Source organism: Neoarius graeffei, chromosome 12, assembly GCF_027579695.1.
Source record: "Neoarius graeffei isolate fNeoGra1 chromosome 12, fNeoGra1.pri, whole genome shotgun sequence".
NCBI classification, from domain to species: domain Eukaryota; kingdom Metazoa; phylum Chordata; class Actinopteri; order Siluriformes; family Ariidae; genus Neoarius; species Neoarius graeffei.
The window spans coordinates 76,679,991-76,752,079 of NC_083580.1; the positions used below are offsets into that span (position 1 = coordinate 76,679,991).

The 72,089-nt window shown below is 42.3% G+C and overlaps 2 protein-coding genes across 3 annotated transcripts; both read left to right on the plus strand.

Annotated features, from left to right (window-relative positions):
- Window positions 1–1,491: 1,491 nt before the first annotated feature.
- LOC132895064 (clustered mitochondria protein homolog) lies at window positions 1,492–36,861 on the plus strand. The gene is made up of 26 exons (XM_060935243.1): window positions 1,492–2,863; window positions 5,466–5,635; window positions 8,259–8,430; window positions 8,856–8,999; window positions 10,416–10,543; window positions 10,996–11,150; window positions 11,272–11,397; window positions 11,517–11,664; window positions 13,125–13,217; window positions 13,417–13,811; window positions 13,966–14,265; window positions 14,370–14,587; window positions 18,559–18,659; window positions 18,755–18,907; window positions 18,990–19,052; window positions 19,217–19,473; window positions 22,052–22,136; window positions 22,301–22,454; window positions 22,614–22,753; window positions 25,833–25,913; window positions 28,050–28,175; window positions 28,425–28,546; window positions 28,651–28,744; window positions 36,185–36,319; window positions 36,413–36,486; window positions 36,664–36,861. The coding sequence occupies exons 1-26, from the start codon at window positions 1,492–1,494 to the stop codon at window positions 36,713–36,715; spliced, it is 5,058 nt and encodes a 1,685-aa protein (XP_060791226.1). The 3' UTR covers window positions 36,716–36,861.
- Window positions 36,862–47,151: 10,290 nt separating this feature from the next.
- On the plus strand, window positions 47,152–71,329 carry pafah1b1b (platelet-activating factor acetylhydrolase 1b, regulatory subunit 1b). Of its 2 annotated transcripts, none has more exons than XM_060936436.1 (11): window positions 47,152–47,285; window positions 51,889–52,109; window positions 55,014–55,098; window positions 55,197–55,271; window positions 55,467–55,673; window positions 58,024–58,192; window positions 60,899–61,001; window positions 63,361–63,589; window positions 63,704–63,805; window positions 66,649–66,805; window positions 69,155–71,329. In XM_060936436.1, exons 2-11 carry the CDS (start codon window positions 52,078–52,080, stop codon window positions 69,226–69,228), a joined length of 1,233 nt encoding a protein of 410 aa, XP_060792419.1. In that variant the 5' UTR covers window positions 47,152–47,285; window positions 51,889–52,077; the 3' UTR covers window positions 69,229–71,329. The 2 variants fall into 2 exon arrangements, with proteins under 2 accessions (XP_060792419.1, XP_060792420.1); XM_060936437.1 differs by lacking the exon at window positions 47,152–47,285 and adding an exon at window positions 47,929–47,948.
- The last annotated feature ends 760 nt before the right edge of the window (window positions 71,330–72,089 follow it).

A 72,089-nucleotide genomic window follows, 5' to 3' on the forward strand; every position in this document is an offset into this window, starting at 1 on the left:
CTCGCCGGCCCCGGGGCTCGAACCCAGGACCTTCTTGCTGTGAGGCGACAGCGCTAACCACTACACCACCGTGCCGCCCCAATATGATAGCTAAATAAAATATTTTATGTAGAATATTCAACTTTAATATTGACCTGCATAAATAAGAACCGCATCGATGTTTGTCTGAAAATGGGATTAGTGTACTGTACATTTCCCCATCATTATTGTTTGCCACCAAATAATTAACAGTAAATACCAAATGACTGAATTGAAAACAAAAGGATGGTCTCTGACTTTTGCACAGTAGTGTACGATTGCAGAAATTTCCATTTAAAGCATTTTTGTTTTCTACTGTTGCAATATCAGGAGAGAGAGAGAGAGAGAGAGAGAGAGAGAGAGAGAGAGAGAGAGAGAGAGCCTTGATCTATACAGACACACAGATCTCTTTTATAATATTTTTAACCTTGCTGAGGTCCACCACAGCATTCTCCTGCTACTGCAGCACCCTGCCATGGCAACTGCTCTGGAGCAGCAGTCAATTCATTAGGGATAGAAAGGAGGTGTGTCTTGCACGGTCCCGCACAGTCTCCTTCTGCCTGATAAGCAGGATCTACAAGCAGAACACTTATTCAAGCTATTTCTATGGATGACCCAAGTGAACAAGCAGCTCCACGTGATGTATATTCTGAATCGGATCCAGGAAGCTGTCATGCCGTCTGCTCCTTTATTGGACAGCTGTTGTTTATGTAAGGAGCTGAAAAGATGAGTTAAGGTTTCTGCTTCTTGGGAAGAGAAGTGGGGCTCCAGAAAGACTCCTCCTCCCTGGGAAAATGTGTGTGAAGGAGGGGCGCTGCAAAAGAGAGGGACACACACATACACACACATATACACGATGAAGGGCAGAAAAGGATACAAGAAGAGGTTGTGTAAGCTGTCCTGGGTAAAAGGAGAAATGGATGGTGTTTTGCTTTCTCATGCTGTGATGGAAATTTGTGTAGAGTTAAGAAAGGAGAAAATCCAAAGGTAAGAACTGGTGCAATTTCTCATAGCGTTGTCCATAGGGACGTGCGGTTCTGCAGGTCACTGGGCTGAAAGATGATCGATGATGAACTTTCAAAACATGCCATGATGTTAGCCTGTTACAAAGATTTTCTCTTCAAAAGTGCACACAATACTAACTTCTTAAATCTAGAAGGACATTTTTTTCCTGTAACATCCATCCTATAGAAACCCTATATAATAATATTTAGGTTGTGTTTATATTATATTGTGTTTATTCACAGCATTGTGGTACCAAACTTGTGAATCATCCCTCAACCTGGTTCTTATTTCTGCATCTCCGACCTACAAATCAAGGACTACACTGTTATCAAGTCTGCAGTGACCATACTTGCAGGTGTTTAAAACTTCCAAAGTGTTTGCTTTCAAGAAATTGTGTCCAGAAATGTGTTGTCATGTAAGACAGATTTGCTGGAATGTGACGGCTTGTTGAACACTTCTCGATCAAGCATGGGAAACCTACTTCAATGCTGTCTCAGACGTTTGTTCCAGTGTAAGGACATTCCTGACCAAACTGAAGAGGAATCTCCTCTCTTGTCAAGAGAAAACAGTGATGTCGAAAGCCTCTCTCCATCAAGGTCTGACATGCTGGCATCTCCTGTCCTGGATCAGGATCACCTCCTTTACCCTGATATAGTCCTCAGCAGTAGTCATCGAGCTAACTTGGATAGAGCTGACTTATCACAGCAGTTAGAGATTGTTTTACCAGAGAGAGGACAAAACAAGAAACAAACTAGTGTCAAGGATGAACGCCATGAAGGTTTTGAAGATGTGGGAACGCCAAGCACAAGAATAAGTCAACAGGAATTTTGTTATTTGGACAGAAATCAACTATGCACCACTGAGAAAGAATGGCCATTGCTGTCTTCCTTACAATCATGGCCATCAGAACAATCAAATGCTGCAAAGTTTGCTTCTCAGACCCTGATCTACACACACGGACAGGGAACCAGGTATTGGCAGGCTTCACCGTGTCAAGGAATGCAGGTATTAGCACAAGGAAATGGAAGCCACCAAGGAAATTTTTCAGAGCCCAAATCTGCTGGTGCCATCAGCACACCTTCAGCAAAAGTATCTACACAGACTGAAACTGACAACGTTCGAGCTGATGAGGATGGGATTCAAGATGAGGACAAAGAAGAAGCTCAACTAGGAAAAGGAACAGAACAAATGGAGCTAAGCATGGTGCACAGAGACCAGAATGTAGCACAACTGGGACAGAGAGCAAAATATGTTTTCCGCAGTGTAGCAGAGTGTGAGCAAAGTGGTGTATGTCCAGATGAAATTGCAGCACAGCTGGATGAAGTTGGGGTAAAAATTAACCTTGATCTAAGCAACCAAATGGAACATTATCCAGATCAGTCAGGACAAATAGAAGCACAATATCGACAAAACGTAGCACAGACGGATAAAATTAGGCATGAAACCGTTATTCTAATTAGTGAAAATGGAGAACACAAAGAACCAACCTTAGTGACTAGACTACAGGCAAACCCTGATATTGAAAGAAACCAAGAAGAGATCACACAGACCCAACAACTTATGCTAGAACTGGACTCTGTTCAGACAGAAGGGGACAGTACAGAGATGAACTGGGTAGCTGCACATAAAGAGCAAAACATATCTGGGAATGAACCTGAGTTTGCAAACAAGCAAGGTGTAATAGAGTTAAGATCTTTTAATGAGGAACAAGATGGGGAGAAGTCCGAAGAGATGGATCAGGACAAAAAACATCCAAATTTGGACCGAGGACCAGAGCAGAATGAACAGTTTACGCTGTTCGTTGTTGATAAACTGTTCCTGGCCACCCCAAGTATCTCAGGTTTGTGTTTAATGATGTCATTTATTAAAAATAAAAAGGCGCCCATGGAAGTACATCAAATGTATGTAATAATGGAGTCTACAATTGATTTGTGTCAGTATAATGTGATAAAAAGGCTGGATTATTTACACATAAGATGTTTCATCATCCAAGTAAATTTTATTACAGCTTCCAGGACAGTGTCATGAATACATTATTATGTCTTAGAATCAAATATTTGCATCATATCATACAATATTTAAATAATATTGGCTGGTATTGAGTGGTATATCAGATATATTCCATTCAGCTAGCATGATACTGAACGAGTCCAAGATGAGTAGCTGAAAAAATACCATATAAAAAAGCCAGCCAATATTATTATTATTATTATTATTATTATTACGCATTCCTTTCGGGTGTTCAACGCGTATTTCTCTTTCAAAATTCTCTCAAAATCTTCCATATTTAACAAAGCAAACTTGGCGGCCATGTTTGTTTACAAATTGTCACAGTCGCTTGCTAGCGTGGAAGTTTTACGTCTCCAATGTGTGACGTCATGTTGTTTTGATAACCATGCAATATTGTAAACCATATTCAACACTCATTCTCCATTGGGTAGAGTGATGTAATACATATAGGTGACCAGACGTCCCGGTTTTACCGGGACAGTCCCGATTTGGGGTTGTGTGTCCCGAGTCCCGACAAAAGTCTGTCGGGACACGGATATGTCCCAGTTTTTGCCACTCGCGACGTTTGCGACTGAGCAGTGTGGGAATTGGAGAAATGTCTGCATTTACTATTTTGATGAATTGACAGGAATCGCAAACTTTCCTGGTTACTGCACCCTGGCCCTGTGGCATGGGTGTTTATTTAGCCACATTATTCCAGACAACAGAACGTGTTGCCATGCAACAATAAAATAAACATTAACTGGCGCAAATGTTCTTTGTCTAGCAGCTAGCAGCAGTAACGCCGCAGCAATTATGCTGAAAAGAAAATGTACCTTTTCCAAAGATTTACAGGGCACCTACCCCTTCCTCTGAGAGGTGCAGAACAATGCGCACGAAGCCTACTGCACACACTGTAAGTGCTTTGTTCTTGTACTGAGTTGGGTAGCCTATGTTGCAAATGCTGTGCGCTCCTGTGGGGGCTTTCCTCGGGCTGTCGCCCCTCTCCTCCTTTATTGCTGTTTTGTTTGAGTGTATATTTACGGAAGCCACGAGAAGCCCTTCATATAATCTTTTTTATTCAACTTGTTATCCCGAGATAACGACATAATTAATTCAGGATCTCGAGAAAACAACACAACTAATTCGAGATCTCGAGAAAACAAAACTGTTATTCCGAGATCTCGAGAAAACAAAACCGTTATTCCGAAATCTCAAGAAAACAAAACAATTATTTCATGATCTCAGCTGGATCACTGTATCTCCGTCGGTAGAGACGAAGCCGGGCCAGTCTTCTGCGGAGGTGCCGCGGACTAATTTTGAAATTATCCCTTATTAAAAGACTTAATGCAATCTCTCCCTGTGTCAACCCCTGATCAAAATATTGCCTTATTAGGTGATCGATTATTCCAGACATTCTAATGACCAAAGTTGCGTCTATACAGAATGAGAAATAACCCCAAAGTCAGCACATCACAAGTCTCTTGGCGCACCTGAATGAACCATTTCTCAGCTGTTTTCTCGAGATGTCGGAATAACGGTTTTGTTTTCTCGAGATCTCGAATTAGTTGTGTTGTTTTCTCGAGATCCTGAATTAATTACGTCGTTATCTCGGGATAACAAGGTGAATTAAAAAAAAAAAGGATTATTTGAAGGGCCTCTCTTGGCTTCCGTAGTATATATTCTCAAATCACTTGTCTCTTTTTTGTTTCTGTTTAACATACCATTCTGACAGTTTGGCCATATTGCTGTGTTGAACAGCTTGTTGCACCTTCCATTAAAGTGTTCACTTTTGTACACATCTTCTTGCTTTATTCATTCAGTTGTGGGGAATGGTTAGTAAGGTTGATTCTGACCTAGGCTATGTTGAGGTCACATAATTATCTACTTTTTAAGTTCATGCTATAGTGCATACAATTTTAGAGATATAGCCTACATGTGCATATGCATTCTTCTTGGTGTTCTCACAAACAGGTGAAATAAATCAGTTTAAATTTGGCCTATGGACATAGCCTGGCCTATTCTCAGCCATTACAACATCTGTTGTCTGACCATAATTTAACTGATCTGTATACCACTATGCTACTAGATAACAAAATGCCTGTTTGTTTTATTTCATGTGAGATGTTGATAAATGTGAGCTTCAACAAAATGATAAGAGCACCTCTCTGAGTGTCACGTTTATGTAAAAAAAAAGGTGTGCGTGCACGAGCATGGTCGCGCGCAAAAGTGTCCCGGTTTCAGACTAGGGAAATCTGGTCACCCTAATATAGAATAATGACATGCTAACAATATTGCATGCTATCAAACCAAATAAATGAAACCCTTCTAGCGAAGGGAATAGAACACATGTTACCATCAAAAAAGTGTCCTGTATGTATAATAATTAAGTTTATATCATATGTTTAGATGACCAACCGTTCACTGTATGCCATTTCTCCTGTTTATATAAGGACCAAGTCTGAATAATATCCTCAGTGACCAAACAAAGATTTCAGAGTTAAACAGATACAGTGACAAAGAACTCCAAGAGGATCCTGATTCTGTAGATACGGACCCCTCTGAGGACATGGGGTTGACAATCAGGATCCAGGCCCCTGGGACTGAGCCCACTGACTTCCAGGTGACTTGCTTTTCTTGAATAGAAAATTGGAAGGTTACATATGTACCCATGGTTCTATGACTGTGACCCCACATGGGTAACCTATAAAAGATGGGCTGGTGGTCTTTCACTCAGTTGTAGAACCACAGGTACATATCTAAACCTCCATTCTACTTTCTTTCATTCTGGACTACCAGATCAGTTTATTATGGAATTAGTGGAGTGATAAGAAATTGTCATAACATATCCTGATGACACTTAAATAGGAGAATAGGAGGAATACCACACTGTATGTCACTAGGATTTATAATCACTGATCATTTCCAGTTGAGAGTACGCTCTGCGCATTTTGGCTGCCGCTTCTCCCCGGAGCTTTTTATTTTTCCTTTTTCTCCCCTTGTCTTTCTTTTCGTGATTGTATGGTTTGATGTTTGTTATTTGTTTGAATGTTTTATCCGCCGATTGTGCCATCACTCCAGACCCAGTTTTGGGCGTCGGTTCTCTCCAGGCCTTTGGCCACCATGGGTGATGCCTCTGCCCCTCGCTATGGACTGCAATGAGCTCGTTGCTCTTTTTAACATCGGGGTTATCCAGCACTCTGTGCAGCGATGCTTCTGTGCTTGGCGTGGTTTTCCAAGCGATGTTGCTCGGTGCCATCTGTGCTGGCTGTACAGGCAGTTTGGGACATACCAGCACTCTTTGCGGCGGTGCTTTTGTGTTTGCTTTGTGGCTCCATGGTGCAGTGTTCCGAACGATGTTGCCCGGCAGCGTCACGGGGGCTTTGCAGGTGGTGTGGGACATACCTTCGCACCTTTTGGTGGGATTGTGGGTAGCTACGCAACTGGAATTATATCCTGACCCTCTTTTTGTGGACTTTATTATTATTATTATTATTATTATTATTATTATTATATTCCAATCCCATCTAAAGAATACCTTGAGAATCACTCAAGGTATTGATACTGTTATGCTGTTGAGACAGAAACTCACTCTTGCACTGATGCTGTTCTTTATTGAGGATAGGAACCACTCAACATTCTCATACTGTACTCTATTGGGGGTGAGAATTTCGCCAGTTCGATTCCCGGGACCGGCAAGAAAAATGTAAGGGGAATTGAGTGAATGAACAGCACTTACCCCTCCCTCTGTATCATGGCTGAAGTGCCCTTGAGCAAGGCACCTAACCCCCAACTGCTCCCCGGGCACTGTAGCCTAGCTGACCACTGTTCTGGCTATGTGTGTGTGCTCATTACTCACTTGTGTGTACACTGCTTCAGATGGGTTAAATGCAGAGGATAAATTTTGCTGTCCTTGAGTGTACATGTGACCAAATAAAGGCTTCTTCATCTCTTCTTCTTCTTCTTCTTCTTCTTCTTCTTCTTCTTCTTCTTCTATATTGTCTTCTATTTGAGATAAGATTTGCATTGAGTCTTAACGGTGTATTCTATTGAAGGTGAGAATCACTGAACCACACTATAGAGCACATGGGGTGCAATGACGCAACATCTGTAAACTCTGGACAAAGAGGTAGCCATTCTTGTGGACTTGCCAATCCAGGCTTGCTGTTAGACAGTCCACATGATGTCCTGATGTTATCAGGTTGTAGATATGCAGCTCTCAAAGACAGGAGGTGTACATCTGCTTACTTCCAGACTTTGTTTGCCTACCTCAGAATTTGTGTTTTTGTGCTTCCTTTTTGGTTGATGTAAAATACCACCAAGTTGTTATTGGTTCGCATTAGTACTCATTGAAAAAAATGGTCAGGGTCTTTGGTCTGTCCTATTTTTATGGCCTAATTTTCTCATAGGGACATCACTTCTTCAGTCAGAAGAGCCAATTACACTGGATCTCATACCTCTCTGTAGTAGGTTCACATGCTTGGCAGTGGCTGATGATGAAACAATATTATTCTGTGGGTAGTGTAAGTAGTTAGCGCGGTCGCCTCACAGCAAGAAGGTTCTGGGTTTGAGGTTGGCGGGGACCTTTCTGTGTGGAGTTTGCATGTTCTCCTCATGTCTGCGTGAGTTCCGTCCGGGTGCTCTGGTTTCCCCCACAGTCCAAAGACATGCGGTTAGGTTAATATGGGACGGACTTGGGCTGAGATGTCCTTGAGCGAGGCACCTAACTCCCAACTGCTCCCCGGGTGCTGTTAGTATGGCTGCCCACTGCTCTGGATATGTGTGTGTGCTCATTGCTGACATGTGTGTGTTCACTGCTTCAGATGGGTTAAATGCAGAGAGGAATTTCACAAGTGTGTGATGAATAAAGTTGTGCTTGCTTTCTTTCTAATAGCCAATGGCCTTTTGCTTCATGCCCCAATGCTACAGTTGCAATAGGTAGAACCTTCCCAACCCCTGTATTTGGTGGAGCTTTAATTTTGTTAATGCACCCTTATCACCAGTCTGCAATGTATTCAGTGGTGCTGCTGTGCTGTGTTCCTGCTTTACACTCCCATCTTCAGACTGTTCCAAAGGAACATACCCTGGTGGTCTAGAAGGAAAGGAAGTACGACTCAAGTGTAACTGGATCCTTCGTGTTTGTTGACGCATCTCTGGTTCCTTTCACAGTGGTAGGCTTTTGAAGCAAGCACTTCCTGTTGACCTTTTGGTAAAGGTTTTATTCTTCTATGTGCCATGACTTTTAGGCATCACCGTTAGCAATGGTGCAGGAAATCAAGCAAGTGTTAATGGACCGTGAGGAGACCTGTCACCGTACCTGTTTCTCCCTGCAGTTAGATGGAAATACACTGGATAACTTCACTAATCTGAAGTCCATCACTGGCCTTCAAGAGGGCTCACTTTTGAAGATAGTCGAAGGTAAGACTCAACTGAACCAGTGAAAATGTCATAAATAAGCTGTAATATCAATCAGGACAATAGCGTCACACTTTCGATTCTTTTAAATTGTGCTACGTTTGTACTATAAGGAACATTTTCAAAACTTTTGGAGAATATATTTAAATTGTATTCATAATTCGTGTATGTGCAAAGTTGCAAAACATAAATAATGCCTACTGTCCTTTTCTGAGTAGTGATCAGGCCTGAGTTTCCCAAAAACATTGCAACACAAAGATCATCGTTAAATGGTAGACCGAGCAGCACAATGAACACTCTCTCTTCTAGTTAAGATGCTCTTAGCCTTAAGAGACTTTTGGGAAACCCACCCCAGTCTACTAAGGTCCAGCAATACTAAGTGATATAACTTACTGGAATGTGATTTATGACTTTTGTGAAACTTTCAGAGCCATACACAGTTCGAGAAGTTCGTTTACACCTTCGTCACATCAGAGACCTGCTAAAGAGCTTGGACCCCACGGATGCCTATAATGGCATAGAGGGAAGCTCTCTGTCCTTCCTTAGGTTCTTCACTGAAGGATGTGCTGAGGGTGAGACGCAGTACATAATTAACAGTTATTCACCGAAATCGAGTCATACATGAGCTGATAGCTGTAAGCCATGTACAACAAGATTGAGTGGAATTACTATTTTATTCTATCCACATTCACTGGATTTTGAGAAACAGAGCATTTTTATTTTTTTTGCAAATTCAATAAAGAAAAATTTTGTACAAAACGTCTAACAAAATCATTTCCGCTTAGAATGTAAACAAACCAGCAAATTGACAGTGAAAAATGCGATAATAATAATAATAATTCTTGAAAAATAGAAAAGAGATGTTCTTACCATCAAATACTTTTATTCCATATTTTGTTGCTTTTTGGGGAGTCTTCTTGGGTTTTGTTTTCAAGTAGAGTTTTTATTTCATCCTCGGTTGGTTCAGTAACATGTGCTGCCATTTTGTTTTTCTCTACTCATGGTATATGAGCTGATAGTCTAGTAGTAGAGTAGCCAATCAGAGCGGGCGATTGCTCATATCCGGTGAATGTGGATAGAATAATAACTATTATTATCAATAAACTAGATTCTTATTAACTTTAAAGTGAGACTGCGTTTTGATTTCATAAAATCTGTGAAATTTAGTTCCATCTGAAATGTGGTCATTATGATATATGTTTATTTCTGTAATATCTCACAAAATATCAGGCCATTCTGTGGTAGGGAAGTTATTTAATTTGAGAGGATTAAAGCAAATAATGTGCATGAAATTGCTCGCTTCACACAGTCAAGCAGACAGAGGAAGTCCGTGTATGCATGCACAGGTTTACCTTTGAGCGTGCACTGACAGTTCCATCATTCTGTCCCTAAACGAACAGCTGATCACACCGAGGTGCTCGCTGACCGCCAATATTTATTAGTTTGGTCCTGTGTTTCCTTTCCTTTGTATATAACATAACGTCTTTTCTTCTCGCTTTCCATTACTGTAGTCGATCTTTCACATTTCATTCGAACATTCATATCCTCTATTTTTCTCTCCTGTTTCAAATTTGTATCCCACAATGCCTTGCGTAAACGGGGAAAGCCCACCACATGATGCATGATGTAGTACCTTGAATTGGGTCATGGTGAAGCAGGAAAAAATAGCAGAGAATTTAGGGCCACGTGGCCCTAAATTCATTAATTGTTCTATTTTTTTTAAACTAATAAAATTGGAAGTCTGTGATTCAAATTCAGTAGCTTTCAGTCCACGAAACAAAAATAATTGGGTGTCAGGGAAAATTATTTTTATGTCCTAAACTTGAAAAATCTGAAAGGCAGTCTACCTTTAATCATTCTTGGTGAAAGATACAGTGAGAACAAATGCAAAAGATCTGGACTACATCCCAGTTGTTTTACTGAATTAAACTAGCTGCTTTGTTCTCTTTGTTGCTGCTCTCTGAAATCATTATGTCATAATTTTTCAGAGAACAACAAATTCAAGAAAAGAGGTGAAGAATTGAAGCAGCTCAACTGTAGTCCTCCTGAGTACATTCTTCCAGGGACTAAAGAATGTTTACTGGGACCCCTGCAGCCTCAAAGTGAGAATTTGAAGGTAAGCTATCGAGGCAACTGCTCTCTAAGGATTATAGGAAAATATACAGTAGTACTACAGCCTTACATGGGGCAGCATGGTGGCAGAGCAGGTAGTGTTGCTTACTTACAGCTCCAGGATCCCTGGTTCGAGCTTGAGCTTGGGTGAATGCTTGATTCTGTGTAGGTTTCCTCAGAGAACCACCTGTAGATGGATTGGCTATGCTAAATTGCCCCAGACATCCCATTTAGGGTGTATTACTGGCTCCAGAACCCCTACAACCCTGGCTGAGATAAAGTTGCTACTTCAGATGATGATAATGAACTTTACAGAGATTATTTATTTTACAGTCAGTAAGACGTAGCCTTGCAGAAACTTGTGTACAATATAGACCACAGTAAAGTTGTGAAGAGATTCAGTCTACTGTCCATGCTAAAATTGGCAAAAGTGTGCTCAGTGTACTTTTGTTATAGCCAGTCGAATGCCTGAAGGTGCTGATGACCAGCAGCTGGAACCCTCCTCCAGGAAACAGAAAAATCCATGGTGATCTCATGTACTTGAATGTACTTACCATGGAGGACAGACAGTTCAGCATTACAGCATCAACTCGAGGCTTTTACCTGAATCAGTGAGTAAATAAACAACATTAAGATGCTCTTCAGGTTTGGTACTGAAGGTAATTTTGGAAAACAGTTAATGTCGTGTCATGTTGCTTTGTCATCTGGATCATGGTTTTCTGTCTTTTCTAGGTCTACCACTTACAGCTTTAACCCAAAGCCAGAAAATCCCAGTATGCTTAGTCATTCTTTAGTGGAGCTCCTGAGTCAAATCAGTCCAGTTTTTAAAAAGAACTTCAGTCTTTTACTCAAGAGAAGGTACATAGTGATTAGTCTACAGTAGATGCACATGTTGAGACAGAGAAAATTAAGTCTGTCTTGTTACTAATTCCCTTTAATTTCCTTTATTGTCTTGTGTATGGTACTTTGCTTCCCAGAACATCAACACATCCCTTTGAAAGGATAGGAACTCCGTTGCAGGTGTTTAGCTGGACTGCTCCAGCTCTCAACCATGCCATGGACTGTGTTCGAGCTGAAAATGCCACCTCTTCCCAACTGGGCTATGAAGGACACATGCCTGGACAGGTATAGTTCTGTCTTTTTTAGTTCTGCCCTTTCAGCTTCAGCCCAAAGCCAGAAGGTCATTCTTTAGTGACACCAATCTAAAGTTTAAAAGATCTTATGTCCAACTTTTTTCCAACAAAATGAGATAAACAGTCCCTCATACCCCATACAAGGAATTGTGTATCTTCAAGTGTATCTCCAAAACCAGCATTACATCATGAACTGGAGGCTTTCGCCATTATTTTCCAAAACATGATGGAAAAACCAGGCTTGTAGTACTCAAGTCCAGGACTTGGACTCGAGTCTGACTTGTGCCCTAATTTTAAGGACTCGTGACTTGACTTGGACTTGAGCATTGATGACTCGGTCTTGGACTTATGCATTAACTGCATTCGGACTCGTAAATTGGAGACGAGGACTCTGATTTTTTCTTTATTTATTTGTAACGTCATAATAATTTCGCATAAGATATTTATATCTACCAGCGGCACGGTGGTGTAGTGGTTAGTGCTGTTGCCTCACAGCAAGAAGGTCCGGGTTCGAGCCCTGTGGCTGATGAGGGCCTTTCTGTGCGGAGTTTGCATGTTCTCCCCGTGTCCACGTGGGTTTCCTCCGGGTGCTCTGGTTTCCCCCACAGTCCAAAGACATGCAGGTTAGGTTAACTGGTGACTCTAAATTGACCGTAGGTGTGAATGTGAATGGTTGTCTGTGTCTATGTGTCAGCCCTGTGATGACCTGGCGACTTGTCCAAGGTGTACCCTGCCTTTTGCCTGTAGTCAGCTGGGATAGGCTCCAGCTTGCCTGCGACCCTGTAGAACAGGATAAAGCGGCTAGAGATAATGAGATGAGATGAGAATGCACATTCACCTGTTCATATGTCATGTTCAGGAACAAACTAATGTGAATGGCGCTAAAATGCCTGGAGAGAACGCCCCTAGGATTGTCCGCTTTGCTTCTACAGACTTCTTGTGCAGTGGGAAAAAATGCACTGTATTCCATATGTAGAAGAACTATCGAGGAGACGACAGGGACAACCTCAAACCTCAATCGTCATTTGGCAAAACTCCACCCAGAGAAGGAAGTGACATGCTATGTTCATTGCTCTGTTGATAGTGGGCGGGGCTTGCTTGCTGAGCGATGAACTAGCTAGTGTTAACCCTTTCTCATGTTATTTGCCCTGTTGATAGTGGGCGGGGCTTGCTGAGCGATGAACAAGCTTTTTATCTGTAGCCTGTTAACTAAAATGGTGCAGTCAAGCAGGAACGTTAGTCCAACACAGTAGCAGAGACGCTTTCACATAAAGGCAGCAACAGGCACCGTCAAATAGTGCGGTTGGAGTCTTGTTCTTGGACTTGAACACTGGGGACTCGATACTGGACTTGGAATCGAGGTTTAGTGACTCGACTACAACGCTGGGAAAAACCAATCACTGTATTCCATAGTCTGCAATTAATGTGTTAAATGTAACATGTTAAATGTAGGTTTGTGACTGGAATGAGGAGCTTCAGAGCCCTAGAGAGCTACCACGTCAGAGCCTCAAAGATCGTTTGCTGAGAGACAGAGCAATCTTTAAGGTGAGGCAGCCATTTGTCAAGTGTCCCTCCCAGCTCTATCTCATTCTCATATAGCTTGATATGACACGAAAGAGGAGTACTGAAAGAATCGTAAAGATGTTATTGTGATAATCAGATATAAGCTGAAAAAAAAGAAGTGCACAATTCTGTATTTTGAAAACAGCTCAATGATGATAATTGTTTTCCTGACCCCCCTCAGGCTAACAGTGACTTTGTGAGCACTGCTACATATGGTGCTATGGCAGTGGTTGATGGAAATGTGATGCCCATCAACCCTAATGAAGAACCACGCAATCACATGTATGTCTGGAATAATATCTTCTTCAGCTTGGGCTTCGATGGACATGAACACTATGAGGAGCTGGGTGGTGAGGCTGCAGCCCATGCTGCCTCAGCCATCGACCTGAATGGTGTGAGAGCCTACAGTGCTGTGGATGCAGATGATCTGTATTTGCTTGGTACCGTACTGGTGGATTATCGTGGTTATCGCATCACTGCTCAGTCGATTGTCCCAGGAATTCTTGAGCGCGGCCAGGAGCAGAGTGTGATCTATGGTTCCATTGACTTTGGAAAGACTGTTGTCTCAAATGAACAGTAAGTTGATTCTGGAATAATTTGTCCTTTATCGTTATAAAATATTATTTACAGAAAAGCTATACATTCTGTGTCATTAAGAATAAGATATTATGTTGGTTCTGGATTATCTGATTGTTGGCTACATTTTAAAAAATTCTCGAAACGTTCCAAGGTTCCTGAAGCTACTGGACAAACCCAGCAAGCATCTGAGAGTGCAGCGGCACCATGTGCTTAACAAAGACGACTCCATTGTAGAGTTGTGTTCCTCTGTGGAATGTAAGGGCATCATGGGTAACGATGGCCGTCACTACATTCTGGACCTGCTGTTCACATTTCCACCTGATCTCAACTTCCTGCCTGTGGAAGGGGAGGAGCTAAATACTGAGTGTCAACAACTTGGCTTCCCACTTCAACACCCACATCGCCTGGTCTGTCTCAGACAAGAGCTAATCGAGGCATTTGTAAAGTATAGGTCAATATATTTTTCCGATTTATTTCTATTAAAAAGATAATAATTGTGTGTACTGACAATTTAGGAATTTTAATTAGTAAATTTGTGAACTTTTGTTCCTTTAGATGTCACTTATATAAGAACACAGGCTTGGATCAAGAAAGCAACAGCATCAGAGAGGTTAGATCTCGTCACAGCCCAGAGGGAGCTGCTTTGCAAGCAACGCTGGATATTTCCAACAAGGGTGAAGATGTCTCCAGCCCTGACAAGAACAATTCTCTTTCTCAGACAATGCATTCGTCCTCTTTTGATATTCGTTTCAACCCTGACATTTTCTCACCAGGTGCGTGGGCTAGTGAGTAGCTACTGCTGATCAAATTTTACAGTATTCTGATTTTTCTGTGACTTGAAGGATGAGTAAAATTACAAGTAACAATGAAAACACTATACCATATGGTGGTAACACTGTCCAATATGCTTCAGTAACTCATAGGTAATTATGCAGGGACTAAGTAAGAATTAATGAAGAGTACTACCTTAATACCTAAGTCACTACTATTATCTACTAATGAATATTAGGTAACTTGACAGTAAACAATAATAATAAAAATAATAATAAAGTAATGGCTTAGTACTGTAAGTCATTAAGAACTAAGTAATAATTATTTAATTATAATATATCTCCTGAGGGGGCGGCACGGTGGTGTAGTGGTTAGCGCTGTCACCTCACAGCAAGAAGGTCCTGGGTTCGAGCCCCGGGGCCGGCGAGGGCCTTTCTGTGCGGAGTTTGCATGTTCTCCCCGTGTCCGCGTGGGTTTCCTCCGGGTGCTCCGGTTTCCCCCACAGTCCAAAGACATGCAGGTTAGGTTAACTGGGGACTCTAAATTGACCGTAGGTGTGAATGTGAGTGTGAATGGTTGTCTGTGTCTATGTATCAGCCCTGTGATGACCTGGCGACTTGTCCAGGGTGTACCCCGCCTTTCGCCCGTAGTCAGCTGGGATAGGCTCCAGCTTGCCTGCGACCCTGTAGAAGGATAAAGCGGCTAGAGATAATGAATGAATGAATGAATGAATGAATATCTCCTGAGGAAATACAGTATTAACAAAAATATAGTTTCAGTTCGTGACTGTCTTTTCATGCATTATAACTATACATATCTGTCTGAATACAGATATCCCACCAGACTACAGTGTAGAGCTTGAGGATGAGCGCCCCAGCCCGAACTCGTTAAAAATGTTTCAATATATTGTATAGACATGAGTGTTCTCCATCCAGGACATGGAGAACCAAAACCGTGAAATAAATCTCTATATGTTACTTATGATTAAATCAATGAATTGTTTTGATAAATTTGGGTCCTTCTTGTTTGTGAATATGTTGATGTAATAAAAAGAAAATCACACGTTGGCTTGAAGATATGAAGTTTATCTTCTTATGTTGAAAAACTCACATTCTTCATACGAAATACATCGTGGATCTGAGTGACATATTTAAATAATATTGGCTGGCATTGAGTGGTATATCAGATATATTCCATTCAGCTAGCATGATACTGAATGAGTCAAAGACAAGTAGCTGAATGGTATATATCTGAGAGAGCATGAAAAAAAGCCAGCCAATATTATTATTATCTCATCTCATTATCTCTAGCCGCTTTATCCTGTTCTGCAGGGTCGCAGGCAAGCTGGAGCCTATCCCAGCTGACTACGGGCGGAAGGCGGGGTACACCCTGGACAAGTCGCCAGGTCATCACAGGGCTGACACATAGACACAGACAACCATTCACACTCACATTCACACCTACGGTCAATTTAGAGTCGCCAGTTAACCTAACCTGCATGTCTTTGGACTGTGGGGGAAACCGGAGCACCCGGAGGAAACCCACGCGGACATGGGGAGAACATGCAAACTCCACACAGAAAGGCCCTCACCGGCCCCGGGGCTCGAACCCGGACCTTCTTGCTGTGAGGCGACAGCGCTAACCACTACACCACCATGCCGCCATTATTATTATTATTATTATTATTATTATAGCTACACACTCTCTTCATATCAGCATTCTCGAAGGCCAGCACTAGCTTACCCGCAACTCAGTGCCGTTAGCGCGGCAGTCCAGTTACCTTCCAGCCGGTGTAGCATTCAGCAATAGTGTTAGCCAAGTTTAACACTAGTGTAGTCAAGTCAGTGCGACTGAGAACTACTAGCACAGGCTAACAACCGAGAAACTAAGATTTCTGTCTCCAGACTCTTCTTCCACGCATGCTCACCATAGTATTTTTCACTCAGACTTAAATACAGTATTCATTTCCCTGTGTAATTTACTTAGTTACTTTTTAAATCAACAACGGAGCGACCTGGCAGCCAAAATTCTCTCAAAATCTTCCGTTTTTAACAAAGCAAACCAACCGGCCGTGTTTGTTTACAAATTGTCACAGTCGCTCACTAACGCGGAAGTTTTACGTCTCCGAAGTGTGACATCATGTTGTCTTGACAACCATGCAATAGAGTGATGTAATACGTGCAGGATAAGCGATATGCTAACAATATTGCATGCTACCAAAACAAATGAATGAAACCCACTAGAAGGGAATAGAACACATGTTTTTATTCCATTGAAAAAGTGTCCTGTATGTATAATAATTCCCAATATTTCAGTCCGATGATGTCACTCCCAGTGTTTTCCTGCTGACTAGATGTGCATTGTCAAAATGGTGAACCGGTTCAAAATTAAAATCCTTTTGATTAACTTCCATATTTTTTTTTTTATTTTTGTTCATGTGTCCATATAATATAAAGAACATTACATGGTGGCACGAAGATATCAAGTTTATGTTCTTGGGCAAAAAATATGCATTCACCACTTGAAGATAAACTATATCTTCGTGCAACCATGTAATAACCTCTATATACTGGAGTAATTAAAGACTCATATAAAATGTGGTGTCTCATTAGCCTCCTTAAAAGGCATGAACTCGATCTAATTTTAAAATGCACATTGAAGTACGTTTTCCTAATTTGCCAACTTTAATTGGCTACAGTTAACTAAGTTAGGCTGTTTTGTTTGCTAATGGCCAGTTAATAGACTAGAATCCATTCCAGTAGCTAACATAAATTGGCTAGGCATGTCCAATTCTATCTAATGGTTAATATTGGATATTTACACAATATTTTTCTTCTCATTGACTCATTAGGAAACTGTGTAGCTCTGGCTGTGCATATGACCAGCAAAGTTACAGACATTGTACAGATATATACAACAGCAGCTGTTTTAGCATTTTTGGTTGGAAACTTCTACATTAAATGGTAAGATAAAAACAGACGATCTATACTCACTGAAGTACAATTATTTCTCAGTACTTTTTCCATTGTTGGATGATTACTAATGAGATATTTTGTGTTTAAAAGTAGACGGCCTTTCAATTTCATAAAACTGGTGAAATTGAGTTCCCTCTGAAATTTGGTCATTGTGATATATGTTTATTTCTGTAATATCTAAAAAAATAAAAAAAAACAGGCCATTCTGTGGCCAGGAAGTTATTTAATTTGAGGGGATTAAAGCAAATAATGTGCATGAAATCGTTTGCTTTGCGCAGTCAAGCAGACGGAGGAAGTCCATGTACGCATGCACAGGTTTACCTTTGAGCGTGCACTGACAGTTCCATCATTCTGCCGCTAAATGAACAGCTGATCACACCGAGGTGCTCGCTGACCACCAATATTAACAGTATTAGCTTGGTCCTGCGTTTCCTTTCCTTCGTATATAACATAATGTCTTTTCTTCTCGCTTTCCATTACTGTAGTCGGTCTTTCACGTTTCATTCGCACACTCACGTCCTCCATTTTTCTCTCCTGTTTCAAATTTGTATCCCACAATGCCTTGCATAAACAAGGAAAGCCCACCACGTGATGCATGACATAATATTTTGACTTGGGTCATGGTGAAGTAGGAAAATAGCGGAGAATTTAGGGCCACATGGCCCTAAATTCATTAATTGTTCTATTTTTAAAAAAACTAATAAAATTGGAAGTCTGTGATTCGAATTCAGTAGCTTTCAGTCCACTAAACAAAAATAATTGGGTGTCGGGGAAAATTCTTTTTATGACCTAAACTTGAAAAATCTGAAAGGCAGAACAGTTTTAATTTTACAATCCAGTTCCTCATCATTTTGAACTCCTCGGGAAAGAGTAACACTTCAGTCATTATCTCTGCTTAGTCCCTATGAGTTACTGTAAAGTACTGGAAATAATATGAAGTGTAAATACATCTCAAGTCACCTTATTGACAGTTAAGGCATAATATATTCATGTTCTAGGTGTACGTTTTCCAAAGGAATGTTTGCAGGATATTCAAGAACAGAAACAACTTTTAAAGGATGCTGCAGCCTTCCTCGTCTCAAACCAAATTCCTGACTTCGTGAGTATGTTTTATTTTGCTCCATGCTCTATGCATCTTTCTTGCTTTCAGAACAATTCTCTGAAACTAATAATGACCATTTTGTGAGCATGTAGATTAAGAGCTGTGTTGATCATACCACAATGCCAATGGATGGTTTTACCTTAACTGAGGCTCTCCATCAACATGGCATCAATATCCGGTACCTGGGCAAAGTACTGGAGTTTATTGAGAAGAGTCCTCATAAGACAAAACTGGACCATGTTTATGTGAGTGTTAAACATTTTATGCCATAGACTCTGATGGATTTATCATTTATCACCAGTCATCTGTGTCTTTATTTTCTTGTAGAGAATCGCACTATGTGAGCTGATCACTAGATGCACAAAACATATGTTCAGGACATATTTGCTAGTGAGTATTAGGAGAAAAAAAATCACATTTTCATTCCTGATATCCCAAATGTTCAAAACACGACTGTTTTATCTACTTGTTTTACCACAATTCATTGTTACACTGTGATATCTGACACATCTTGTAGACCTTGACCTTATGACTTTTGCATATTTCGCTACCAGGCTGTGGAGTCATCGTCCCTCTCTGTCTCAGTCAGCCATTTCCTCAACTGCTTCCTCAGCTCCCCACCTGATGTTCTGGGGAGCCAGCAGATGGACAGACTGTCATCCAAGCGCAGGAGTCGGCGGAGGCGGAGCCGCGGTTCTGTGAGCGGTGAAGTGACAGTTGTGGGAGGAGCATGGGCCAACCTGACCCCCAGTGAACTCTGGAGAACTATCCAGGCTGAGGCTCGGGAGTATTATCACTACTGCCTGCCGTGGTGAGAGCTAAATATTGCTTACTTATTACCAAAAATTTCAGGTTGAAACAATATGCAGGGTGTGTGTAATGTAAGTTCGGACATGTGCAGTAGATCTAACAAAAATCTTCATCTTCAAGTCTATTCCGAACTTAGTGCACTTTCCAGACTTCACTCACCAGCCACTTTAATAGGAACTTGTTCTTGATTCTATCTAAGATTCCTGTTCTTGGTTGCAGGAGTGGAACCCAGTGTGCGCTTCTGTTTTCTGTTGCATGCTGAGATGCTTTTCTGCTCACCACGGTTGTAAAGAGTGATTATAGGAGTTACTATATCCTTCCTGGCAAAGAAAAGCTCAAACCAGTCTAGCCATTTTATCAATCTGACCTCTCTTATCAACAAGGCATTTGTTTCCACCCACAGAAATGTCCCTTCCTCACTCAGTGTTTTTTGTTTTTCGCACCATTCTGTGTAAACTCGAGAGACTGTTGTGTGTGAAAACCCCAGGAGATCAGCAGTTTCTGAAATACTCAAATCATCAAATCATCTGGCTCACACCAACACTCATGCCACAGTGAAAGAAAGTCACACTTTGAGATCAGATCACAATTTTTCCCATTCTGATGTTTGAACATCGTAACCATTAACTGAAGCTCTTGATTTGTACCTGCATGATTTGATGCACTGTGCTGCTGTCAAGGGACTGGATGATTAGAGAACTGCATCAAACAGTAGGTGGACGAATAGATGGGTGTTCCTAATAAAATGACCGATGAGTGCATATTAATAAGATGAATGAAAAGGCCTTCGTGTGGCATGTTTAAAGATTGCTTGAGAAAAAAATAGTTTGCCCCTTCTCGGATGTAGAACTCCAAAGTACGTGCTCATTCGAAAGTCAAGAATGAATGTCATGCTGGAGGAACATTTGGAGGAAGCCATGGCTTAATGGTTCAAGAAGCAGCTTTGGAACTAAAAGGTCACTGGTTCGATTCCCTGGACCAGCAGGACTGGCTGAAGTGCTCTTGAGCAAGGCACCTAACCCCCAACTGCTCCGGCAAGAGTGGTGGCGTACCTTGTGTCTGATTAGCCAAAAAAAAGTTGATGATGTGATCATCAGTTCAGGTGGTGCCCGACCAAACTGAAATGCTGGAGGGTGTATTTCATGTTATTATTATTAATGTATGGGTGTTCCTAATAAAGTGGCCAGTGAGTATATCTCATCTCATCTCATTATCTCTAGCCGCTTTATCTTGTTCTACAGGGTCGCAGGCAAGCTGGAGCCTATCCCAGCTGACTACAGGCGAAAGGCGGGGTACACCCTGGACAAGTCGCCAGGTTATTACAGGGCTGACACATAGACACAGACAACCATTCACACTCACATTCACACCTACGGTCAATTTAGAGTCACCAGTTAACCTAACCTGCATGTCTTTGGACTGTGGGGGAAACCGGAGCACCCGGAGGAAACCCACGCGGACACGGGGAGAACATGCAAACTCCGCACAGAAAGGCCCTCGCCGGCCACGGGGCTCGAACCCGGACCTTCTTGCTGCGAGGCGACAGCGCTAACCACTACACCACCGTGCCGCCCCCAGTGAGTGTATATATATATATATATATATATATATACACAGTATATATATACTCACTGACCACTACACCACCGTGCCGCCCCCAGTGAGTGTATATATATATATATATATATATATATATATATATATATATATATATATATATACACAGTATATATATACTCACTGACCACTACACCACCGTGCCGCCCCCAGTGAGTATATATATATACTCACTGGGGGCGGCACGGTGGTGTAGTGATTAGCACTGTTGCCTCACAGCAAGAAGGTTTGGGTTCGAGCCCCGTGGCCGACGAGGGTCTTTCTGTGCGGAGTTTGCATGTTCTCCCCGTGTCCGCGTGGGTTTCCTCCGGGTGCTCCGGTTTCCCCCACAGTCCAAAGACATGCAGGTTAGGTTAACTGGTGACTCTAAATTGACCGTAGGTGTGAGTGTGAATGGTTGTCTGTGTCTATGTGTCAGCCCTGTGATGACCTGGCGACTACGGGCGACTTGTCCAGGGTGTACCCCACCTTTCGCCCGTAGTCAGCTGGGATAGGCTCCAGCTTGCCTGCAACCCTGTAGAACAGGATAAAGCGGCTAGAGATAATGAGATGAGATGAGACATTTTGACCAAATTTCCTGACTGTAAGGAATGACAAAGCAACTATGAATGCAAAATGTTATGATTTGAGCCCACTCAATTTGCACCAAGGAACGAATCTGATATTCTGCGAATGAAATATTATTGTGTTTTTAATTAAGTTTGATCTCGGCCCCACCCTTCCACCTCATATCTGAATGCATGTACACATTACTGTTTCCTGTAATATAGAACTCGCATGCGGTTCATCTAAACCTGAAGTAAACCTGGGGTGGGTTTCCCAAAAGCCTCTTAATGCTAAGAGCAGCTTAATGAGGAGAGATAGAGCATTCATTGTGCTGCTCGCTCTACCATTTAACTATGATCTTTGTGCTGCGATGCTTTTGGGAAACTCAGGTCTGATGTCTTATTTGTGTCTGGCAGTGACAGTATAGAGCAAGCAGTGGACAAATGTGGTTTACAAAGAATCACGCTGCTCAGAGAGATCTCCATCAAAACTGGTGTCCAGGTAACATGACATACAGCAGGTTTGCTATCCATCATACCAACAATGCATTCTGACAGTTAATATTCTCTTTCCTTGATACTAACTCCACTTAATCTTTTTCCCAACGCTCTCTGCAACCCCACCACCACACCAAACACCAATACTCACACATACCCACGGTATAGCTTCTTCTCAGAGAGTATCAGTTTGATGCCAAGCACAGACCGGTGTTCACTGAGGAAGACATCCTGAACATTTTCCCAATAATACAGCATGTCATCCCAAATTCTAATGACGGGATTTATCTTCTGCACTGTGGCCAGACCAGCATCCAGCAAGGTGAGCACAGGAGCTGTATTACACTTACTAGCTACTAAATGCGATCATGGTCTCACAGATAATCCGTAATGTTGATTAATCTCAAAACTTTGCATTACATCTGCACAGCAATGATGGCTTCATGTTTTGTTTTGTTGTTGTTTTTCTCATAACTATCAGGAAGCCTGAAAGAAGGCTGTGAGCTAATCAACCAGGCCTTGGGCCTGTTCACTAATGTTTATGGAGCTCTGCATCAGGATGTCTGCGTCTGTCTGCGTCTGCTGGGACGCATTTACTACATACTCGGAGACTATGCTGAGGTGCGGGTTTTAGGCTCTTTCCATTCCAGTTAGAGCTTTAGGCTGAAGTGTTTATGCCTAACTCACCAATTTTACAATCCCAGCATGCACCATAGATGAATTAACCCATTCCAGTTGTACAGTGGTGCTTGAAAGTTTGTGAACCCTTTAGAATTTTCTATATTTCTGCATAAATATGACCAAAAACATCATCAGATTTTCACAAAAGTCCTAAAAGTAGATAAAGAGAACCCAGTTAAACACATGAGACAAAAATATTATACTTGCTCATTTATTTACTGAGGAAAATGATCCAATATTACATATCTGTGAGTGGCAAAAGTATGTGAACCTTTGCTTTCAGTATCTGGTGTGACCCCCTTGTGCAGCAATAACTGCAACTAAATGTTTGCGGTAACTGTTGATCAGTCCTGCACACCGGCTTGGAGGAATTTTAGCCCCTTCCTCCGTACAGAACAGCTTCAACTCTGGGATGTTGGTGGGTTTCCTCACATGAATTGCTCGCTTCAGGTCCTTCCACAACATTTCCATTGGATTAAGGTCAGGACTTTGACTTGGCCGTTCCAAAACATTAACTTTATTCTTCTTTAACCATTCTTTGGTAGAACGACTTGTGTGCTTAGGGTCATTGTCTTGCTGCATGACCCACCTTCTCTTGAGATTCAGTTCATGGACAGATGTCCTGACACTTTCCTTTAGAATTCGCTGGTATAATTCAGAATTCATTGTTCCATCAATGATGGCAAGCCGTCCTGGCCCAGATGCAGCAAAACAGGCCCAAACCATGATACTACGACCACCATGTTTCACAGATGGGATAAGGTCAGGGGTTAAATTGGGCCGGGGCTGTCCGGGGCTGAGCCCCGGCACATAAGCTCGGAGCGGATGGCATATGATCACGCACACATCAAAAGCAACAAACCCTTTTCACGATTTTCAGTTCTGAATAATTAAATATCGTTTTATTAATCAATAAACCCATGACTTCTATGAGATAGATCATAGTTTTCCTGATAACAAGACGACCTGTCAAAGCTATTTAGAACAGAACTTGCGATCAGAGATTCTGGTTTCTGGAACACTGCGTGGGTTGCCAATTCCGCTTTTTATAAGCGACCTTGGGGTTTCTTTTTTTGTGAGCTCGCTTTAAAAAAAAATCAGAAGTCGTGGTTTGCGGGTTTTTGGGCTTGTGTTTCAGCGTTGTGACTTGTTTATAATTTTTTCCGTACACCGTCTCCCCTTTTACCTGCATACGATCCTAATCCATCAGAGGTGCTTGAACGAACTGTCTGTTATTATGTATTCAATTATTTATTTGGCATGTGGTGCTTTTTGTATTGTCTAGACATAAGATGAGCATATTATAGCAGCAAAATAGAAGCACAATCATTTGAATGCAGCAAAACTTTTGCTGCATTCAAATGATTGTGCTTCTATTTTGCTGCTATAATATGCTCATCTTATGTATGTTCTAGACAATACAAAAAGCACCACATGCCAAATAAATAATTGAATACATAATAATAACAATAATAATAAATGCTTCCAATGTTATAGTGTTGTTTGTATTTGGTTGCATTCACTGCATGAATATATTTGATTGACAATTTGACTGACAGTGTTTTGGCATATTTAACATTTATCCTCCAAAATAAATCAACTGTTTTGGTTTAAGATTGTGCAAGCCTTCAAATTTTCTCACTGAACATTTCTCCTTCACATTTTTCACCTGTAGGCATGTGACAAGATTTAACATGATATTGCTCAACCTACCTCTGTAAAGTCAGCTAACAACTTATTAAAATGCACCAGAATTCAGCATATAACATGTATGATAATAAAAAAACTTCTGGGGGAGGACCCCCAGACCCCCCACTAATCATTTCCTTCAAACCAATGTACAACAACCTGTACAATCTGTTACATTGGCCAACCAATCTACATTCAAACTGGCATAATGTGTAGGGGGGCACTACAAGACACACATAGGCCTACAACACACAGATAAGGTGTATATCTCTGTGCAATATGATATGGTTATCAAATTAGAGGGTTATTTTCCAAAAAGTATATTGGGGCAGGGCGGCGGGGGCAGGGGCGGGTACGAGGCAGAGCCCCCCCACATAACCAATCCCAATTTAACCCCTGGATAAGGTTCTTATGCTGGAATGCAGTGTTTTCCTTTCTCCAAATATAACGCTTCTCATTTAAACCAAAAAGTTCTATTTTGGTCTCATCTGTCCACAAAACAATTCTCCAGTAGCCTTCTGGCTTGTTCACGTGATCTTTAGCAAACTGCAGACGAGCAGCAATGTTCTTTTTGGAGAGCAGTGGCTTTATCCTTGCAACCCTGCCATGCACACCACTGTTGTTCAGTGTTCTCCTGATGGTGGACTTATGAACATTAACATTAGCCAATGTGAGAGACGCCTTCAGTTGCTTAGAAGTTACCCTGGGGTCCTTTGTGACCTTGCCGACTATTACACGCCTTGCTCTTAGAGTGATCTTTGTTGGTTGACCACTCCTGGGGAGGGTAACAGTGGTCTTGAATTTCCTCCATTTGTACACAATCTGTCTGACTGTGGATTGGTGGAGTCCAAACTCTTTAGAGATGGTTTTGTAACTTTTCTAACCTGATGAGCATCAACAACGCTTTTTCTGAGACCCTCAGAAATCTCCTTTGTTCGTGCCATGATACACTTCCACAAACATGTGTTGTGAAGATCAGACTTTGATAGATGCCTGTTCTTTAAATAAAGCAGGGTGCCCACTAACACCTGATTGTCATCCCATTGATTGAAAACACTTGACTCTAATTTCATCTTCAAATTAACTGCTAATCCTAGAGGTTCACATACTTTTGCCACTCACAGATATGTAATATTGGATCATTTTCCTCAATAAATAAATGAGCAAGTATAATATTTTTGTCTCATTTGTTTAACTGGGTTCTCTTTATCTACTTTTAGGACTTGTGTGAAAATCTGATGATGTTTTAGGTCATATTTATGCAGAAATATAGAAAATTCTAAAGGGTTCACAAACTTTCAAGCACCACTGTTCATGTGTTCTATTTTAGGCACTGAGTCACCAGCAGAAAGCCGTACTAATCAGTGAAAGAGTTCTGGGACTAGACCATCCAAACACTATACAGGAATACGTGAGTGTTAAGCGTACCGTTTTTATGTAGCAAAGTTAATTCTTGACATTTACTGGTGAAATATTTACAGAACAGGATTCAGTGAATGGCTTTGCAGTCACTATATGGCTGAAAGTATGTGGACACCTTTCATAATGAGAAAAACTTTATTGCCTGTCATGACAGAAAATCATCTTAGGCGTGGCTCAACAACATACAAAAACAACAACCAGACAATTGACAAACAAAGAATGTGTTCCTAAAAACAGAATGAATGTGGTTAGTGCAATCAATCAATCAATCAATCAATCAATCAATCAATCAATCAATCAATCAATCAATCAATCAATAAGGGGAGCAGGGGAATAAAATTATAATACTGATGATACAATTTGTGTGCTGTTTGGCCTTGTGTTTATATAGTGGTGGTGGTTGTAGAGGTCTGGAAATGTTACTGTTTATTTAAGGTTTTTATGGCAGTGGGAGTGAATGATTACATTACATTACATTACATTACATTACATTACATTACATGGCGTTTAGCAGACGATCTTATCCAGAGTGATGTACAACAAGTGTAAAAGTCAGGTACACAAAGTGCTGAACTTCTAGACAAGAAAGTTCTAGTTCCAACTGAACAAGTGACAGTAATGCCTAATGTAATATGCTGTTGAAGTACCAATACTCAAACAGCCAAGGAAACAAACCAACCATATAAAGTACAACTAAATAGAGAACTCAAAACAGCTAACCCCAGGCTAGACAGTGCACAACCTGGGTTGGTCTAGACCAAAACGCAGTTGCACAATGGGCAGGGAAGCAGGGGAGAGGAGCAGCCTGAAGAGGTGAGTCTTCAGTCTGTGCTTGAAGGTGGTCAGGGAGTCAGCAGTTCTGACCTCAATAGGAAGGTCATTCCACCAATGGGGAACCAGGACAGACAGTAGTCTTGTGCGGGCTGGGCAGAAGTGGAGAGGAGGAGGGGCCAGGCAACCAGTAGTAGTGGAGCATAGGGATCTGGCTGGTGTGTAGGGGCAGAACAGACTCTGGAGATATCCTGGCCCTAACCCCTTGAGAGTCTGGTAAGTGAGCACCAATGTCTTAAATTTGATGCGAGCTACGATAGGTAGCCAGTGCAGGTCAGCAAGCAGAGGGGTGACATGGGAAGAACGAGGGAGGTTGTAGACCAAGTGAGCTGCAATGTTCTGGATGAGCTGTATGGGTTTGATGGCGGAAGCTGGAAGGCCAGCAAGGAGAGAGTTGCAGTAGTCCAAGCGGGAGAGGATCAGTGCTTGGACCAGGAGCTGAGTAGAGTAGGTGGTAAGAAAAGGGCAGAGCCTTTGGATGTTGTAGAGGAGGAATCTACACATCTGCGTCACTGCAGGGATGTTCGCTTAAGAAGAGTGTTTGTCATCGAACGCGACCCCTATGAGTTACAGAATGTGTTTTTCTTGGCAAGGGGGATTTTGTAGTGGTGACCTGATGGTAGTAACTGGAAAGACTTGTGCAGGGGGTGGGTGGGATCTACTATGATGTGGTTAGCCTTCCTTTTAACTGCTTGTGTATGGAGTACAGATAATTGAGTTTGGTTTTCACCAGTTGTTTTACTTGCTTGATTAATGATCCGAGAAAACTTTGACTTGTTCTTAACAGAGATGAAATTGAACCAAGATGAGACATTGAAAGTAAGTATTGATTCAATGAGTGCTTTGTACACAACTGTTAAAATGTCCTTCCTGGCATTGAAGCCCCTTCCATTATCCATCCATCCATTATCTGTAGCCGCTTATCCTGTACAGGGTCACAGGCAAGCTGGAGAGTTGGGGTACACCATGGACAAGTCACCAGGTCATTGCAGGGCTCCCCTTCCATTATACTGTATTTATATGCGCTTGTTGAACATAGATTTAGCCCCCTTAGGCTGTTATAATAACCCTCACTCTTCTGGAAAGGCTAGATTTTGGAACATGGCTGTGGAGATTGTGTTAATTCAGCTACAAGAGCATTAGTGAATTCAAGCAATGATGTTGGGTAAAGAGGACTGGGGTGCAGTCGTGGCAACAGTTTGGGAAAAGGCCACATATGGATGTAATGGCCAGGTGTCCACAAACTTTTGCCTATATTGTGGTATCACTAACTCCATTTTCCCAACTTTTTTAGAAACACCTTGGTCTTTATTGCTTTGCTGGTGGACAAACATCCACAGCACTGCGGCTGCTCTACCGTGCCCGCTACCTCATGCTGCTAGTGTGTGGAGAAGATCACCCAGAAATGGCTCTACTGGATGTAAGTAAAACCAAACTGGTAGCAAAAGTTATTCTCAATCCATACAAAAAGGACAAAAAAAATTCCAGACACTGTAGTATCTGATTGACTGGATGTCATTTTTTTTTTAAATAAAAATTGAGCCTTTGGAAAATTGAGCTTATTCATTGCTGGAGTTATGAAATGTGGGTTCCATGTTTAGCTAGTTCTCACTGTGAGCTTACCTTTGTTTTTAATTTACCATGATGGTGATTTTTTTTTTCTATCCAGAGTAAGATTGGTCTCATCTTACATGGTGTGATGCAGTGTGATCTCGCGCTTAAGTTTCTGGAGAACGCCCTGGCCTTGACTTCCAAATATCAGGGGCCTACCTCACTCAAAGTGGCACAATGGTGAGGAATAAACCACTGTAAATAAAGCTGAACAAATAGCCCAATGTCCTAGAAGAAAGCATGCATTGTTCACAAGAATACTTTTCTACAATTCTTCTTTGTAGTCATCACTTGTTGGCAAAGGTGTACGAGAGCAAAGGGGACTTTCGTTCGGCGCTGGGACATGAGAAAGAGCGCTACATGATTTACCGGAGACAGGTGAATTCTCAGCCATACAAAACAGAAAGCTTCTAATATCTGTTAGCAAAAGAATAATACCATCCAGATTATGGGAATATTAGCCCTTAGGGACCTGTGGTTTTTATAAATGATGCAAAGAAAATCAGAATGGTTCATAATTTAAAAACCATCCCACCAATTTCACTTTCATGAAGTCTCATGGATTCTCTTTTATCCAAGCTAAACCTTTTCCTGCCGATCAAGCAAACCTGAGTAGGAAGTACCTAAAATTAAAATTAAATAAAGTATGGATGTTTAAAACTAAATTTAAGAGATACAAGGTCTCTGAAAATGCCTTGTTTGCTGAAATATATTACCTTTATGGTCCATTGTCACATCCTGGGTATGACAAACTGCATCCCTGGTCCTCCAAGTTGGGGGTTGGACAAAAGACCAATTACCTACTTATGTAAAAACTCATACGACGACTGAATCCAATGCTATTTTGAGTATCCCTTCTCTCTCCGGGAAAAGCGACTTGCCTTCTCTAGTTCCTGATGACAACTTCACAAAAAGGGCGGCATGGTGGTGTAGTGGTTAGCACTGTCGCCTCACAGCCAGAAGGTCCTGGGTTCAAGCCCAGCGGCCGACGAGGGCCTTTCTGTGTGGAGTTTGCATGCTCTCCCTGTGCCTGCATGGGTTTCCTCCGGGTGCTCCGGTTTCCCCCACAGTCTAAAGGCATGCAGGTTAGGCTAATTGGTGGCTCTAAATTGACCATAGGTGTGAGTATGAATGGCTGTGTCTATGTGTCAGCCCTGCAATGACCTGGCGACTTGTCCAGGGTGTACCCTGCCTCTCGCCCGTAGTCAGCTGGGATAGGCTCCAGCTTGCCTGCGACCCTGTAGAACAGGATAAGCAGCTACAGATAATGGATGGATGGAAGAGCGAATACCAAAGGAGACATGGAGACGTACCATCGAGAAGAAAGCATCTTCGTTGGAATTCATGGAACGAAGTAGCCAGATAAGATGTCTGTGAAGGTTCTCAGTCATCCAGGTCATTGTAAACCGTAGGTGCTAAAGAAGGCAACTGGACTTGCTTGAAATCCTTGAAGACGTTTCACTCATCCAAAAGGCTTCTTCAGTTCTGTCTGACTATTTATGTGGACTAAAAGCAACTCTAAGGAGAGTCGTTGAGGTCACATGAGTCATTGACCCTCTCAGACCTGTATATTGGGGAAACAAAACAACTGCTTCACAAGTGCATGGCTCAACACAGGAGAGCCAGTTCCTCAGGCCAGGACTCTGCAGTCTATCTTCATCTCAATAACAAAGGACACTTGTTTCAGGACTGCAATGTACACATTTTAGCCAGAGAAGACCGGTGGTTTGAAAGAGGAGTAAAAGGACCCATCTTTGTCAACCTGGAATGACCATTGATGAACAGAGGAGGTGGTCTGAGACACCACTTATTAACCACCTAAAATGCCGCCCGAAAACGGAATACACATCTACACCAAGACTCAGCTGACTTCAAAGACTCACATGATGGCAGAGAGAACCAACGACCCACAAGGCTGCTAACCCATTTCACTTCCAGCCTCCAGTGACCCTAACAACCTACAGGATGGCTGAGAGGGTCAACAACCCATGTGACCTCAGCAACTCTCCTTAGGGTTGTTTTTGGTCCACTAGAGGATAAATACCTGAAACTCCCCACTAGTCAGACAGAACTAAAGAAGCCTTTCGGATGAGAGGTGAAACGTCTTCAAGGATTTCAAGCAAGTCCAGTTACCTTCTTTAGCACCAATGGTTTAGCCAGACAAGAATGCAACCGGGATGGGTGGATGAAAACATCAAAAGATTAATGGCCCTTTTCTCTAATGGAGACACAGGATAGAAGAAGGTGGTCCATTGTCATGTATAAATGAGATTTTCCTCGGTCAAAGGTCTAATGTGTCTAATTTATGGATGTAAAACTGTCATACTCTGCCCCGGACTTCCACTCCGGAGATTACTTATCTCCCACAGGGCTTGAAATTCGCGGTGGTCCGGTCGCCCGAGGCAACTTAATTTGTCATTTGGCGGGTAATTTCTGTCACTAGCCAGCCCGGCTGGCTAGTTGAAAATAAAAAATATATATGAAGCGAAGATTCAGACTAGGGCTGTGCGATATATTGAATATACTTGATATATCTCCGAAAATTCTGTGTGAGATACATATAATTATTATATTGTAACTATCGAGTATTTTATGGTCATCTGCCAACTTGTGTTTGTTTCGTGTTTGTTGCGTTTATTTAAAACCTTTTCTGGTGGTTTTCTCTCTGTCCCTCAGGCAGTAACGTGAGAGGCTGCCTAAGAGTAAAAAAAAACAATAACGTCACACACTCGCCAACCAATCCCGGGCAACATCTCGGTGCTGAAAGGAACTTGCGGGAAGATTTCCTAGTTTTGGTTTACAGCACTGACTCAGTTTGTGCAATCGCTGGTGTCGCATAGGCTACCGTGTAAGCTCTGTCAATTTCAGCGACAAATTAAAAATGGAAGCGGACGAATTGATTCCTAAAAGAACTAGTAAGGGGTCAGTCATCTGGCATTTTTTTGGATATTGCGAGGAGGACGTGGAACAGCAAATGCCAATTTGTCAAGTGTGCAAAAAAACATTATCAAAATACTCGGGTCTTGAAATAAATGCACATTAGTCATGAACAATGGTAACTACTCTCTTTTGTGTTATTTTTGACAGAAGTAAAATTCATACATGAACAAATTTTGGTGAGTTGATTTTCTGTTTGGCTAGTTACTTTGGAAGGGAACTAGTCCGGCTGGCTGGTGAAAAAATATATGAATTTCAAGCCCTGTCCCAGGTCAGCGCTATCCAGATCCGGGACGGGAATTCCATCTTGCCTGCATTCACTTCCTGCTTTTCTCTGCTGTGTATATAAACGCCATTCTCAAACAGGGACTTCGCCTGAACGTCTCATCAGTTTTTCTTGCCGTTTCTGTGCCCTTTATGCGTTCATGGTTTTTTGCTCTCTGGCCCGCTTGTTTCTTGTCACGGTTTTTGCTCTATGTTTTTTCTTTTTCATGTTTTTTGTGCTAGTGTTTTTTTTTTTTTGTCCTTGCCTGCCTCATTTTTTGTCTCAAAGTTTTTGTCTGGACTATTTTTCATGTTCTTTGTGCTAGCGTTTTTTGTCCTTGCCTGCCTCGCTTTTTGTCCCATTTTGTCTGGACTATTTTTGCTATTTTTTGTTTGTTTACTTTTTGCTTCAATGAAATCACCTTTTTTTACTGGGATTTCTTGTCAGTGTTCTGCTTTTGGATCCTATCGCACCACATCTCGCCACCCATAACAGTACGTTCTGGCCATCATGGATCCAGCAGAACTGACCCAGCTGAGAATGGCTATACAGCAGCAAGGAGCTCTCCTTGGGACCCACCAACAGGAGCTACAACAGAGTATTCAGAACCTCTCCACCCTGTCCAATTCACTCAACCTTCTAGCCACACAACTCCAGCACTCCTAAGCCATGCCTACCCCTGCCCAGCCCCCTCCTTCTTCACCTCCTGCCACCGCCACTCTCCATGAACCGAGACTCCCTTCGCCTCAGCCCTACAGTGGAGAACCAGGTACCTGCAGATCTTTTCTGTCTCAGTGTTCACTGATCTTGGAGCTACAACCTCTGGCCTTCCCCACATAACGCTCCCAGGTAGCCTATACCATCACGCTCCTCACCGGCAAGGCCAGGGAATGGGGAACAGCAGTCTGGGACGCCGATGCGTCCTTTTGCTCCAGCTTCAAAGAATTCTCTGAGGAAATGAGGTGAACATTCAACTGCTCTCTGTCCGGCCAGGAAGCGGCTAGGGAGCTCATGGAGCTGTGGCAGGGGTCCCGATCTACCTCGGATTATGCCATCGAGTTCCAGATGTTGGCGGTGTCATACGGTTGGAACGAGAGTGCCCAGGTCAACGCATTCCTACATGGTCCAACGGCATTAAGGATGAACTAGTCTCAGGAATTGCCGTCGGACCTCTCCAGCCTCATGGACCTTGCCAATTGCATCGATGCTTGGATACAACAATGGAGGAGAGAAAAGAACCGCCCCAGCTTCACCTCCTCTCCACCTTCCGCCTCGTCCGTCGAGCCCATGCAGGTAGATTGGATATGGGTGTCAGCAGAGGAACGACTGTGCCAGCGGAGCACGGGGGCCTGCTTCTACTGCAGTCAGCAAGGACACATCTGCCGAGCCTGCCCACTAAAAGGACGAGCCCACCAGTGAATCGAGGGGCCCTGGTGGGCAACGCTCGGAACCAGTCCCCTGCTGACTGACCGTTGCTCCCTGTTATCATCACCCACAACAACCGGCATCACCATCTTCAGGCACTCATCAACTTGGGGGCGGACAGGAACCTGATCTGCGCCACCACCGCCAAGGATCTTGGAATCCCGTTACTCACCCTCAAGGTCCCTCTCACTGTCCTGGCATCACTCACCTTACCGCCCCACTCACCTTAAGGATTTCAGGCAATCACTCCGAAACTATTCAGTTTCACGTCATGAACGACCCTCATGTTCCCGTCATTCTAGGACTACCTTGGCTGACGCAGCACAACTCTCACTTAAATTGGACTAATAACACCATCCTAGGCTGGAGTCCTTCCTGCCTAGCCTCCTGCCTGAACTCCACTCTGCCTCCCGCCAAACCACGACAGCCCTCAGCCAGCGAGTTTCCTGACAGTGGCCAGACCTCTCTCAGCCCTGACCTCGACCAAGACCCAGTTCAAGTGGGGGGAGGAAGCGGAGAAAGCCTTTTCCATGCTCAAGCACAGGTTTACCACAGCACCCATTCTCACCATACCCGATCCAACCAAGCAGTTTATCGTCGAGGTCGACGCTTCCGAGTCAGGGGTCAGAGCCATTCTCTCCCAGATAGCCAGTGACAACAAGGTCCACCCATGCTCCTTCTTCTCCCGCCGGCTGTCCCCAGCCGAACGTAACTACGACATCGGTGACAGAGAACTACTGGCTGTTAAACTAGCCTTGAAGGAGTGGAGGCACTGTCTTGAGGGGTCTGATCTTCCCTTCCTAGTCTGGACCGACCACAAAAACCTGGAGTGCCTCAAGTCTGCCAAATGCCTCAATTCTCGACAAGCCCGATGGTCTCTCTTCTTCTCCTGGTTCAAATTCATGCTCTCCTACCACCCAGGCTCCGAGAATGGCAAACCTGATGCCCTGTCCAGGATGTTCTCTTCCCTCCAGGAGGAGTCCAAAATGCCCGTAACCATCCTCCCTCCATGCTGCCTGGTGGGGGCCGCCATACTTGAGGTTGAGACACTATTGCAGAAGGCCCTGGAGCAGGACCCCAGAGAAGGTAACTCCAACGACATTCCACGTAATCATCTGTTTGTTCCCTGTCCTGTGCGAACCCAGGTGCTGCAGTGGGGTCATGGCTCCAAGCTGGCCTGTCATCTGGGAGCTGCCCGAACCCTGGCACTCATCCAGCAGCGCTTCTGGTGGCCATCCGTCAAGGAAGATGTTCAGGAGTTCATGGCAGCCTGTGACACATGCTCCCAGAACAAGACAGCCAATCAACCCCCTGCTGGCTTGCTAAGACCCCTCCCGACTCCACATCGACCTTGGTCTCACATCGCCCTGGACTTTGTCACAGGACTCCCCAACTCAGGTGGCAACACATACATCCTCACTGTTATTGATCATTTCTCCAAGACTGTTCATTTCATCCCTCTTCCCATGCTCCTCTCAGCCAAAGAAACCACTGAACTACTCGTCCAGCACATTTTCCGTCTACATAGACTGGCCACTGATATCGTTTCTGACCGGGGTCCTCAGTTCACTGCGCAATTCTGGAGGGCCTTCTGCAAACTCATCAAGGTCACCTGTAGTCTCTCCTCAGGCTTCCACCCACAAATCAATGGCCAGGTAGAATGGGCGAACCAAGCTTTGGAGGTAGCACTCAGGTGCATGGCATCCAGGGATGCCAGTTCTTGGAGTAAGTACCTACCTTGGATCGAATATGCTCATAACACTCTCCCTTCCTCTGCCACAGGTCTCTCTCCATTCCAGCCCTCCCTAGGTTACCAACCACCACTGTTCCCCAGCCAAGAGGAGGAGGTCGCCATACCCTCAGCCCAGCTCTTTAGACGTTGCTGCAGGAGGATGTGGGCATTGGCCCAGAGACGACTCATTCACTCCGCCCTCACATCCAAGAGGCAGGCCGACAAAAGCCGCTCCAAGGCACCCACCTACCGGGTAGGACAACGAGTCATGCTCTCCACGTGCCACCTACCGTCTCCCGCAAGCTAGCACTCAGGTTCCTTGGACCTTTTCTCATCAAGAGGGTAATCAACCCATGTTCCGTTAGACTGGCATTACCACTCACCATGCAACGTGTTCACCCCACCTTTCACATATCACAGCTCAGACCTCTGGTCTCCAGTCCTTTGTTGCCACCCTCCAAACCCCCTCCTCCTCCCAGGCTCATCGAAGGTGGAGAGGCATACATGGTCAAGAAACTGCTGAAGGTGCAGCGGTGAGGCAAAGGACTCCAGTACCTGGTGGACTGGGAGGGTTACGGTCCCGAGAAGAGAAGTTGGGTCCCCACCAGGTTCATATTGGACCCAACACTCATCACAGATTTCCACCGGCAACACCCTGACGCTCTTCTTAAAGCGCCTGGAGGCGCTCATTGGGGGGGGTACTGTCATGCTCCACCCGAACTTCCACTCTGGAGATTACTTATCTCCCAGGTCAGCGCTATCTGGATCCGGGACGGGAATTCCATCTTGCCTGGTTCATTTCCTGGTTTTCTCTGCTGTGTATATAAACGCCGTTCTCAGACAGGGACTTCGCCAGAACGTCTCATCAGTTTTTCCTCACCGTTTCTGTGCCCTTTATGCCTTCATGGTTTTTTGCTCTCTAGCCTGTTTGTTTCTTGTCACTGTTTTTGCTCTACGTTTTGTCTTTCATGTTTTTTGTGCTAGCGTTTTTTGTTTTGTTTTGTTTTTTTGTCCTTGCCTGCCTCGTTTTTTTGTCTCAAAGTTTTTGTCTGGACTATTTTTCATGTTCTTTGTGCTAGCATTTTTTGTCCTTGCCTGCCTCACTTTTTGTCCCAAGTTTTGTCTGGACTATTTTTGCTATTTTTCATTTGTTTACTTTTTGCTTCAATTAAATCACCTTTTTTTTTATTGGGATTTCTTGCCAGTGTTCTGCTTTTGGATCCTATCACACCACATCTCGCCACCCATAACAAAAACATAGAACTATAAAAACACAGTTCATTTTTCTTGAGGCTTAAATCAAGAAGATCACGGTATCCTAAACCAGCCATAATTTGCCTAATCTGTGTCACGTAATGCATAGAAAGACTTAAAATAAAGCTGGACCTAATGAGAGTTGGGGAAAGGGTTAGTCAGGTATGCTGTATGGCATCAGAGCACCAATTGTTGCTTTCCACAGGTTGGAGAAGCACATGAAAAGACACAAGAAAGCTCCAAGTACCTGAATCACCTCACGAATCAGGCTGTAATTCTGCAGAGGACTATGAACATGATATACAAAAACCGTTCTGGATCCAGTATTACTCCTCTCACTGTGAGTACCAAAGTGTAGTGTGTGTGTGAGAGAAGGCACCACATAGTTATTAGTATTAGTCCAAACCTGTTCTAATATTCTCTTCACCCATAGCTCACCACTCCAAGTCGGCTCTGGATTGTCGAGCAGCTAAATCTGGTTACTGGCATTGTCCTTATCCCACTCAGGTAAGCTTTGCAGATAGTGAAACACAAAAGTCAGTGTTTATCATTTTTCAACAATCAATCTTTAAATTAACCTCTGAGTCCTGGCTTTGTTTAATCTAATTTTCTTTCTTTTTCCTATTTTTTTCTGTTCCCAAACATGTAACCTTCTGCTTACTCGACACTGATTACTCCTCTAAGCAACAAGGATCTTGAAACTTTAAGGGATGGCACCCGAAAAACAGCCATTTAAATAATGCAGGACATTTTATTTTGGTCAGGAATCACAGCTCCACCTATTGTCATGGAGGACCAATATTTAGTATTGCACATGAACTATAGTATTATATGCATTTACATAAATCAGCATGATGTCAATAAAAAAGGGCATTTCTTTAATTAATGAAAGAAATAAAAAAAACATGAAGGGACAGAAGAGAATCATAATTCAATCATAATGGTGACGTGAGATCCTGGTTCTTGACTCACAGCAAAACGTGCCTGCAAAATAAATCTGGATTTTTAAAATATAATTAATATGAATGTCAACCTTTATGTCTTCTCAGTGATATAACAGCTTACAATGATAAATGCATTATTTTGTATCCTCAGTCATAAATGGTATGAGCTGTGTATTTGGAATAAGATGCTGTTGCATGTACCTGTTTGTGTATGGGGAACAGAATTGAAGATGTTACTTCCTGCATTGTGCCAAATGCCATCTGAAAAGTGCTAACATGAATAAAGTTGGATGTATTTGAATCAATAACTCGGCCATGTTAAATGTGATATTGAAAATAATACCATGCTGACTGCAAATGCACTGCGATTGGATGGTAATAGTGTGTGTGTATGATGTTTTATAAATGTACTGCCAAAAACATACAACACAGCATATTATAGAGAGGACTGTTGTTTACATACCGATGATGATGATGAGCAGTAGGAGTATTTTCATAGCCAGTGTCACAATACAAACACAGAAAAAGAAAAAGTCAATTGTCAGGAAGCAGTAGCTGTGCTCTTATCTGTGTGTTTTTGTTAGTAACAGTCCCCTTGATGGCCAATGGCACAATACCATGCTTAGCATATACCCGAGTATGATGTAGATCCAACTCAATATGTTTCATTTATCCGGTGAGTTTCCCAACAGACATTATCACACAACATGTTTACACACTGTCGAACCAGCTAAGACAGCACATACCCCTTTTCCATCAAGGGGCAATTTGGAGACAGTGCCTAATCTCAAACCAGTTCTTCATGTTTCAATGGCAAAAGAACCAGTTCTTGGCCATAAAAACTGTTTCCAGAGTGGCACCAACTCTTTGCTGGTCTAGAACCAAGAACAAGAAAGAGGTGGTGCCGCTTTGGAACCAGTTCCTCATGTTTCGACGGCCATCAAGAACCAGCTCTTGGCCATGAAAACTGGTTCCAGAGCAGCACCAACTCTTTGCTGGTCTAGAATCAAGAACAGCTTACATCAGGGGCTGGAGGTGGGATTATCCTGACCAACAAGACCAACTAAAACTTGGTGTCTGCCATTAAAAAAAATAGTTAGTGTAGTGTCTAGTCTGCCTAATCTAGGAGTCCATCATATACAGCAATGTAACAATGTACCACTATGGTGGCTCTCTAGCCCACGGAAAAGCAAACCAGTTTTTAAAAGGTTCGCAACCCTGAACCGGCACTAGCACCAGCCCAGAACTAGCACCTAGTTCACATTGGTGGAAAGAGGGTAACAGTGGCACAGCAGGTAGTGCTGGTGCCTCATGACTCTGGTTACTGTGCAGTTTCGTATGCCAAGAGATTCAGTTAATGTTCACATCAAACATCTCATCTCATTATCTCTAGCCGCTTTATCCTGTTCTACAGGGTCGCAGGCAAGCTGGAGCCTATCCCAGCTGACTACGGGCGAAAGGCAGGGTACACCCTGGACAAGTCGCCAGGTCACATCAAACATCAGAATACAAAACAATATGATCTCAGTAACTTTGGACATCATTGTTAGTGCCAGATGGCCCCTGAAATTGATGATCTTCTTGGATTTTAATGCACAACAGTCTGGAATTTACACAGAATGGTGCAAAAAAACAAAAATGCATCCAATGAGCAGCAGTTCTGTGAGTAGAAAGGCCTTGTTGAGATAGATCAGGGGTCAGACTTGTTCAAGCTGACAGTTAGTCTATAGTAAGTCAAATAACCACTCTTGACAACCGTGGTGAGCAGAAAAGCATCTCAGAATGCACATCATGTTGAACCTTGAGGTGAATGGGCTACAAAGACTACATCAGTTGTCAAGGGCAGGAATCTGAGACTGCAGTGGTCATAGACTCACTGAAACTGGACAGCAGAAGGTTGGAAAAAAGTTCAGTTTGGAGGACTGCATAAATATGCAGGTCTACAGGTGTTCCTATTAAACTGGCAGGAGTGTAGATTAAAATGAATTAGGATGAAATACATTTAGCTGAACAACATGAGGGCTGAGCTCACCATGTGACCTTACAATACCGTAATAGTATTGAAGAATCGGTGTGTATAAGATCTACAGTTAGGAAGGTGAGTCAAGGCAAGTAAATACAGTATGTTGTGGGTTATGAATGTGCAGTGTGGTATGTTAAGCTGGGTGTGGCAGTTCCTGTGTTGAGAATTATCATCATAATTCTCAATCATAATTCATAATCATAAATCTATCCATCCATCTATTATCTGTAGCCGCTTATCCTGTACAGGGTCGCAGGCAAGCTGGAGCCTATCCCAGCTGACTATGGGCGAGAGGCGGGCTACACCCTGGACAAGTCGCCAGATCATCGCAGGGCTGACACATAGAGACAAACAGCCATTCGCACTCACATTCACACCTACGGTCAATTTAGAGCCACCAATTAGCCTAACCTGCATGTCTTTGGACTGTGGGGGAAACCAGAGCACCTGGAGGAAACCCACACAGACACAGAGAGAATATGCAAACTCCACACAGAAAGGACCTCGTCAGCTGCTGGGCTCGAACCCAGGACCCTCTTGCTGTGACAGTACTAACCACTACACCACTGTGCCACCTCATAAATCTATTACTAGATATATTAGAATTGATTATACATTGTAATTACAATATAAATATATTACAAATATTACTTATAAATCAATTATTATCAAAAAAAGGACAAAACTTTCTGTGTACTGTGTTACTATGTGTATGTTACTCACCGAATGTCTTCTGTCTAACTGTACAACCCCGTATATGTATAAGGACAATAAAGTTGAACTTGAACTGTTGTGTCAAAAAATAATGTGTTTCATCAACTTATGAATCAAAATTGTATCGTATTGCTACAGATTCTGTGGTATCATCAAATATCGCCTTAAGTCGCCTAAATTATATTGTATTATGTGGAAACCTATATCTCATTCACACTCACACTGAAAACTGTTTATTTATTGCTATTATGCTGTAATGGTGTCCAGTGTAAATGCTCCAGTGCTAATGGGAACCACTGGGTAAACATGTTGTGACTGGTCATGCCATTGCTAGCGGTGATGTAAATGATGCAGTGATATTGCAACAGATGCCTACACATTTCGAATAACTCATACTACTCCACTGTAAAGGAACAAAAGAAAACTTCGGTGGATATCACTGGAAATTGGAGTGAATTATACAACCCCAATTCCAAAAAAGTTGGGACAAAGTACAAATTGTAAATAAAAACGGAATGCAATAATTTACAAAATCTCAAAAACTGATATTGTATTCACAATAGAACATAGACAACATATCAAATGACGAAAGTGAGACATTTTGAAATTTTATGCCAAATATTGGCTCATTTGAAATTTCATGACAGCAACACATCTCAAAAAAGTTGGGACAGGGGCAATAAGAGGCTGGAAAAGTTAAAGGTACAAAAAAAGAACAGTTGGAGGACGAAATTGCAACTCATTAGGTCAATGGGCAATAGGTCATTAACATGACTGGGTATAAAAAGAGCATCTTGGAGTGGCAGCGGCTCTCAGAAGTAAAGATGGGAAGAGGATCACCAATCCCCCTAATTCTGCACCGACAAATAGTGGAGCAATATCAGAAAGGAGTTCGACAGTGTAAAATTGCAAAGAGTTTGAACATATCATCATCTACAGCGCATAATATCATCAAAAGATTCAGAGAATCTGGAAGAATCTCTGTGCGTAAGGGTCAAGGCCGGAAAACCATACTGGGTCCCCGTGATGTTCGGGCCCTTAGACGGCACTGCATCACATACAGGCATGCTTCTGTATTGGAAATCACAAAATGGGCTCAGGAATATTTCCAGAGAACATTATCTGTGAACACAATTCACCGTGCCATCCGCCAGTGCCAGCTAAAACTCTATAGTTCAAAGAAGAAGCCATTTCTAAACATGATCCAGAAGCGCAGACGTCTTCTCTGGGCCAAGGCTCATTTAAAATGGACTGTGGCAAAGTGGAAAACTGTTCTGTGGTCAGACGAATCAAAATTTGAAGTTCTTTATGGAAATCAGGGATGCCGTGTCATTCGGACTAAAGAGGAGAAGGACGACCCAAGTTGTTATCAGCGCTCAGTTCAGAAGCCTGCATCTCTGATGGTATGGGGTTGCATTAGTGCATGTGGCATGGGCAGCTTACACATCTGGAAAGACACCATCAGTGCAGAAAGGTATATCCAGGTTCTAGAGCAACATGTGCTCCCATCCAGACGACGTCTCTTTCAGGGAAGACCTTGCATTTTCCAACATGACAATGCCAAACCACATACTGCATCAATTACAGCATCATGGCTGCGTAGAAGAAGGGTCCGGGTACTGAACTGGCCAGCCTGCAGTCCAGATCTTTCACCCATAGAAAACATTTGGCGTATCATAAAACGGAAGATACGACAAAAAAGACCTAAGACAGTTGAGCAACTAGAATCCTACATTAGACAAGAATGGGTTAACATTCCTATCCCTAAACTTGAGCAACTTGTCTCCTCAGTCCCGAGATGTTTACAAACTGTTGTAAAGAGAAAAGGGGATGTCTCACAGTGGTAAACATGGCCTTGTCCCAACTTTTTTGAGATGCGTTGTTGTCATGAAATTTAAAATCACCTAATTTTTCTCTTTAAATGATACATTTTCTCAGTTTAAACATTTGATATGTCATCTATGTTCTATTCTGAATAAAATATGGAATTTTGAAACTTCCACATCATTGCATTCCATTTTTATTTACAATTTGTACTTTGTCCCAACTTTTTTGGAATCGGGGTTGTACATCATATCCAGTTTCGCATGCGTTACATGTCTCGCAGAGGTTGGAGCTGTGTAGCATCCTGTTAAATACAGTCAGGTGGGAATACACAACACCCGTTACCTTACCCTCATGGAAGACTGATTGGGAATGAAAGTTTATTATCTAACCCAGGTTGTTTTTCTTGATACGTTAACAGGTTGCTTATGTGAAAGGGGCTCGAGAGAGCCTGGAAAGGTTTGCAGCCCTAGGATAGTCGGGGCTGACAAATTGTGCACACCAACAGATGACCTACAGTCATTAACTGTATACTGACAAAGTGATCCAGGATACAGAGTTTACCTACAAAGTTAATAGACCTCATAAACTGGCCACTGGATGTACAGTACTGTGCAAAAGTCTTAGACCCCCCCATTTTTTCCCATACAAAATTTGTTAGCGATTTCTATTTTATTTATGACTTCTACATTATCGAGTCAGTACAAAAACATCATTTTAGAGTTCCAAACATTCATTTTCCAGCACAAAATTAACTGTTACAAAAAAAATGCCTGTATCTGAGCAGCATATTTAACTCTTTGATGCAAAACATGGGTCAAAAGTGACCCGGCTGAGTTTTTATCTTCTATATCTTTGCAATAAATTAATTCCATCATTCAGTATTCAAGGTATTCCTCAATTAACTTGTTTTTGATCATCATACATCCTTATTTTATTTTTTTTCCCTTTCTTACTTTTTGAATAAAAACCCTTTTTGTATCACTACCCTTCTAATGCACAACATGGGTCAAAAACAACCTGCATTCATTTTCCAGGTTATTTCATGTATGGCTGAGTGTTTCTATGATATACTTTTGAAATAAATTCATTTTGTCATTTACTTTTCCAAATATGCAGTAAATATCTTGTTTTTGTTTAGCACAAATCATCATTTTTATTTTTCCTTTCTTAAGTTATGAACAAGCACAGCTTTTGTAATTTTACATCAAGTTTACACACATGGGTCAGAACCGACCCGCATGCATTTACTCCAGCGTTTGGTGGGAACTGTGAATTGTGCTTGTGTCAGACATTTCACAGCTCAGCACAGCGCCCTTTGCCCATCTAATACATGTAAGTAATGTTTTTCAATTGTTCTAACATTACCTTAGAAAAAAATTGATTATGTTTAGATTACCTTGAGAGTGAGTAGATTACTTGTCAGAAAGTTACAAGTAATTACTATTAGCTACCGAGCTGTTGACATTTTCTACTTTAGTTAGCTAATTTTATTGTAGTTGGCTTAGCTAACGACATAGTTAATAAATAAATAACTGGACCCATTCACTGCTAAAGTAATTACTTGAAACAAATTATTATTATTATAGTATTAAGACCTTTAATTTTAAATCACACTTGGATGACCCATGTGTAGTAATATAAAAAGTATTTTTGTTCATAAAGTAGGAAAGAAAAAATTAAATTAATGATTTGTGGTAATTAAAAACAAGATATTTAAAGAATACTTGGAATATTCAATCATAAAATAAATTGATTTCAAAAGATAGAGCAAAGAAAAACTCAGTCAGCATGAAATAACCTGGAAAATGAATGCGGGTCATTTTTGACCCATGTTGTGCATTAGAAGGGGTGTGCATATGTTTTGCATCAATAGGTTAATAAGAACACACTTTTCAGATTAAAAAAGAAAACATGATGAAGGCTACTGGGTTTTGGTGCAAAATTAAGAAGCAAGTGTGAGAGTCAAAGTGTCCAGAAGAACTGTGGCTGGTTCTGTAAGATGCTCAGTAAAACCTACAGCTCATTTCCTTATAAAACTTTACTCATTGGACCTCAGACTACTTTTTTTTTAAAGCAAAGGGTCGTCTCACACCAAATATTGACTTTGTTTCATTTATTATGGCTTACTGGGCCATAATAAATGAAACACTTGGGTGCCACAGTGGTGTAGTGGTTAGCACTGTCGCCTCATAGCAAGAAGGTTCTGGGTTCAAGCCTAGCAATCAACAGGGGCCTTTCTGTGTGGAGTTTGCATGTTCTCCCCGTGTCTGCGTTGGTTTCCTCCGGGTGCTCAGGTTTCCCCCACAGTCCAAAGACATGCGGTTAGGTTAACATGGGGCATACATGGCCTGAGGTTGGGCTGAAGTGCCCTTGAGCAAGGCATCTAACCGACAATTGCTCCCTGGGCGCTGTAACATAGCTGCAGGGGCGTGGCTGGGGGTCCTGGGGTGCCCGTGACACCCCCCCTTTGTCGGCCCATACATTTTTTCAATAGCTGCATAAGAATATTAGAAAAGCGCCCACTGTAATTTTTCTAACATTTTTTTTAACTAGATTGTCACCTCAGCCTCATTAGGGTTTCTATAACCTTGTATGGAATTCCTATGGTTTGGGCGCGAAAACCCAGGTCTACGCAAGCACAACACGATCGCACTAGAAAGCATGGTCAAGCTGCCAGTGTAGCTGCAGGCTTTTTAGTTGCAAATTACGAGTATTTCCTCTTGTGTTAATAATTCACCATGTCAAAACAAGCGCAACTTTCCTCCTTCTTTCAATGTGAAGAGAGGTAAGCAATTTATTATATTTTTTTTTCCATGAAAGTTGCATTTTGTGGCTTCGAAGCTAAGTTTTAGTGTGGCGTTTCTAGAACACAACATCAAGAAAACGTGGAAGAAACAGCAATAATGTTAGAGCCGGTTTCTAAGCTACCTAAAACTAGCAATGGTAATTTTTTTGTTGCATATTTTTCATAGTTCTATTCTAGTACTAAGTCAGTTTTTTATGATAAAACAGACTCAAAACAAGATGCCTTCGGCAGACCAAGAAACACCGGCCCAAGCGGCAGTTGCCAGTGAGTGAGCTTGGTTTGCTTATGCTATGGTCGCTGTTGTTTGGTTTGATAGAATTAGCCCAAAACATTAGTACAGCCAGTAAGCTCAACCATTCTTTTTGGTCGATGTAGCGTTCTTGATTTGCCGGATAACACTGATTTGGCCTAATCATTGTCCGACATCTCAACAGCTCGCAACATGAGATGAAAGAATGATGCAAAGACCCCGTTATTTTCTCAAATGTATTCAATGTTGTGACAGCAGGGGCGTGGTCAAGCGTCGGTCTGTGACCAGAGGGCGGAGTCAGGGAAGGTAAGTGGCAGAATCACTGCACCTGATGTTGGTTAATCTGTGTTTGTGTCTTCCCCAGTGACCGCGCCCTATATAAGGAGAGAGAGAGAGCAGAGGAAGGAAGATCTCTCCCCAACCAGACGACTGGTGTGTGTGTGTGCATAGCTGGAGAGTTATTTTGAGTCTGAAAAGTCCGAAATAAAAGAGTTTTTGTGGAACTTAATTCTGGCCTGCCGTCTTTCTGTGCTCCTCCCCTACGAACTACCACAGTGGTGCCGAAACCCGGGATCCGAGCACAGGAAAAGAACAGCCCCATGGAGTCCTCCCCCTTCGCAGACCTGGTCCACGCCCTCGCCACGGCCCAGCAGAGCCAGCACCAGGCGCTAGTCACCCTCCGGAAGGAGCAGGAGCACCGGTTCGAGGCCCTGGTGCTGGCTCAACAGAAAGACGGCAGGCCAGAATTAAGTTCCACAAAAACTCTTTTATTTCGGACTTTTCAGACTCAAAATAACTCTCCAGCTATGCACACGCACACACACACACCAGTCGTCTGGTTGGGGAGAGAGCTTCCTTCCTCTGTTCTCTCTCTCCTTATATAGGGCGCGGTCACTGGGGAAGACACACAAACACAGATTAACCAACATCAGGTGCAGTGATTCTGCCACTTACCTTCCCTGACTCCGCCCTCTGGTCACAGACCAACGCTTGACCACGCCCCCGCTGCCACAATGTATTTTTTCATTTACAAACCTGCTGGTGTGTACTCAGGCTGCCAGTCAGTGTGTGACCCCCCCCCCCCGCCTTTGAAAAATCCTAGCTACACCCCTGAACTGCCCACTGCTCTGGGTATGTGTGTGTGCTCATTGCTCACTTGCGTGTGCATATGTGTGTTCACTGCTTCAGATGGGTTAAATGCAGAGGTTAAATCTCACTGTATGCTTGAGTGTACGTGTGACAAATAAAAGCGTCTTGGCTTGGCTTATATTATATATTATATTATATATTATTAACAGTAATATATATTATATATTACTGTTTATGGCGGCACAGTGGTGTAGTGGTTAGCGCTGTCGCCTCACAGCAAGAAGGTCTGGGTTCGAGCCCCGTGGCCGGTGAGGGCCTTTCTGTGCGGAGTTTGCATGTTCTCCCCGTGTCCGCGTGGGTTTCCTCCGGGTGCTCCGGTTTCCCCCACAGTCCAAAGACATGCAGGTTAGGTTAACTGGTGACTCTAAATTGACCGTAGGTGTGAATATGAGTGTGAATGGTTGTCTGTGTCTATGTGTCAGCCCTGTGATGACCTGGCGACTTGTCCAGGGTGTACCCCACCTTTCGCCCGTAGTCAGCTGGGATAGGCTCCAGCTTGCCTGCGACCCTGTAGAACAGGATAAAGCGGCTACAGATAATGAGATGAGATGAGATATATATATACATACATACACACACACACACACACACACACACACACACATCCAGGGGCGGCACGGTGGTGTAGTGGTTAGCGCTGTCGCCTCACAGCAAGAAGGTCCAGGTTCGAGCCCTGTGGCCGGCGGGGGCCTTTCTGTGCGGAGTTTGCATGTTCTCCCCGTGTCCACATGGGTTTCCTCTGGGTGCTCCGGTTTCCCCCACAGTCCAAAGACATGCAGGTTAGGTTAACTGGTGACTCTAAATTGAGCGTAGGTGTGAATGTGAGTGTGAATGGTTGTCTGTGTCTATGTGTCAGCCCTGTGATGACCTGACGACTTGTCCAGGGTGTACCCCGCCTTTCGCCCGTAGTCAGCTGGGATAGGCTCCAGCTTGCCTGCGACTCTGTAGAACAGGATAAAGCGGCTACAGATAATGAGATGAGATGAATGTAGCTGCTTATCCTGTCCTACAGGATCGCAGGCAAGCTGGAGCCTATCCCAGCTGACTACGGGCGAAAGGCGGGGTACACCCTGGACAAGTCGCCAGGTCATCCACACAGACACAGACACATTCACACTCACACCTACGGTCAATTTAGAGCCACCAATTAGCCTAACCTGCATGTCTTTGGACTGTTTGGGAAACCAGAGCACCCGGAGGAAGCCCACTACACCACCATATATATAAAAAAAATTTTAATGTTGAAACATTTCATTTCATTATTTTTAAGCCTTTTTTTGTCCTCCAGCATTTCTTTACATGTACCTAAGACTTTTGGACAGTACTGTATGTTTAATGTTGATCAATTTGAGAATGAAAAGTAAATGAGCCTTAATGGCGGGCGCGCCCCCGATAACGCTATGTGATCGCGTGCGCGCGCGCGCGTGCACGACCTCTGTAGGCGACTGCGGCGTCGAGCTCGAGCACGAGAAAAAGGGCTGACTGAACCGGGGGAGTCGGAAGTGACTTTGTTGTGGAGCGTAGTCTCTTATTTCTGTTCATGGTTTCTCTATTCGTCGTGCGTTGTCAATGAAAGACGTTTCATACAGCAAGGTAAGAAGTGTTCGATTTGGGATATTGAAGTGGATTTTGCTGAGAAAGGCGTCCATTTGGGGAAAGAAAAAATATATATATTGCCTATGTGGCTTCAGAAATGTGCGCCGTCTCTGTGGTGTGGATCTCAAAATGGCGGACGGGCAGCGAGAGCAAAAAAAAAAAAATACAGGGCGTCTCTGTGGTTAAAAAAAAAACAAAAACATACACACACACACAAAATTAGTGGTGTAGCTTTTGTGATCCGTTTGCACTGATGGCCATATTTATTCAAATTATTTTTATACACACTTGGCAAAGTGAAGGCCACCCGGCGACATTGGTTAATCGTGTTAAATATCTAATTGGCTAACGCGGCTAGCTAGTTAGCTAGCTATCAAATTATTAATATCATTACTGTTAATAGAGGAAGTACGTTTAGCCCTTGGAGATGTGTTTTGTTTTTCAGTTGCCATTTGATATTTCATCTCATGTACGTTTGGAACTACCTCAGACCTCAGAGAGACTCGTATGTTTAGCATTAGCTTGGGTGTTGCCTGAGATGATGATGATGTTTTTGAGGTGGGTCTATATTTGGTACCCGGCACTAGCATTGCTAGCTGTGAAGTGAAGTGAAGTGAAGTTCACCCAGCAAGGGCGTGTAACGTTAGCGTAGATGTAACGGTTAGTTTGATTATTTGCTTATAATATCGTTCACACAGACACACAGTCGTCTAGACTAGTTTCACAACTCTGTTTAGAGCTATAGCGATAATTATGAACTTGTAAAATATTCACATTAGTCAATAATTACCTCAAAGGTGCTAGCTAGCTAGCAAGCAAGCAAGCAAGACGTTAGCTAGCTAGCTAGCTAGCTAGCTATCTGGCTAAGCTTATCATTAACTAGCTTGTTAGGTCATATCTTGTCATTTATGCCTTTAATAATTGGTTGGAGCTTAAAAATGGTATACGAATGATCAGATCTTGTTACTGCTTCAGAAAAATTTGTCAGAGAGTAAGATGATTCATGTCTGTAGTCCTGTTAGTGTCAGGAGGAAAATGTCTTGATTATTATGACAGCTTTACATTACATTGTCACTTTCACTACTATGTTTATAATGTTCCACCAAGCCTTATCTTAAAAAATGCATTTTGGATTTGACCAGGTCTGATGTAGATCTTGTAAAATGGCTGTGTATCTGTTGATAAATCTTTTCTTTTATTACAATAGAATCTGATTTTCTGTCTGACACACGCAGGACATGTGTATATACACACATCTTCCAAGCTGAAAGTCAATCCTTCAGATGCACTCATGTATTGGATGGAATAACCTAAATTGAGGTTGATTTTTGTCGCATGAGTTAGTGACTGATTTTGTATGACTTTTTTTTTTTAATGCTGTCACCCACTTTTTTTTTTCCTTCTCCTCATCAGTTTGTCCTTGCCCTTGCAGGAAGCAATAGCCTACATGTTTAACAATCCGTGCACCTTTTCACGATGAGCTTAGCATGTCTCGGACAATGACGCTGGTCCTAATCTCCTCACACCAGCTTGAGCTTGGGTGTTTTTGTAGTGGCGAAACTGGCACATGTCTGTCAAAATGGAAGTCTTGCTTTTAAAAATTGCATAGGTCAGGTCTTTCTGGCTCTTGAAAAGTCGTGGTGAGAAGATGGAGATGATGAGGTGCACTCGGTCAGCATCCTGAGCCTCTTGAGCTCCTTAATCTTCATCCATGGCATTGCCCATTTGAAGCTGTTTCCTGTGACTGTCTAAATTGGTTAGATAAGCTTTCCTCTGCACACACAAACCATTTACTGGTGTAATCATATTTTCAAGGGCATACAGCATAGTGGTGCATGGTTAGATTGGAGAAATGCCTTCCGTGATGTTTAAAACTGGTCAGAGGAGTAATGTACTCATTTAATTACAGATGCGCTGCCAAATATTTTGGCTTTAATACATTTCTTTAGAATCAAAATGAAGTTGTCAAAACCATGAGCTTATTATTATTATTATTATTTTTTTAAACCTTGCTGTGGAATATGATCTTATGGTTGTGATATTACTCCCCCTCCCTTCATGATTTTATTTATTTATTTATTTATTTTTTAAAATTGATGTAAGAACCTTTTAAAAAAGACAAGTAAAACAAGCATTTCCACAATTTTAGGCCTAAGATGAGTAGGGGAGGGTGTACTTGTATTACTAGCTGTGCAGTCGGAAGCTGCTTGATGGCAGTGGCAATTGAAGGAAAAGCGCAGCTGGATGGTAGCACAAGGGGGGAAAAACAGTTTTTAACTGTACATTTAAAAAAAAAAAAAGAATAATCCTTTCATAAACTGGTTGTCTAATGTCCACGTGTCCAGCATTTTCCAGGATGGCATCGTGCTCGTAGCAGACTTTTGCAGTAGCTCCATTTCTGCAATTTTCCCTCCGTCTGATTATCCAAGGTGTTTGACCACATCTGAGTTTTTTTTTTTTTAAATCACTTTTTAACTATCATCAAAGTTAGATTTTGCACTTCATTGTAGTCCTGTGTAATCTTTTGAGATCAACTTTTACCAGTTTTTCCTCTTACTGCAGAAAACTGAGCTGCTTTTTTTTTTAAAGACACTTTTTAGCTGAAATATTTCAGTGGCATCCCAAACAAATATAACTAACTGATGTTCACTCTAAACTTTGTTTGCTGAGTTGGACTTTCATTATGTAAAAGTTAGCAGGTCTGATAATGTAATGTCAAGTAATTTTAATGTAATTGGAGTAAAAGTGGCAGTGTAACGTCATGTAGAGACAATGAGCTTGTTATATCACGCAACTTTAATCTAGTGTGATTCCCGTTTTGAATACAGATTGAGAATTTGATTTCCACTAAATTTCCTTTGCAGCTTTTTGGTTGGCTTTTGTCATCATCGATCAGAATCTGAATCAGAATCTCTTCTTGCCGAGTCCGTTCCCGCATACAAGGAATTTGTTTTGGTGATTGGTGCTTGAACAATGGAGATAGACAAAAGTATGTACATAGAATGTGAAACGTGCACATTGAAAAGCTGACAAATTTCAGGGGTGTGCACATGAGTTGTTGAAGTCTAAGCTGTATTACAGTATGTCCCGGAATGTACGAAAATGGGTCACATGATGATGCAGTGTTCTTTGCCCAGGTCGACGTAACATGATTCTCTAACTGGCATGACATGTAAATTATAATGCAGGATCTCTAGAATTATGCAATACAGTGGAAGTTGTTCCCATGACTTACTTTATTTATTTATTTATTTATTTTTGCGCGCTTGTGTGATAATGGTTAGTTCACACACTAATCTTGCATGATGCACCTTTAAAGCTGGGAGCATATACTGAAAAGCACTTTCTCTTGACAGACTTTTGCTGCTCACCTTTTAATGACCTTTATTCAGATCTCATTCGATGAACTGGCTCAGAGACATTAGAATTGTCAGCGTGGCGAGCCTGCGCAGGTCTAATCTGCATATCGTACTAGATAAAGACGTGAAGAGTATGTTTGGCGAATGTTCAGGCAAAGTTCACAACTGTAAAGATTTATAACCGCAAAGATTTATAAGAGCTGATGGCCGTGTAGTCGTATCCAGATACAGCAACGTTCTCAGAGTAAAAACAAAACTGGTTTGATCATGACCTGTTGGAGTAATGAGGTTTTAACAGAGATTTGTACAGAAATGATCAATACTTTTGCATTCATGTTTTCCTCCTGTATTGTCCTAACTCATAACCTGACCTGTTATCTGGATGTGATGTCAGACTTGGCACAAGCTATTTCACAAGCTCAGCTCTTATGACCAACCTTTGAATTATGACTTAGATTATTGTACACTCCAAGGATCCAATTCAGTATTAACAGCTCTTGCTAGTGAGACGTCTGGAGCTCACTGTAATATTTTATTCCGTATATTTGGGTTTTTTTTGTGTGTATATGAAGTGACACTTTTTTTTTCAATAAGCATCCAGCTATTCTAGATACCATCCTCCAGATTAGATTAGAGTGGAGGCTCTTAGACTGAAGGGATTACACAGCTGTACCTCAGGTCTTGGTCAACCTCGAGGTCTGGATTAGATATTAAGGTCCTGTTCACACCTTTGTATTAACGTACGTCTCAAGCGATCCATTTGCAGCCAAAATGCATCACTGTTTACACCTGGCATCATGAAAGTATCTTGGTAGATTACTTTTTGATCAGGTTTCGTATGTCGATTCGGTTTGAGGAAGGTCGCCATACATATTGATTACATCAGTCTTCTGGTGCGTTTATCACCCAGGATGCATGTTAATCCCAAGTGAGGGCAGGGCTTAAGTACATGTTTCCTCTACCATCTCTGGTTCGGGCATTTTTGAAGGAAGGTGGTGTGGTTGCAGGACCTTGTCCTCCATGTTTACAATAGCAGAGGGGTATGTTGGGCTTTGTGTCTTGACGCAGTGGAAGGTATGTGGACTGCTGTAATTGGATGAGCTTGGCTTAATCTCGGAATTAAACTATATTCCATAGATTTTAATTTTAGTTTCGTGCATGATTTCAGGACTTTGGTCACTTTAACTGAGATGTAGAGGTGAGCGCTTTAACTTTATTTTTTTCCCCCTCTTTGTCTGTAGATGAAAGGAAAAATACAGTGTTGAAAATTTTCCGTGAAGTAAACAACTGGAAGAGCAAGTGACACCAGGCCCCGGAGCAAGTGTCCCTCGTACCGTGCGTCCATCCTGCGAGGAGCTACTGAGCGCACTGAGGACCATCTACAGCCTCCCTGCCCGGGGCAGAGACAGCGCCCCTGTACACCTGCCATAATGGTGCTGTCACAGAGGCAACGAGATGAGCTGTGAGTTCACAAATCTGAAAACGCATCACGCATAGTGATATTCTGGACCTTTTCATTTGCCGCAGTGCTGATCCATTAATAAAGTAGGCTTCAGGTTAATTAAATTAAATCTCAAAGACCCACAATTCTCAAAAATGAGTCCCCTGCCTTTTTTTTTCCTCAAGCTGTCGTGTTCACATTCTATCTGTATCTCAAGGAGCTTAATGAGAGACCTAGTTAGCTTTAATATTTTATAAAGGACTCCTATGACTGAGAGTCTCGGGCTGATTGTTGCATGAGCTAGCAAAACAACCTTGGTGCATACGCTAGACCAAAATTCCTTACTTTGTGCTTCACACTAAGGACAATTTCATACTTTTGTCATATTGGGGATTGACTGTAGGCTTGTTTGGGTGCGTAATCACAGGTTTGATTTCGCAAAGAATTTTCAATTCCATTCGGCCTTTTTTTATTTGGCGGGGGGTGCACACTGATCTACAAAATGGATTCTGTTTCATCAGTTTTATCATCCTCTGGCATATAATGCAAGGAGATATAGCTATTGCTCTGTCTGTCCGTTTGTCTGTCCATCCGTCTGTAAACATTTTAGTTTCTGGAGCATAACTCAAACTATTAGGAATTTTTTTTCACAAAACCTCAATTATGTTAAGTGACTAGAGGAGTTGTGCCTTTTGACATTTTGGGATTTCTGAGATTTTTTTTTTAAACTTATTTTTTCTGAATTTCCATGGCAACCAATTCAACTTTGGAAAATTTAGTGGAGTTTCATGGGGGGGAGATACAGTATGTCATCTCCTGATGACTCTTATTTTTTTTTCCCCTTTGGCTTCATGCTAATTTTTTTTGCATGTAGTGTACAGCATGCTATTATGCAAGAATACCTGCAAACGATGACTTCAGTCGTGAAGGTTTGTAACCATGCAGGCTGATGTGTGTGAGATAGATGGATATTAAAAACAATTATTTGTTTTTGTTGTTCATGACATGGTCAATGCAAGCAGTTGCACCAAAAGTGAGTTAATTAGTGTACGCCAGTCCTAAGAATTTCCGAGTTTTATAAATTGGTTCAGAATTCCACCTCCTCGACTGTCCATAACCCTTTCCCTGGCATCACGCAACTTGAAACAGGAAGTAACCAGATAGCGTGAATGCAGTTTAGTTGAAGTGGGCTCCAGACCACCGTTTTCAAGAGGACTAGAGATCTGGGCCAAGTTTACATTAGACCGTATCAGCGGCTCATCAGATTAACGTTTTTAAAACGATTAGTGTGCACACAGCAACACCAATACACGGATACGCTCGGCTCCGCAGGCATCCTGCGCTCCAAATCACTCCGCCCTGAACAGCGTGTGCCCTCTGGAGGGTGCGCACTCCGGCCCTGCGCAGCTCACACAGCGCGCGAGTGAAGTGCACAAGGTGTGATTCGGGACTGAGCCGCTGTGTGTGTGATCCCAGCGCATATCACTTACCACTTGCAAGTGGAAGGATGGCAAGCCTAAAGACAATCATAACTACACAATGGGCAGTATTTGCATCAGTATTTGCAGTATTTTCATACTTTTATACTCTTTAATGAAAGGTGATACAAGGCGGAAGTCCGCGCCGTTTTTCAGCAGTCGCGTCACATGACCAACGCCAGCGAACCAGGAAGGTGGATGTCACAGTGACGTTGTCCAATGACGACGCCAGCTAGAGCTCAGCACAGCGTATCCGCGTATTCTGAATGTTTACACAGCACCGGAGCTGACACGATCTGGATTGAATACATGGACACTGGCGGATTCCCGTTTCCCGGCGTTTCCAGACGGTTTAATGTAAACGGACAGTGCATCCGCGAAGAAAACAAGACAGATACGGTCTAATGTAAACTTGGCCTTGGTCTTTCTCATTCCTCCAGCGCTGCAAATTTGTGTGTTATTTTTGTATAACAGCACAGCTCGGAGTGTTTATATCACTTGGATCACAGTGATTTGCTAATGACTAGTGTTTAATGTACAAAACATTGTAATGGTTTATAGTTAAATTTAATGTTGTGGAACGTCTGTGAGACAAGTTAATTCCTTTACTCACTCACTCACCTGCTGGAGAAACCAGAAAGCATAAACACCTCTGTCCTGAAGACATTCCTGTGCTGATAAACTTCACAAAGCACCATAACTGTTAGTGATTTATACCGGAGACTCCTCCTAAAAATGTTAAGTGTCACTGCATCAATTATTATTTTTAAGCCAGTTTATTATTAATCTTGGATTATGTGGATCATCTGCTGTACATGTTCTTGTGTATTTGCTGTTCCAAACTGTACTGTTGTTCACCTTCTGACCAATCAGATTCAAGCATTCAACGGCACAGCGGTATAAAAATATTTAATTAAAAAAAAAAAAAACTGTCCTTGACTTTGTATATATTTTAATTCTGAATGTTTTGCTAGTTCACACACTTCCTTACTCTCACCAAAGCCACACTTGACCAATACCAGGGTGAAAGAGGGTTAAGCAGTGACTCTAATGTTCCCAATCTAAATTTAGCTGCATGCACAGCTCATAAAATATTCACCGCCATCTCAAGATGTTGGAGCCCATTTACATAATAATGAAGCACTAGAAAGGCAGAGATTGTCTGTATGTCCATCTGCTTACTTCTCCGTGTCGGTTGGTGCAGTTCACCTTCCTGCAGCGTCCTTTCAGGACACTTCCATGCTCTAGCTGTGAGCTTGTAACCATGACGACAAGTGCACTTTTTAAATTGAATTTATTCCTGTTAAACAGTAATTTGGCGTAAATCAGTGCAGTGTGTTTGTTTTCTCAGTATGTTTAATGGTGTTCATGCAGACACTAGTCCTATATGGTATGAGGTGAGATATCACTGTTGGTGTGAGCTGAATGGAAGCTCTCGTCTTTTCAGAAATCGAGCGATAGCAGATTACCTCCGATCAAATGGCTACGAAGAGGCTTATTCTGTTTTTAAGAAGGAAGCAGAGTTAGATATGGTAAGATCATCAAACTCAATCCTCTGAATTAGTTTTTATTGCTTGCTGCTAGTATCCATAAATGTAATCGTCATCTTGTTTCCTGATTCGGTCTCCAGAATGAAGAATTAGATAAGAAGTATGCAGGCCTTTTGGAAAAGAAATGGACCTCAGTCATCAGATTACAAAAGAAGGTCAGTACACGCACGTCAGGTTGGTCCCATTTGTTCAGTATATGTTGTAGGTGTATATGTTTTTATTATCCTGGTGTGGGTGGGGCTTTTTTTTTTTTTTTTTTTTTTTTTATAAATAAACCAACCTGTTTTATCATGATCCTCAAATCATTAGACTCCCTTTCAAACATGCCCTGTCTTAATTTACCTGTTCAGGTGATGGAGCTGGAGTCCAAGCTTAACGAAGCTAAAGAGGAGATCACTTTAGGAGGGCCCATGGGGCAGAAGAGGGACCCCAAAGAGTGGATCCCACGCCCCCCGGAGAAGTACGCGCTCAGCGGACACAGGAGTCCTGTCACGCGCGTCATCTTTCATCCCGTCTTCAGCGTCATGGTGTCTGCCTCAGAAGATGCCACAATTAAGGTACGTCATTTAAAAATAAAAAAAAGAGGCTGTGCACTTTTATACTTTGAGGGCGCTATAAGTATAGGGCTCTTCTGGGAGAGTAGAACACGTGTTTATATGTAGCGTTGCCATCTAAGCCTGTGTGTTATCCAAAGAACAGTGTTTTCTGCTGACTCACTGGCTGTCTCTGTGGAGACAGTCATGATGAACCAGTTACCCAGAGCAACAGCACAGCACAGCGAGCAGCTCTGTGTGCATCAGATGCACCTTAGCAACTCTCCATTTTGATCAGAGGCTTCATGTTCTGTCATGTCCGTTAGAAGCCTCTGACATTTCACAGGAAGTGGCCTTCTCTGGAATTGACTGCTTGACATTAACACTGGTGCAGGAGTCTGTTGTGCTTTTGCAAGATAATTGTTTGACGCTATTATGGGGGAACAGGATACAGGTTCTGGAGAAGGAACTCGGGCAGAGTTTAGACTTTAGTGTGTGGACGTTTCTGATGGCTAACCTAACCTGGCTTGTTGTGTGTGTCCTTTGATTCTCAAATGATTTCATAGATAGTCTACTCCAATGAGAAATGTCACTGATTTAATCAGGGATCCCAGACGTCCGCTATTTAGCGGAATTCTGCTATTTTCTAGCGAAAGTGTTTTTTTTTTTTTTTTTTTTTTAAATCTCTTGTATATCCATTAAAAATATGTTTAAGTAAAATGACCAGCAGAATACGTTCTGATTTGGTTTGCTTGTTTAGCGACGTTTTCGTCGGCTTCGTTTGTTCTCGTTGACATTCGGGAACACTCGGAAGTTAAATTGATGTAAATACCGCGAGCAGTGTTGCCAGATTGCACGGTTCTCCGCCCAGTTGGGGGGTTTCAAGTGCATTTTGGCGGGTTTTGAACATATTTTGGGCTGGAAAACGTCAGGAGTATCTGGCAACACTGACCGCGAGACTGTACGCGATAGAACAAGAAAACAATATGGCTGCGCCCATTTGCTAGAAAACATGTTTTAACTCCGTTCGTGCTTTTGTTTCTAATGCGTTGAACTTAATTCAGAGCACTGCAGGAACATCAGAAAAGCAGAAGGAAAGATCAGAGAAACAAAAGCAGAGAAAACTGGAGGAAAGACAGAATGCACCCCAGAAAAGAGCATTAAATTCCTTTGCAGTGAAACCTTTCAAAAAGAGAGATTTGATTTAAACCTCTCCAGTATTTGCTGTACATATGTATATATCTAATATTACTGAATCACTGATTTATGCTCATATTCATGATTTTTGAAAAATGAATGTGGCTTATATTAGACTAGTTTTGACATTAACTTGAAACAAAAAAAAAAAACAAATGAGATGAACTATGGATACTATTGTTATAACAAAATCAGTGGAATATTTAGGCAAGTATATTCTTCAAAGCTACATTTTCGTCTAATTTTTATAATTTTTTTTTTTTTTGCCACTTATGTCATTGATTACAAAATATGGCATCAAATAGATACACATTATGGTTAAATTCTGTTGCTTTTCTATGTTAAATCTATGTAAAAAATGTGTTCTATAGCATCTTTAAATGTTAAAATCTCAACAGCTTCAGGCAGCCCCCTTGACCCCTGCTGATAGTTTCTCATCTCATTATCTCTAGCCGCTTTATCCTTCTACAGGGTCGCAGGCAAGCTGGAGCCTATCCCAGCTGACTACGGGCGAAAGGCGGGGTACACCCTGGACAAGTCGCCAGGTCATCACAGGGCTGACACATAGACACAGACAACCATTCACACTCACATTCACACCTACGCTCAATTTAGAGTCACCAGTTAACCTAACCTGCATGTCTTTGGACTGTGGGGGAAACCGGAGCACCCGGAGGAAACCCACGCGGACACGGGGAGAACATGCAAACTCCGCACAGAAAGGCCCTCGCCGGCCACGGGGCTCAAACCCGGACGTTCTTGCTGTGAGGCGACAGCGCTAACCACTAGCCTACACCACCGTGCCGCCCAGTGATAGTTTCTTACATTCCTCTATTTTTTTCAATTACTGCTGGGATCCCTGTTTAATGAATAAAGACAAACGTAATAATACTGCATGGTAGAAAGTTTCTGACTGTGTGTTCCTGGAAATTGAAAGCCAATACTGATTCACAGTTATAGCATGCTAATACATAGTGTGTAAATTGTGCAGATTAGGACTTGGCGACTAGTTTACTCGAATAAGAAGATCTATCTGAAGTCTATGATTTTATGACTGACGAGTTTATTCACGTCCTGCGTTGTAGACAGACACGCCCCTCAAGCGGCGAGGTACTGAAGAATAGATGGAGATAATCACACTATGAGTGGACACTTACACTAAGTAATGCCTTCGTAGGTGTGGGACTATGAAGCAGGAGACTTTGAGAGAACTCTGAAGGGTCATACAGACTCGGTGCAGGACATCTCCTTTGATCAGACTGGAAAGTTGCTGGCCTCCTGCTCAGCAGACATGACCATCAAACTCTGGGACTTCCAGGGCTTTGAGTGCATCAGGACCATGCACGGTGAGCGAACCACGTGGTCAGAAGTGCGCTAAAATAAACAAGGTATCTGCAGCATTTGGAGGCTGCCAGGCTTTATTTTCAGCATCAAAGTGGTGCATAAATCCCTTAGTATATGCATCCTTTGCATTCTCTGTTTTTATTTAAAAAAAATGTATTTGGCTCAGAACGGAATAGATCACAAAAATAATAAAAAGATGGCATTAATCCCTGTGTGTAGATGGAAGCGCTCTTCTTTCCTCTCAAGTGGCTCTGTTAAGCTGATAATTACTTTAATAACTTGCAACCTAAATATAGTATGCACACTGACTTATCTGTAAAGGCAAAGATGTTTTTAGACACCGACCTGTCTTAACAGGTATATTATACTTTATTCTATCCACATTCACTGGATATGAGAAATCATGCACTCTCATTGGCTGCTCTACTACTAAGATATCAGCTCATGCACCATGAATAGAGAAAAACAAAATGGCAGAGCGTGTTGCTGAAAATATGGAATAAAAGTATTTGATGGTAAGATTGTTTGTTTTTTTTATCCCCTGCTGGCCGAAAGGCCCGAAGGGGGATTATGTCGTGGTGATGTCTGTCTGTCTCAGGAAGGGTGCTCACCTTCTGAAATCAACTCCTCTCCCAGTTTTTGGAGGAATTTCACAAAACTTGACAAGAGGCGTTATGTCAGTAGTACGCATATTGCAATTTAGTTCAGTTCGGTCACATTTTACCAAAGTTACAGCCCTTGATTAACAACTTTGTACTTTCACAATTTCATGAAGGTGTGCTCGCCTTCTGAAATCAGCTCCTCTCAATTTGTGGAAGAATTTCTAGAAACTTGACAAAAGGCCTTGTTATATGACTGTAATATTGCGATTTAATTTCGTTTGTGAAAATTTTACCAGAGTTTTGACCCTTTATTAAATTTCATTAGGGTGTATGTTCTTCTGAAATCAACTCTCACAATTTGTGGAGGAATTTCACCAAACTTGGCAAAAGGCTTTGTGATATGACGGGTATACGCATATTGAAATTTCGCTTAATTTGGGCAAATTTTTCTAGAGTTATGCCCTTGATGATTAACAAACTTTTTAGCCTAGTAGACTAGACCCACCCGCCTAGCGGCCAAAAATATTTTTGCCTATGAGTGGGTCTAGCCTCGCACCATATCAACAAAACACCCCGGGCATCAAATCATGCCCGCCAATCAAAACGCAAGGTTTTTGTTTGGATTCTTTGGGCAGGCTTTTGCAGGAGTGACGACAAGGCTGCGCGACGCTGGAGAAAGCGCAACAGGAAAGATGGCTACGGCTAGTGAACAGCGCTAGTTTGACTCCGCTTTGGAATCAGTTTTAGAAGAATTAGACTTGGAGTTTTCGTTGAAACATGAGCAGGAAGAGGCTCTCCGCTCATTCCTTTTCAAGAAGGACGTTTTCGCTGTTTTGCCGACCGGCTATGGCAAAAGTCTGATCTACCAGCTGGCTCCGCTGGTAGCCAAAAGGATGGGGCTAGTTTGTGCAGTACGAAGAATTAATAAACAGCTTTGAAACATTACTTTTTTGATTGCTTCTTATTTTCCCGTTATTTTAAATTTAAGGGAAATTATTTCACCAAACACCACTAAATAAAAATAAAAACTCTCAAACAGTTTAAGCAAACCCTTGAAAAAAAGTGTATGTTAAGTATGTGGTACAGACTCCAAACTTGTGGTCATTATCTCCAAACTTCTTAATATCTAGAACCTGTTTATTAATTAATACGCATTTTGAAAAATTATTTATTTCAAGGCCTCCCCCACTGCTTTCTGTCGCTCTGACTACGTCACAGTCACTGTTGCGCTGATTGGTCAGAGCGTTGGCCTATACGCACAGAGACAGTTTGAAAGACAACGGGTTGTTCCTCCCACACCCTTCGGAAATGTCTACGAGCGAGGCCAGACTAAATATTCACATTTAGTCTGGCTTGCCAGGCTACAAACTTTTGGCAATTTCATCAAGGTGTGCTTGCTTTCTGAAATCAACTTTCCTCACAATTTTTATCCCCCGCTGGCTAAAAGGCCCGAAGGGGGACTATGTCATGGCGATGTCTGCCCCAGGAAGGATACTCACCTTCTGAAATAAACTCTTCACAATTTTTGGAAGAATTTCATGAAGCTTGACAGGATTCTTTGTTGTATGTCGGTAATGCACATATTGTAATTTCGTTCAATGCAATTGCATTTTACCAGAGTTATAGCCTAGCTGCCAGTGGGGGATATTGTGCTCTCGGAGCACTCTTGTGGCGGTGTCTACTACCCCCCCCAATAATTGTTTTACATTTGGCTTGTTTACATTCTTTATCTTTTAAGCATTAATTTTTAAATTAAGACTGGTTCAAAAGTTGTTTCTCAAAATCCAGTGAATGTGAATATAATAATTATTCCATTCAATCTTGTACATGGCTCAGAGCCAACTCACTGTGCACCTTGTTGGCCATCAGTTTGAAAGTGACTTAATTTCTTGGAATAACTGTTAAATGTGCTGTAGTATTACATGATTTGATGTGTGTGTGTGTGTATATATATATATATATATATATATATATATATATATATATATATATATATATATATATATATATATATATATATATATTTTTAAATGTGTATGCTGAGGGAAGCTATAATCCTGTTACTCTTCATGGAATTCTTTTTGACCTTGTGTTCTCTCTTCTTAGGACATGACCACAACGTGTCATCAGTTGCCATCATGCCCAATGGTGATCATATCGTATCTGCATCGAGGGATAAAACCATTAAAATGTGGGAGGTGGCTACTGGGTGAGTAGAGAAGGCATTTGGTCCCATTTGGATGAGTGACAAGGGGCTGACTGACTATAAGTGCGTATGAATCTTTTAGCCAGAAAAGTGTTTTAGACTGGGTTGTTTTTTCTACGTATGTGGATTTTTGTATCACATGGGCATACGATCAAGCCAATACCTGGTTTTATTTCAGTTTGGGGAGGACCGAGGTTCCAGCAACAATTTGAAAATGCAGTAAAACTGTAATAATCAAGTAGATGAGACGCAACTGCTGAGTTTGGTGAAAAAAAAAACAGGAGATAATTCATTCAGTCTGTAATTTGCTCAGAGGAGTCTGGAGGAAAAACACTGATCTGGATGGTAATAGTCACAGAGAGCACCTTTTTAAAATAGGAAGTTAAACCCAAGGAGCTCATGTAAATTTGTTGCTGTCTGCATGGAGCTATTGTTCAAAAACAGTGATTGGGAAAAGGAGAATTAGCCTTTAAGTGATATAGACATCATACGAATCACCAGCGCATGGGGAATACAGAGCCATCACTCAATAAATTATGAGTAAAGTTATTTAGCGTGTGCAGTTTTTCATATTTTATTTCTCATTTCTAGAGTTAGATTAGAATCAGACTGAAACCGGGTTGTTTTGATTTGTACCCGAGAGCGACTATCGTGTTCTCAATACATTAAAGGAGAAATGTTAAATATAGTAAAAATATAAAGAATTATTACACATACAGGGCACTTTTTTTTTTTTTTTGATGAAATAAAAATGTATTCTATTCCCTTCTAGTGGGGTTCATTCATTCATATTGCATGGTTGTCAAGACCATAAATGACAAAACTTCCGCGCTAGCGAGCGACTGTGACAATTTGTAAACAAATATGACTGCCAGGTTTGCTTCATTAAAGGACCCATGGCATGGTGGTTTGTTGATGCTTTAAACGGGCTCGTGGAGGCTTCCGGATGTTATATCCGCAGCCTTTCTTGAAATGAACCCTCGGCACGTAAATATAGCCTCCTGGGAGAGAGCCCCATTTTAGCGCTTTTCCCAGTGCGTCGTTTTGCTAATGAGAAGCAGGAGGAGGGGAAGGGTAGAGGGTGGGGGCGGGCCATGGGGGGAGGGGCTTGACCAAGCTGCGCACACCATACTTGCTGCTATCAGCGCCTGTAGCCACGCTGCTAAGACAAAACCCCGTTCTCCTTCGGACTCCTTTCGTAAACTCAACGTGACACAGAGAACAGAGAGAGTGAGAGTGTTCGGAGTGGTAGTTTACGAACGTATAATGCCCTAGGCTTGAACATGCACTCCATAACCAAAGAGGATAGAAGCAGCAACTACAGCAACATATCGCTTATCCAACAGAAGACATGCATTGCGGAGCAATAGTCAAACATAAGCTCATAAGTTACAGTCAATTTCCAGACTAAACTCAGTTTAACAGAGCATGCTGCATGCTCTTTAGTTTTGTAGCGCAGATTACCTGGCTAACTGCAGGAAGCGGTTAGCTGCACAGTTAATGTAGCCATTGCTTGGCTAACGCACCGATTTTAAAACACGGCAAAACGACCAGTTATACACTTACTTGTTCGGTGTTTGTTGCTGATGCGGCAGGGATGCTTGGTACGGACCCAGGCTTCAGTGACCGTTGATGTGCAAAACCTGCCCTGTACTGTCCCAAGTTGTGGAAACATTCATCAGGAAAATGCTTCCGACAAACATGCACCGTCTTAGGTAGACTCGACGGCGTATTATTGAAGTAAATAAAATTAAGCCACTGCGTCTTCAGGGGCTCTCCCGTCGGCAGTAAAAACAGACTCTTTTCTGTGTTGTCACATCCATGTACAGCGCAATTTCCATGTTTCGCTCGCTTAGGTGATGCCATGTTGTCGTGTCCTCTATGGTCTCCTCACTACAACTGGGCGGGCAATCCATACAGTGGGTGGGAATCCAGAGGGGAGGCGTGGGGATCATCTCCTTTGCTGACGTAGTAAAGGGAAGAGCTTATCAACGCGCTGTTTTGACGCGCCATTCTCAAATGTTGGGCATAGTTTGGTTTACACATTATGAAATTTCTAGCCACTGGGGTGACTTAAGAAGGTCAGAGGAACTCATTTTAACGTTAAAAAACCTCAAAGTGAAAATTTCATGCCATGGGACCTTTAAATACAGAAGATTTTGAGAGAGAGGTGTGTTGAACACCCGAAAGGAATGTATGTTGTAGTAGTAATAATAATTAATATTGGCTGGCTTTTTTTTTTCCTCTTGTAGTATCAGATATATTCCATTCAGTGACTCGTTCAATATCGTGCTAGCTGAATGGAATATATCTGATATACCACTCCGTGCCAACCGATATTATTTAAATGTTCTGTGTGTAGTTATTGTGTGAAGACGTTTGCGGGCCATCGGGAATGGGTTAGGATGGTGCGGCCCAACCAGGACGGCACGCTGTTGGCCAGCTGCTCCAATGACCAGACAGTACGTGTGTGGGTCACTGCTACCAAGGAGTGCAAAGCTGAGCTGCGGGAGCATGAGCATGTCGTTGAGTGCATCTCCTGGGCCCCGGAGAATGCCTACCCCACTATACTGGAGGCCACTGGCTCTGAGGTGTGTGTCATGAGAAGAAGAAGATTCGGAGCTTGCTGGCACTAGCGGCTTGCTGTAGTGTGTTACAGCCATAAATAGATTTTTTTTTTTTCTTCCCTCCTGTTATTTCTGTAGAACAAGAAGAGTGGTAAGCCCGGTCCTTTCTTGCTGTCTGGATCCCGAGACAAAACCATTAAGATGTGGGATGTCAGTACTGGCATGTGCCTTATGACATTGGTGAGTTAACCTTGATGCCTTGATTCCAACTCAAGATACACTACCGTTCAAAAGTTTGGGGTCACTTTGAAATGTCCTTATTTTTGAAAGAAAAGCACTGTTCTTTTCAATGAAGATCACTTTAAACTAATCAGAAATCCACTCTATACATTGCTAATGTGGTAAATGACTATTCTAGCTGCAAATGTCTGGTTTTTGGTGCAATATCTCCATAGGTGTATAGAGGCCCATTTCCAGCAACTCTCACTCCAGTGTTCTAATGGTACAATGTGTTTGCTCATTGCCTCAGAAGGCTAATGGATGATTAGAAAACCCTTGTACAATCATGTTAGCACAGCTGAAAACAGTTGAGCTCTTTAGAGAAGCTATAAAACTGACCTTCCTTTGAGCAGATTGAGTTTCTGGAGCATCACATTTGTGGGGTCGATTAAATGCTCAAAATGGCCAGAAAAATGTCTTGACTATATTTTCTATTCATTTTACAACTTATGGTGGTAAATAAAAGTGTGACTTTTCATGGAAAACACACAATTGTCTGGGTGACCCCAAACTTTTGAACGGTAGTGTATTACCATATGTGGCAGATCACAGAATCCAGGGACACATGTCTGCCCGGGGGCATTTTGAGTTATTGACAGATTCAGAAAGTACAGTTTCTAAGCTTTCCAGTGATGCCTTCCATGTGGAGATCTGACAATATTTGAAGAATGTGTGGCCTTTTGAAAGTGTATACTTCTTAAAACAGAAAAGGGAGAAAATCGCCCTCGAAGTTTTCCATCTCAGCTACTCTGGGTGCAGGGCGGGCACATAATGGTGCTCATTTGCATGGCATTTAAGGAAAGCCCTACCCCCTACGAGCTAGCACGATACTACTTTCATGTAAACAAAGATCACCACGTCAATTTTCCTTCCATGCAAAGTATGCCCAACACAATTATGAAGTACAGAAATAAGTCCTAAAGTATACTTTAACGCTTTGTGGTTGAAAAATTACTCACACCGTAAGAAAGAAAGAGAGCACGATGATGACACAACTAACACACTAGTTTCATGTAAAGCCTTGGTCACAACCGGCCGTACAGTACGCGCTCCTACGGCCGGTCTACATGCAAAAAACGCAAGAAACACACGGAGAGCGCGCATGAAACGCACGAGAGCGCGCGTGTGACGTGCTGATTTTCGAGCCGCAGACCGGCCGCAGAGGTTCTTTGTCATGTCAAACAAACTCTACAGGCGCTTGCGTTTTTTTTTCAGGTTGCAAGACAAACTTACGGCCAACACGCGTCTTTCTCCATGAACAAAAAAAAAAAATGGAGCAATTTGGGGAAACGCCAAAAATCACACGGCCAAAAAATCGTACGTCCGGTTGTGACCTAGGCTTAACCAAACCACAACACTCTCCGTTACATGCAAAAATAACCACACAGCCTTAGATTAATAAACTTACCCCATCAGAAAAAGAAACGGCGCCTTGCACACACCAATGCCGCCGATGGAATGTAATCCTAGAACGGTCCGTGTATCATCCAATCATTCAAGTATTCCATTCAATCTGGAAAATGAGGTTGCGGGTTTTTTTTGCTAGAAATGGTTATCTCCGATGTAAATACAGAGTGTCTGTTTGCTTCGCGGTGTTTGCTCCTCTGCGCTCTGTTTAGCTTCCTCATTCCATAGTGAAATTACATGCCTGTATGCAGTTAAGTAGCCATGCGCTCAGCCCGTATCATACAGCTGATTCACAAAAAAAAACAACAAAAGACTTAAATCATGATGTGAATGACCGATATGGTAATTTACCCACACCCCCCAGCAGGCTACAGTCCTGACAAAAACGAGACAATTTGCAACAAAAAATGTATGCTTTTCCAACAAAACAATCTATTATCTGAAATACTGATTGCATTCTTCAAGATCTCAGCTTGCACATGATGGAAAAAAACAAAAATCACAAATTTCGAAAAAAAAAAAAAGCTGCTTTTGCGATTATCTCGGATTCGTTTCGGCCGACATGTGTCCCTGGATTCGGTGAGGGGTCACACATGCCGTTTTTCCACTACAAACGCGGCTGAGTCGGGCTGAGCCGTGCCATGCTGAGTCGAGCTGAGTGAGGCTGTTGGAGTTGCATTTCGACTACAACCGCGCTGAACCAAGCTGGCTGGAAGTGGGTGGACACATTGGATGGAGTTAGCGAAAGTGGGTGGACGTCACGTGATGTCGTTAAGCAGCGCAAACAGTGACATCAGTGAGCTTTTAAGCGGTAGTCTCACAACCCGGATAGTAAACAATAAACATGGACTTGGAGTCGTTAGTGTTGCTGGTCTTGGTGCTGTGGCTTGTTGTCACCGACAACGCCAACAGATACTGGCAAGAGCGTATAGATGAGGCGAGGCGCATAAGGCTTCATAATTCTCGTAATTCGTAATTCTTCTCCTTCCGGGTTTGCGGTGTTTACAGATCCCAGCGTGCTCGCGGGGCGTGTGTGGGCATGTGAGGACACTCCTCCTCACCAATCAGTGCACAGGGGAGTGTCTGCTCACGCCCCCAGCCTCACTCTGCTCGCTTTGGCTCGCTTCAGCCCCACTCCAAAACGGTGCGAGTTTTAGGGGCTAAGCAGGGCTGAAGCGAGCCGAGTCGTGCTGTTTTTTGGTAGTCGAAACGCGAGCCGTGTCGGGCTGAAGCGAGCTGAAAAAGGGTAGTGGAAAAGGGCCAATATTTACGTTACTGGCAATGACTAACTTAACAATTATGCAAATGTTAAATGCATCCTTGTGTTGTATGTGCTGTACTGACTTTATTTTCTGACGGTTCTACAAACATTGCTTTCTTTTGTCCAACTTTCAAAGGTGGGCCATGACAACTGGGTGCGTGGTGTGCTGTTCCACCCAGGTGGGAGGTTCATTGTGAGCTGTGCCGATGATAAGACCCTGCGCACTTGGGACTATAAGAACAAGCGCTGCATGAAGACCCTGAGTGCCCACGAACACTTCGTTACCTCTATGGGTGAGATTTGGTTCCAATTGGTCTCTTTTGTTGTATGTTTATCTGCACTGTGGCGCTTGCAGTTTGGGTGCGTCATGACCGATACTGTTAACTAAACTAGTTTGAGACAAATTAAGCAATGTATTAGCTTGGGATAGCTGATGGCATCAGGAATCACAGTTGGACATCGCTCTTGCTGGAATCTATCAAGTCAGATGATTTAAACGTCTTTCAGAAAGCGTGGCGTCTTCAGCTTTAGCGTCAACAAAAAATTACAGGCATTTAGCAGAAGCTCTTGGCCAAAGCGATGTTCAACCATTTTTACCTAATCTGCATGTCTTTGACGTGGGAGGAAACCCATGCAGACACTGGGAGAACATGCAAACTCCATAGAGAAAGGCCCCCGTCAGCCGTGAAGTTTGCACCTGGAACCTTCTTGCTGTGAGGCGATAGTGCCAACCACTAAACCACCATGCTGCCTGGTTTATATGTTTCCTTTTTGCTTGTTTTGTCTCCGAGATGAACCTGCTGTCTTGATTTCAGAGCAGAGCACCAAAACATCTTGGTCTGATGCGTCTTATCTTCCCTCTCCCGTACTCAGTTTAAATAATTAGACTTCAATTTTATGAGCTTCTACTAACTAAGGTGTGTGGAGTGTTGTGTTTTTTAATATAAATACAGTCCTGACGTCAGTTGCGCAAGTGTTCCTGACTTTGATCACGAGTGGTTTAATAAAAAAGCTCAGATTAGCAGCAATATCTGATTCCTAATTAGCGTCCGCTGTAATTTTTCTTCTCCCCTCCCCCAATAGGAATATGTATATGATATGCGTATGTCTGGCCACGCCTCCTTTTCGTCAATCAGCAATAGATAGGTAGCCAAAATCTTGCAATCCTGTGCTTTATATTAGCTTCATTAATAGATTAGCAAAGTGGTCTAATTAGGCTAAGTATGTGCACTCATCAGAAGCAGCAGCAGCAATCGCTGTGAGACGTTGTACACGACAGGATAAGTGTTATTTCCTGTTTGAAGACGAATTGTGAATAAACTGCAGGTAGGAATTAAAGTTAAGTGGGAAGATGAAGAAATATCAGACCACGTTGTGTACAATTGGTTGTTGCTTTAATGTGTCATGACCAGTGTTGGGCACGTTACTTTCAAAAAGTAATTAGTTATAGTTACTAGTTACTTTTACCAAAAAGTAACTGAGTTAGTAACGGAGTTACTTTGTCATAAAAGTAACTAATTACCAGGGAAAGTAATTATTCCGTTACATTTTGTTCCCCCTCAAAAAAAAATCAAATTCAATTAGTGTAATCATAATAAAAGTGAATGTTAAATGTGTTTAATGACTGAAATGGACACTTAACAGAACCAATTAGTAATGTTATCTACACTATATTAATATTTTTGTGGGACAATGTGAGATAAGACATCTATCAAATGTAATATATTTTTGTAGTTATTAAAATTATGTTACTAATTACTGGCCACTGACGAGGACAAACGCTTTGTTCCTCGACATAATGTGCATTGCACGTAAACACTCTTGCCTTTTATTTCAAGTAATGAAAAGTACTGGCTGTATTTCCAGTGTGAAAGCGCAGTGCTGGGCTGACCGCTCGCCATCGCTGGGTCTTCCGATTGAAAGAGCGCGCAGTAGTGCAGTAGGCGTGGCCTACCTACGTATGTTGTCCAAATCTACTCTGATTGGCTTACTGTGCCGTTGTCTCGTGTCTCCCCGCCCCACACGAAAGCAGAGTAAAGAAAGGCTGAATGAGCAGCGTGCCAGATGAGAACAGCTTTAATAAAGTAACGCATAGTATTTTATTGTAAGTAACGGGAACGGCGTTATAACGATGTAAAAAGTAATTAGTTAGATTACTCGTTACTAAAAAAAGTAACGCCGTTAGTAACGCCGTTTATTCTAACGCCGTTATTCCCATCACTGGTCATGACTAATGGAATTGAAAAAATGTAAAGTCACATGTCCCTCTCTGAGGTGGTAGTTGGCAGTCATGTGATGGAAGAGATGCTGGCGTGCGTCCAGCTCAGGCATCATCGTTGATATTGATCCATGACTCACTCACTGTGATGCAAAGCAATATCTGTAGACTGAATACTATTAACAGTTGTCCTGAGGGCGGAACGTTGTCCTCATCAAACCTTCACTGTAATAGTGATGTGACTGTTTTTTTTGGGTTGAGTTTCCAGTACGTAAATGAAAGACTGCTGTGACAGACAGGGAAGGGAGTTTATTTATTACTTTACAAAGATCTTAGGGGTTTATATTTGTGCTGAAAATGTTAAGATTATATTGCTTATCTTTTTTTTTAATCAGGAAAAAATTCCTTTTGTCTCTCCTTGCAGATTTCCACAAGACTTCCCCCTACGTGGTGACAGGAAGCGTAGATCAAACAGTTAAAGTGTGGGAATGTCGCTGATCTCACTCGCCCTGCCCCGCCCCTCCTCTGTACCACCACCACCACCACTCCTCCACCCCTCCACGACACTCGTCCTTCGGGATGCACTCATCACCATGGCTACCACCCCATCCAGCGCTCTTCTAATAACTATTGTCCTTTTATGTAAATTATTCTGGATGTAGTTTGAGCTTATTAAATGTTACATAAGACACCCTCACAAGGAGAGGAAAAATAAGTTAAGAAAAACAAGTATTCTTGCATGGTGAATCCCAGACTTGTATATTATTATTATTATTATTATTATTATTATTATTTGCTTACCATCATCTTGAAGGGTTAAAGAACATCAAGCATCACGTTACAAACGGCAGAACTGTCCTTTCTGGGGAATTCGAACACGGCAAAGAAAACCAGGCTCGCTTTTCTTTTCTTTGCTTTGATTTTCAGTTCCGCTGTTATGATCCGCTGATGCTTCAGAGAGAGAGAGAGAGAGAGAGATTGAGAGGAAGAGAGAGAAGCTGTTTTTAGTGCTGTCACTAAACCAAATTAAAATCTGACTGAATGTTTGTCCTCTTAAAGGACTTCTAATCTATGTAATTTAGGTGCTAAATGCTGTACAGTCATCGTTAATTCTAGAATTGAGATGTTTTTTTGAAATTCTCAGTGAACTAGATGGATTTGCTCGACGCAGAGTTGGGGAAGGAAAATCCCTTGTACGTTCGGATTTAGATAGACTTCGGCCCAGTTATGATTTTGTACATAATGAGAGACAAGCAAGTGATGTGCGGGGGTTGTTGTTGTTGTTGTTTGGGGAACCCTGAGAAGATAAATCGGCAGTGTGAGAGTAAACCCCTGACTTAAGTGCACTTCTTAAAGGAGGTATATGAGGTGTGTAAAGCAGGTTTGTTTTTTGTTTCGTCCCCCCCCCCCCCCCCCCCCCCCCCCCTTGTTCCTATGTGCACAAAACACATCTCAGCCCTCTTCATCACCATTTCATTTTATCCTCCTCTTGGTTGATTGACAGCGAGAGGGTAGGATAGCATCTTGATTTAAAAAAATAAGTGCTTATATGTAAGTAATTATTCAAAGCAAGATTTTCCAAAGGGACACTGAATTCCAGCGTGTTTAAAAGCAGCCACGTTACTATAGAAGCTTTTAAACATTCAATCTGTACATCAGCTGATTTTAGATTTCTTGGCAGAACACACACCTTTCAGATAATACTTTATTAAGCAACAGGTTTTTACCCCACAACCAACAGACATGGGAGGAGGCCATGTATTGCATGGTCACAGCTTCATCACTTGATTCATTCTGCAGCTTCTTTACATGCTGTATGTGGGTGGGCGTGGCTCAGCTGCCACCGAAGGAAGCTTTTCAGTGTGTTCTCAGAGGTACTGCTTCGTGTCCTTGTGCAGGATGAGCTACCTAGTCAGGCTGTCAAATCAGGGAGGCTAGGTTTTGGTTTTTTTTTTTTTTTTTTCTTCGCAGATTATCTCGTCCACCAAATTTGCTCTGATGGACCTGCCGAGTCTGGCTGTGTGTGGTAACGATAAAGACGCCTCCTAGCTAGATCAACAAGTGCAATAACATTAGGCTGCTCTGCGTTAACTCTTGACAGACAGGTATGCATGAGTCGTGTGCACATTACACACACACGTGTAGGAAACTAACCTCCATTGTGTTGTGATGGAACTGACTGAGTTTTGAAACGAGCAACACACATGGTGTTAGGGTGGAACTTTGAACATCTTAAGGGAGTTCTGTAGGAGGTGCACGCGGTTGTAACATTTTTAACGGTGGTTGTATAGGCCGGGCCTCTGCTATTCCAAAGCTGTGTATGTAGTATCAGTGGACGTGTGAAAGGATCTTAGAGCTTCGCTGTATGTGCAGTAGGGTTGTGCATTCAGTTTGCTCCGAGTCCAGTCGTTTGCTCTCTATGCCTTGTTAATATCCTGAAGCCCCCTTGACGTAAAGACCTTCATTCTGTTTTTTTGTGATCTCACTGTTCACGCACACTCGCATATACACTGACAAACTATAAGTTGTGTATCAATATATCTGGATGTCATTGTTTGCAACATAATTAAGAGGAATAAAAACTGTAAATATAAAGCAATCAAGGAGTCTTTTTTTTTTTTTTCCTTCCATAAAGGTGTTAACTACTGGTGTTTAATATACTGTACATTTGTTCACGTTACCCCCATATGTCCAAAAGTATATGGATACCTGACCACCACACCCATGTGTAGGGCTTCCTTTAGTTGTTGTCACAAATTTGGACGCACACAATTGTGCAGGCTTGTAGTACTCAAGTCCAACTCGTGCATTAACTGCATTTGGACTCATAAATTGGAGACGAGGACTCTTTTTGTAACATGCACTAATAATTTGGCATAAGATATTTATATCTGTTAATTTTGTGCAAGAGAATGCACATTTGCCTGTTCATACGTCATGTTCAGGAACAAACTAACGTTAATGGTGCTAAAATGCCTGGAGAGAACGCCGCTAGGATTGTCCGCTTTGCTTCTACAGAATTCTCGTGCAGTGGGAAAAAAATGCACTGCTACAGTATGTGTTCCATATGTAGAAGAACTATCGAGGAGACGACGGGAACAACCTTGAACTTCAATTGTCGTTTTGCAAAACTCCGCCCAGAGAAGGAAGTGACATGCTATGTTCATTGCTCTGTTGATGGTGGGCAGGGCTTGCTTGCTGAGCGATGAACTAGCTAGTGTTAACCCTCTCTCATGGTATTTGCTCTGTTGATGGTGGGTGGGGCTTGCTTGCTGAGTGTTGAACTAGCTAGTGTTAACACTCTCATGTTATTTGCCCTGTTGATGGTGGGTGGGGCTTGCTTGCTGAGCGATGAACTA

What these genes read in the sequence shown, in the direction of transcription:
- LOC132895064 (XM_060935243.1), top strand. Translation starts at nt 1,492, where the DNA reads ATGGGAAACCTACTTCAATGCTGTCTCAGACGTTTGTTCCAGTGTAAG. An exon ending in CAAACCAAATTCCTGACTTC is followed by an intron (nt 18,660 to 18,754) that starts GTGAGTATGTTT and finishes GTGAGCATGTAG; the next exon opens with ATTAAGAGCTGTGTTGATCA. An exon ending in CCATCAAAACTGGTGTCCAG is followed by an intron (nt 22,137 to 22,300) that starts GTAACATGACAT and finishes CCCACGGTATAG; the next exon opens with CTTCTTCTCAGAGAGTATCA.
- pafah1b1b (XM_060936436.1), top strand. Translation starts at nt 52,078, where the DNA reads ATGGTGCTGTCACAGAGGCAACGAGATGAGCT. An exon ending in CAGAGGCAACGAGATGAGCT is followed by an intron (nt 52,110 to 55,013) that starts GTGAGTTCACAA and finishes TCGTCTTTTCAG; the next exon opens with AAATCGAGCGATAGCAGATT. An exon ending in GCATGTGCCTTATGACATTG is followed by an intron (nt 63,806 to 66,648) that starts GTGAGTTAACCT and finishes CAACTTTCAAAG; the next exon opens with GTGGGCCATGACAACTGGGT.